This window comes from Mus musculus, chromosome 3 (genome assembly GCF_000001635.26).
Source record: "Mus musculus strain C57BL/6J chromosome 3, GRCm38.p6 C57BL/6J".
Lineage (NCBI taxonomy): Eukaryota > Metazoa > Chordata > Mammalia > Rodentia > Muridae > Mus > Mus musculus.
In genome coordinates, this window is record NC_000069.6 from 52737616 (window position 1) to 52809704 (window position 72089).

The 72089-nt window shown below is 43.1% G+C and overlaps 2 long non-coding RNA genes across 2 annotated transcripts; one reads left to right on the forward strand and one right to left on the reverse strand.

Annotated features, from left to right (window-relative positions):
• Nucleotides 1-2108: 2108 nt before the first annotated feature.
• Nucleotides 2109-39039, forward strand: Gm2447 (predicted gene 2447). The gene is made up of 4 exons (NR_038079.1): nt 2109-2241; nt 33456-33588; nt 33836-33933; nt 37599-39039. It is a non-coding gene; the product is annotated as a predicted gene 2447 (long non-coding RNA).
• Nucleotides 39040-51385: 12346 nt separating this feature from the next.
• Nucleotides 51386-60169, reverse strand: Gm30292 (predicted gene, 30292). Its single transcript, NR_166453.1, has 5 exons — nt 60073-60169; nt 55716-56009; nt 54436-54528; nt 54161-54309; nt 51386-53754 (listed from the first exon to the last, which is right to left on the reverse strand). It is a non-coding gene; the product is annotated as a predicted gene, 30292 (long non-coding RNA).
• Between the last annotated feature and the right edge of the window lie 11920 nt (nt 60170-72089).

Consider the following 72089-nt stretch of genomic DNA (forward strand, 5'->3'; position numbering starts at 1 on the left):
AGACTTGGTTTAAAATATACGAATCTGTGACAAAGCCCATTGTAGTTCCTGGGCGACTTAGTCTCTCCACTAAGAGATTGAGTACAGAATGGGAAATAGTCTGGAACAATCCTTCAGGACTACATCTTGGCCTCACAGATGCATGGCAAGTCTGGGAATGTAAGACAATTAGTGATGCTAGGCAAACCCTACTTTCAAGGAACAACCAGGGACACAGGCTCCCAATGCTAACGGTGATCTTTCTGCCTTCTTGTTTATCCCTGAAAGGCTTATGGTGGGGCGGGGGTGGGATGGGGTGGGGATGACCACAGAAAAACATATGTGTCTTCTAATCACTATTGTTTAACTGGCTAAGACCCCATTTTCATTTTAGCTCCATATCACAATTATGAAAACTTTAATTTTCATTTATTTTTATTTTAATTTTCATAAATTTTTAATTTATGAAATCTTTAATTGTCTTCTCTTTGCCCCGGGGTTATGTGTCAGCTTAAAGTTTTGGAAACCCCCAAATCACTGGAGACCTCCCATAGCAATTGAACATTTCCCCAGGAACCAGGGAGGCAGCAAAGATATTATGTACTGTTATCAAAGGAGTAGACTTTTACCCAGGCCTGCAGAGGCAAGGCCTTCCAACTCAGTGGAAATGATCAGAAAGAACAGGGATATCATGAAACAAGCAAGTTTTGGAATATATGGTGGGATGTGAACCCAGTTAGCTGTCAAATGTGAGGTCAGAATATATGGGTTGTTTTCTAAAGAAGCAGAAAATGGTCTAAGAGAAGTTAGTGGGTTGTTGAGAAGTTTCAGAACACAGTGAACAAGGTGCTACCTGGCCATCTGTTTGAGTTGCTGGCAGCACAGAAGTGATAATTATTTCTTCTCCCTGGCTAGGGCTACTCCTCGGTGCAGTTGACAGAGGGGAGCCCCGTCACTCTAGATGCATGACTGACACATCATCAGGACGCCAAGGAAATCTGAGCATGCTCTCTGGGTTGCTCTGACAGATGTCTTAGGAAAGCTCCTCCTCTTTGTCAACTGCGAACTACAGAACTCTGTTGGTGGCCTGTCCCATCTGATGCCCACATAGGCCAGGGTGTCACCCCGATTTTGTACAAAAGATCACTCACAAGGGTATGTTGTTAAAGACAGCAATACCTCTATAGAACACAATACAGTTGACAAAGGAATTCTTCTCAGCGTATTTGATCTAGATAAAAACTACGCAGTAGGTTGTTATTCTTTTTAAAAAGAACAATCCCTACCTTTCATTGCACTGATTTGATTGCATTTCTCTGTTGCCTTCCATGTTTTTCATAAATCATGTTAATGTTAATCTTCCACTCTTAAACCTGCAGCAGTTTTGTAGAATTAACTATACTCTCTGGCTGAATGGTCTTCATGTTTAAGTTCACCTTGACCTTCTGACAGCATCTCACATTGGCCTCGCTGGAGTTCATTTGATCACGTTTGCTCTCTGCTCTTCCATGGCCTGCCCTTACCTTCCCCTTCCTTTGACTTCTCTTTTGCCCTCCATCTCTACCCAAAGCTTCAATCAGCACCTAAAATTCCCTTAGTTCCAATCTAACTAATAGAATCCTTCTTCAAAATTTTCCAAGGTTCTCATATAGTTGATGCCTTTGTTTGTTTGTTTGCTTTAAAAAAAAAAAAAAACTCTACCGTACAGTCTCCTTTTTTATTTATAAAGTTTTATTTTATGACAAATATTTAATGGGATAACTTTAAATACAAAGTTTTTTATTTCAATAATGTTTGAAGGACACTTGTTCAGAAGTTATCTAAACGTATAGGAAGTTAGTTTGGCAAATGTTTACAGGTTTATAGAAACTGACTGTCAAGTCTCTTGTTACATTGAAAGCCGTGGCTTCTTCATTTGTAATCCAAAACCTGGATCAAGCAACATTTCCAGTGTGAATTCATTTCCATAGGCAAATAATAATTCTCATAAATTTTTTTCTCCTTACCATGCGCATGTGTGAGTGAGAGAGAGAGAGAGTGTGTGTGTGTGTTATAAGACAGCTTTGTGAAGTACTTCCCTTTTCCACCCATGTGTAGAATCTAGAGGCCAAACGCAGGTGACCAGGTTTGAGCAGCAAGTCCCTTCCTCTGCTGAACCATCTTGCCAGCTCTGCCTTTAACTCGTGCTGTGCTGGAATGATAGGTGCTGGTGTTTGTGGCCAGCAGGCTGAATTTCAACTGTCGTCTACAGTGTGGCTGTAGGTAAGTTAAACTTGCTCTGTGCTTCTTCTCTCTTACAACTAAAGTGGAAATACTAAAGAGATCTGTCTTAAAGAGTCCCTGTGGGGTTGCGTGAGTTAAGACACATAAGATATTCATCAGATCATATGCTGGCATATTTTCTCCATCATTTCGTCCTTTTTATATTTATTGATAAAACGATACGCAAACAAAGCAGAACCAGGACAGCTGTTGGTCAAATAAACAAACCAGGAAAGGGATGCTTGACGCTTCCTTATGATAGAGTCTAAATGAAAAAAAATGGAGGGTATCCTTTACCATAGCTTTCCCATGCAAATTAACGTGAGGTTCATCATTGGCAGTAAACATTTTCCGAGCTTTGCAAGTATTAATCCAGGGACTGACAGACTGAGAGCAATATAAACAAATTTGGAATGAGTGATTTTCATATCAAATCAATAGCCACGCAGAATTGCACATGAGTTTGTGAGACACGGTCCCTTTTTTAATGCTGTCTGTCAGGGAGATAATTTGCACAGTTGTTTCTAGTCGTCTCTTATACTCCAGTACCACCCAGCAAACCTGCGATAACTCTGAGTGTGAATGGTGGAAAGAGCCGGGCTGTGCAGGATAATAAGGCAGATGTGGACTTTGAACCCCAAACCTAGTTGTCAACCAGAAAAACTGCAGAGAAGTGCACTAGCTTCTCTGTAGTCTGGGACTCTGAACCCCAGAGGAGTGCTCCCCCAAACAAAGACTTGACGGAGTCAACTGAGTCAGCCGTGGGCCTATTTCACAGTCCAGCAGATGTGCACTCTCAGGTCAGGGACCACACCGCAGAAACAGCAGTGACCTGTTTGTCACTCAACTTCCCTCATCTGTACCAGAGAGGTTTCTCCACCCCCACCCCAGTGCTTTTTAAAGTAACATCGGTGAAACAGCTAATGAGGCGGAGGAAAGCAAGCTGGTCCCTTCTGGGCCGCTAATGACTCCATGCCTGGGAGCCTAATCAAAGATTTGTACATTTAATTGCTGTCAAGTCAGCTCCAACCACCTGCCATTTCTGCAGCACCTGAGCTCCCAGTTCGGTCGCCCCTGATTTGAAATGAATCCATCACTGTTTCGAAAAGCTGGGACACCAGGCTGCTGGGCAACCTTGAACCAGGTTTATCCAGGAGGGCAGAGAGCAAGGGACCTGCCTGGGGCATGAAGGGTGGGTGGATCGGATGGGGGTGTCACTTACCTCATGGGGTTGGCCTTGGGGAAGACACCTGCTCTCTTCAGGATCCGATTCCTGCTTTTCTAGGGGAAAATGAAAAGTGTGTGAGGGTGACTGGGGCCAGGAGAAGCAGGGAGAGGTGGCACTGGATCGCATTCTTCAGAGGCTATGGATGCCTTTATTCTGCAGGATGAATTATCCCGATATGGGTCAGTGGGTGATGAGATAGATTCCTTCTGGAGAACATGGCATTTGCTTTATTGTCTTTCTCCAGTTCAGGCTGGAAAGACCTTCTAGGCTCTTTTGGAGGTTAGGGGGAATGACATGAACCAGGGCCTGGATTTAGCCTAATGGCCTGTAAACTAGCTGCCTTGCAGAGAGTGCACCAATGGGGTGAGAAAGTGGTGGTTATCTATTGTTTCAGTTGCTATACACTGAATTTAAACCTTGCCCTCTCATCAGTTATAGGTACACCAGGGGTGCCAGTTCAGTCTGGCTTTTCTGGCTTAGTTCTAGGATGGCTATTTTAAATATGAGCACACAGTCCAACTAAACACAGTCCTAGACTCCAACCCCAGGGGTCCTGGTGCAGTTGGCTTAAGATTTAGTCAGACGATATGCTGGTCAAACAAACTCTGCTGATCCCATCGTGAAGCAGGGTTGACTGATGACCTTAAAGCCTCTGCTTTGTGAGCCCAGCCTGTCCCTAGAGGGAGGACAAGGTAACATCTAGTGAGAACTTGACCAGCTGTGTCTGTTCTGAGTTGGCCAAGGAAGAGCCTCTGGCCTTGAGAACCGAAGCAGGAGAAAAGCTCTTTCCCTTCTCCCACTCCCTACATGGGCTAAAAATCATATGTAACTAAAGGAAGTGACTCCAATGGAGCCAATGGCTGGACGGGAAGAGTGCTCTGCCACAGAACCTCTTTGGGACTTGTTTGGGAATTTGTTCTTCTCCAGGGTGACCATGCAAGGGGTGTCCCAGGACCCTTAGTTCTACAAAACTAGTGGGCTCCTAGTCCAATAGGCTTGCTGCCCACTTGCGGTTCCTTCTGCATTGTAAGAAACGAACTGTTGGACTGTTAATTCAGATTTACAAAGGAAAATACAGGTGAATATTCTCATGTTTTCCATACCCTGGACAAAGAAAAGAAAAAAAGAAAATCAAAACCAAAACAAATTGACAGCAAAGCAGGAAGTGAAGCGGTGTAGACTGTCTGTATTCGCCCTCCCCAGGAGCCTCCCATGGTGAGTGTTTGGTTGAGACAGCTATAGAACAGGACCGCTTTTTCTTTGTCTTCCTCATCCTCGTCCATGAAGAGAGATTTCTTAAACTTAACCTGATTTGCAAAGTAGGTTAGAAGTGATTAAAAACAAACAAAAAAACAAAAACAACGAAACAAAACAAAACAAACTTCTACCCTTTTCCTGAACCCAGTGATGCTGGGAAGCCCTTGACCCCCTCTCCAGCAGCGTGATAGTTTAGGACCAAGTGTGACAGAGTTGCAGTGGCCGGCTATGTCCTAAGCCTTGCTGTTCCTTGTTTTCCTGTGTTTATTTGCCTTCCTCTACTCTACATAGCTGTCCCCCATGTCCCAGACAGATGCGCATTTGCTTTGGTTGCCCTGTTGCTGCCTGGGCTGTCTAATCAGAGGCCCTGGAACGTGTGTATGATAACCTTACTGGAAAGCTAAACTAATTTCTAAAAAGCAAACACCGTTTGATCTGCCAATGAGATGGAAAGATACTATTACTTGTTATTCACTTAGGCCTCTGAATCTCTCCCCAGAGGGCTTAAAATCACAGAACTAAGGGACATTCATTTGTTAATCACCTTTGGAACTTAGGTCTATATTTTTTTTCTCTGACCTGGGAAAACAGAACAAAAGAATAACTACTGTCAGTCTGATAAGCTCTAAAATAGCAAGCATGTATGGAGGTTTTATGCATTTTCATGGAAACAGTCACTGCAGCGTTCCAGTGGAAGAGCCACACTCTTCAATCCCCCGGGAGTCAAATGCCCTGAAGAGATTCTGGCCACAGATCCCATTATGACAGCTACCCTGAGAGCAGTTTTGGAGATTCCATGCACAGTCCTGGCCCTCCTTTTCTGCAGAATCGATTGTGCTTTTAATTCTGTCAATCAGATTTGGATCAAGTCAAGAAATTCTTACCGCTCTGCCCTTGCAACTGCAGTCAAGGCACAGGCATGCCCACAGGTTAACTTGCTAAATTGTTGCTTCTTGAGAACAGGATGAAAATCGGGTCATGAGGGCAATTGGACTGCTGTGTTTCTTACAGAGTTCATGTGCTTGCCTCCTGTTGCTCACATAGAACCCAGTGCTATGAAAGATTAAAACACCAGGAAGCACATCTCTTACCTGGTCTTACTTGCTTCTGTGTTCGGGTGAGCTGGACAATTGCCTCTTATGTAGAAGGAATTTTGTCCCAGAGAAGCCTTTGTTTTCACCCTGGGAGTCTTTCCAGGAGAGGTCACGATGGCAGTTTCCCCTGGGACTTAGGGAGAGGTCTCTGCTCAACGAGGCCTAGCCCAGGGACTCACCGTTTCTACACTCATCTCATGGAGATGCAAAAGACAATAATGGCATCGATGGAAAATGTCCTAAGAAAAGCTCAAGTTCCTCACAAGAGTAGCCTGAAGGAATGACAGAAAAGGTCATACTTTAAGTCACAGTCATTTGTGCTATATGACTGTAATCCCTGCAGCCAGGATGCTAAGGAAGGAGGAGGAGGAGGAGGAAGGAGGAAGGAGGAAGGAGGAAGGAGGAAGGAGGAAGGAGGAAGGAGGAAGGAGGAAGGAGGAAGGAGGAAGGAGGAAGGAGGAAGGAGGAAGGAGGATGAGGAGGAGGAGGAAGAAGGAGGAGGAGGAGGAGGAAGAAACACAATAAAACAAATAATTCAGCTCCCCCAAACCCAAGCCAACCAAACAGAAACAACAAAAGATTTTTTAAAAATGCAATCTAATTTAAAATGTACTTGAAAAAGCCAGCCACTTATTGGCTTTCAAAAACTGAGACACACAATTGAGAGTGTGGCTGGCATTCTCTAAGGCTCTTGGCATCCAGAAGTCCAATTGCCTCTCTCTCTTGCACTCACTATGTGGATGATAGGCAAAGTTGAGGTTTTTGGAGTAAGCAAGTGTGGGGGCTAGGAGAGGTGCAGGCATAGAATAATAAGGACAATATGGGCAGATGTAAGCCACATCTGTCCTTCATTCTGTCTCTCTGACACATAGTGGTATACCTAAGAAGAGGAACTGGGCATAGGCTGCGATGTGAATATACGCAGCACACAGCCATCCCCACTCCCATGTTCCCTCCACCTTCACTAGCCCCCTCCCCATGTTCCTGGGCCGCAGTTTTTCCTGTAGGCACTGCGGAACATTGGAAGGGGTTCAAACGGAAGTGTGTTGAGAAGGTGCCATATGTTTTGTGCAAGTATCCCAGAACCACACTAGACTCTTAGGCAGTGTGCCAGCGAGAGAGAGGAGAGATGGTCTGACAGACTTATCAGCAGTCACTGCAAGCATTTCCTCCACTGTAAATGTCCTGACATTCTGACCCTGCGGCTCTGAAAGTTTCCAAGACTGTTCCTATGCCAACCCAAAACATGACATGACCTGTACTTCGTGTGCAATACAGCAGTGGGTTCTGTTACACCAGGAGGATGCTTGTGGCGTTTGATTGATTGTTCATTCTTTCCTATGGGAAAAATCTAGAGGCTTTAATAGCCACCAACAGAACTCTGTGAGACCCTGAAGTGCTTGTGTGATGTCCAACTTCCTCACATCTTCACGGTCTTGCTCGTGTGTGTGTGTGTGTGTGTCTATGGTATTGGATAATAGGGACAATCTGGGCAAATGTAAGCCACATCTGTCTTTTATTCTGTCTCTCTGACACATAGTGGTGTACCTAAGAAGAGAAACTTGGCGTGGGCTACAACGTGAATATACATAGCACATGGCCATCCCCGTTCCCATGTTCAATCCACCTTCACTAACCCTGCATTCCATGCTTCAACACATTTGAGGAATATTGGGCAAGTCACCTAAAATTCCAAATATCTAGATAGTTTCACTGTTTGGGCCAAGTACCCCATTGCCTTCCAGAGCAATCCATTGTGAATCAGATGTTTGGTTTATGTCATCCAGCCTGATCATTCTAGTTTAATTAAAAAAAATAACCCAACAACTATATTTTCTCTGTTTCTTCTTTTTTTCAGAAATTTACCATTTATCCCAACGTTTGCCTTTATAGAAACTCTCTCCTTTCTCTCTCTTCTCTCTCTTTTCTCTCCTCTCTCTCTCTCTGAACTGGTTATTTTGTTCTAGTGACAAACTCAATGGAAGGGAGATGAGTTGCAGTGTCATCTAAATACCAGATGAACAAGGGCAACCTCAGAAGCCTTCCATCCAGTCCAGTCCAATGCTATCTGGTCAAGTCATATTCCTAACTACAGGGACGTAATCCTAATTAGAAAGTTCTTTAAAAGGCCAAGCACACGGAACACTGAGAAACTAGATGTTGCTGTGTCCTTTTACTCCCAGAACATTCAGATATCTGCCCTTTGCCCTAGAGGATATCCACCCATGGCACTGGTTAGTTTCCATCTTACCTATCTCTTTAACACTCCAATGTATACCATTCACAACTTCTAGAGATCCAGTTTAGAGTGCTGTCTGTATCCCTAGAACATCTATCAGCCTGCCTTGCTGGGTCACATGGCCAGGACTGACTTCCTATTCAGTTAACAATATAATCATTCCCACTTGAAAACAGCCACCTAAATGCTTATAGGGGTGTTTCAGTTAGGGTTTCCATTGTGAAGAGACACCATGATCATGGCAACTCTTATATTTTTTGGTTGTGAGCCTATTCTTTAAGAGCTGAGCCATCTCTCCAGTTCCAAGACAATTCCTATAAAGGACAACATTTAACTGGGGCTGACTTCCAGGTTCTGGGGTCCAGTCCATTATCATCATGGTGTACCCACCATGGTAGTGTCCAGGCAGGCATGGTACTGGAGGATCTGAGAGTTCTACATCTTCATCCAAAGGAAGCCAGAAGCAGACTGTTACCCAGGCAGCTAGGAGGAGGGTCTCAAAGCCCACTCACACACGATACACTTCCTCCAACAAGGCCACACTTCCTAACAATGCCACTCCCTCGGCCAAGCATACTCAAACCACCACAAGGGTTAAGAGTAACTATATAATCTCAGTCATTCAGACTTTTTCTTTCATTAAAAAAAAAAAAAAGACCATTTAAAAATTCATCAGTCATACTTACTAAGCAGTTTTATATATACTAAATGTATTCTTCTTGGTATCCAGATCTCTAAACTTTAGCAGATATATTATTGTGTCAGCATTTGCCATGGTCAAATAACAGAACAGTCCCTTTTCATTCCCCAACCCCCTTATGCCCTTTTAGGACAAGATTTGCGGCAACTTTCTTCTAACCACTGCTAACCCCTTGCTGGATTTCTGCCTTTTCTGTGTCCCCTTAATGTGTAGTCACACAGTGTGGAGGCTCTTGTGTCTGCCTCATTCCATTTAGCTTAGCACACATGAAGTAAATCTATGCACTGATCATCCGTTCCTCTTGTGTTGCTCATTATTTCTATTGCACGAGTGTGTAACAGTTTATCGGGTGTACATCCACCAATGGAAGGAGACAAACATCTTTCCCACTTAGGGTGAACATTAATTAACAAAGCTAGAAACGGTGATGTGAAGAATTTTGTGTGTGAATTCGTTTTTAAGGCATTTGGTCTAAGAAGTACGTGGAAGTTTAGCTCCTAGTGAGTGCCCGGAGCCTGAAACATTTAGGGGACCCCTGGGAAGAAGAGAGAACGTTTCCTCCATCAGCCACCACTCAGGCCCAGACCTGTCAGTTAAACACGGGCTAGTTGCAGCAAGAGGCTGTTATTCCCACTGAGGACAATCGAGGAGTAGAAATTAAAATTAGCTCTCTTTCTCTGAGGCCCTGGGGAAGAACATAAGTAGATGTTGGCAACCATCAATTTAGTGGGCCTAAGGTTATCCAGGTGGTGTAGTAATACTTTTATGGCCTGAGCCAACTCCCAGTGCAGGGCACTGCTCTGTGCTGGAAGAATTCCTCTTCAAGTCATGGACAAGTGTTCTCTGCTACTACTGTGATGTAACACCTTTTTTTTTTTTTTTGCTTAAACTTCTGCTTTGTAGTTTATCACCTAAGGAAGTCAGGACAGGAACTCAAGCAGGGCAGGAACCTGGAGGCAGGAGCTGATGCAGAGACCATGGAGGGGGGCTGCTTACTGGCTTGCTCCCCATGGCTTACTTAGCCTGGTTTCTTATAGAACCCAGGACCACCAGCCCAGGGGTGGCTCTACTCACAATGGGCTGGGACCTTCCCCACCGGTCATTAATTAAGAAAATGCCCTATAATAGACTGATCTTATGGAGGCATTTTCTCAAATGGGGTTCCCTCCTTTCAGATGACGTTAGCTTGTGTCAAGTTGACATAAAACTAGACAGCACATACACTTTAAAGCTAGGGATTAGTAGAGAGACTCTGGGTAATGTTTAATAACCTCTTCATCTCATTAAGTTCCCAAGTGCTTTTCTCACTAACTTTGGTGATAGGGAGGTATCCGTGTTTCTTGGTTAACATAGTTATATCATGATTTTCTCTCCTCCTCCTTTTCCTTCTTCCTTCCTCCTCTTCCTCCTTCTTTGAAATGCTGAGGCTGGAATTCAGGGTTTTATGTGGATCAGGCAAATGCTCTGTCACTAAGCTAGAGCCCCAGTCTTTTTTACTTTTTATTTTGAGACAGGTCCTTAATGAATGACACGGGATAGCCTTAAACTGTAGCCTAGGCTGGCCTTCACCTTTTCATCTCCTTGCTTCAGGCTGCTGTGTCACAGGTCTGTAATACCAGGCTAATTCTTCATCGGTATTACAAATTTCAGGATTACCACCAATTCAACCTGCTTTCTCTCTGTACTCATAAAAAAGGGGAGTTCTCTTACTGACGTTCAGCTTACCCCCATATTATTGTTAGACTATGAAGGATCCCTTCAGGGTTCATATATGCTGAAATCAGGTGGGACTGTGTGAGGTGACTGGATCAGGAGGCTGCTAACCACAATCCATCACATAGCTCTGATTGAAGAAAACAGATTACAGAATGGGGGGCCCTTTGAAGGGTTCATCTTATCTTTGTGCCCCCGTCTGTCTGTCTGTCTCTCTGTGTGTGTGTGTGTCTCTCTCTGTCTCTCTGTCTCTGTCTCTGTCTCTCTGTCTCTCTGTCTCTTTGTCTCTCTGTCTCTCTGTCTCTGTCTCTCTGTCTCTCTGTCTCTTTGTCTCTCTGTCTCCGTCTCTGTCTCTGTCTGTCTGTCTGTCTGTCTGTCTCTCTCTCTCTCTCTCTCATCTGAGGTGCAAGGCTCTGGTCTACTGCCTGCTCTCTTGCAGGGTGCTCTGCCTCACTCACAGTCATGGTGTCAAGTGACATCCGATGAGACTTCTGCAGCTGTAAGAACCCAACTGTCCTTTTCTCCTGACTGTCAGTTTTCTTAGGCATTTTGTCTTAGGAGTGGAAAATGAACAAACATGCCCTAGAGCCCTGGTTCTCAACCGGTGGGTCGTGACCCTCTTTCACAGGGGTCACTAGTCAGATATCCTGCACATCAGGCTGTTTACATTTTACAATTTCTAACAATAGCTAGCTTAGAGTTGCGAGGTAACAGTGAAATCATTGTATGGTTGGGGATGACCACAGTACAAGGGACTTTATTAAAAGGCCCCTGCATTAGGAAGGTTGAGAACCACTGGTCTGGAATCCTATTCAGCCTCTCTCCCAGCATTCCACCTTTTCCACCCCAGGATGTAGGCTTCCCTAACATCTCACCGCTAAGCATTTTCACTCATCCATGATGTATTTATTATGGGTGTGCTCAGGTTGAGCTGTAAACAAGAATCTATTAGCTCTATTTTAATAAAAAATGTATATAAAAATAATTATAGGACCTCAAGAACACATGCCTTCAGTACGGATGGGCTCCAGTGATGACATGGCTGTATTTAGTTCTGAACAGAGTTCAAGAGAGAAGAATGTGTAGGCAAAAGCTGTTGCTGTAAATTATAATGGGCTTAGAGTTTACGATTTCAACTGTATGTGAATTTTTTGTGATGTGCTCATTTTTAAAACATCATTTCAGTGTCAAAATGATTTTTCGCTGAACAAGTAACTTGTAAGAGTGGCACTGAACAAAGCCCATGAATAATTTGAGAACTTGTGTCTATCAATCACTAACTTAAATGGATGGCTTTGGGTTTATTGGTAGCCATGTGAAAAGATGCTAGATTATGAAATAATCAAGTTTCTCTGGAGCCACAGATGAATATTGTGATCTTAATGAGCTGAACACCACAACAATAATAACGGTAGTACCGAGAGCTAATGTTTCATGAACACAAGGGTTAAGACAGGCGATGTCGAAGTTGGTCTTATTTGTTTAGGAGGCAAACCATGACTGGATTTGTCTCTGCTCTAATGCCTCCTAACTAGGTACCATTTTTCAACCATAACATATAAGTAGATGGGTCTTTATCTAAAAATATAAATTTATAATAATTATAAATAAATAACAATCACAAACAAATTATTGATAATTTATATTGTTTGGTCTAAATTATAAATAAAACCACAGATTGATAACAACAATAAATGAATAATTATAATTAGTTATCAGAAATGTATAAGATAGTGAGGCTTACCTGAGAAGCTTCATGTATTTAACTTAGAGCCTAACATATAACAAAGACAAAATAACTATTTGCTGCAGTTATAGTTGTGTGCATGTGCATGTATTTGTGTGTAGTCAGATTTAAGAGACAGTTAAAAGTGAAGAATTCTTATCTATACCTGTATACTTGGGCTAAGAATTCTTATCTGCAATCACATGTTTGGGCTACGAATGAGGCACATAAGACAACAAGTAGCCTAATCCTTTGACTGTCATGTTCTTCACACAACACGGAACTGATTGAACCAGCAAGATAAAGAAAAGGCTCTGTTGAGAGAACAGGAACGCATCTAGAGAGCCACAGAACAACAACGGCAACAAAAAAAGATGCAGAAGACCAAAAGTAAAACATTCCTTACGTACTCCCTAAAATTTCAGTCTAGACAATTGGATAGGTAACCTGCAGGCATGAGTGTGGATAGAGCAAAAATAACAATTAAAATCAGCAGAAACAAAAATATTCTTGTTTTCTGAAAATACAAAATTCAGGAGGCAGGATGGAAAGATGGCCCAGTAGTAGTGCTTGCTGCATACACGTGAGGACCCGAGCTTGAACTCTTGGAACCTCCTTACAGTCTGGGCACAACAGAGACTGTCTGTGTTCCCACTGCTGTAGAGGTGGAGAAAAAACCATGTGTTACTGGGCAGCTGGCTTAGTTGAATCGGTGAGCTCCTGGTTCAGTGAGAGACATTGACTCAAAAGGCAAGGTGGAGACCTACTGAGGAAGACATATGATGCTGACTTCTGGCATCCACACGCGTGTTGATGTATGTTCAAGTATGTCACATGCAAAGAGGGAGGGTCTGTGGCTGGTGGTTGTCTAACTGTAACAAACCCCAAGCAGAAAAACCAGAGGGAGGCAGCCTCCCCTCTTCTCTCTCTTTCCCCACAGAGTCTCTGCCTTTCTTCTCTCTGGTTGTTCATCCACAATTCTCGAAACTGACTGTCTACTTGTTTCTCAGCATTAAAATTGATGAAATGTTTGCCCCAGCTTCAGTGTTGCATCATTTATCATCATTTATCACTTCACCACCATTGGCTCTACTCTCTGTGTATTATGGTTTGATGTCTAAAAGGAGATGCTCTGGTGACCTAGGCCAGAATTAGAGTTGAGACGACAACCAATCATCGAAATCACTTGAAGTTCCAAAGAAGGCCCATGTGAACATCAGGGAGAGACAGTGGAGTTCTAGAGGAGAAGATACATGTATAGAATGGGAAATCATGTCATCTAAACAACTCATGAAAACAAACAAAACAAGACACAAATCTGGGTGGGTACAGGTTTGGCAATATATACCTATGAAAACAAAGACGTAGCTTCAGGATCATTCTGACTGTGGCTACACACTCTTGTTGGACGTGTAGAGGATATTTCATCCAGGGAGGGTCGCCAGGAGATCACAATATTTACAGCAAATATCTCATGGTAACTGAAGAATGATTAGCTGGGAATAGCAGCTGCTTATGAATTGTAATGGCGACCTGGTGGGAGAATGTTACTACTTCCTTCATTCTTTCCTCCCACCCCCTCCCCTTCTTTCATGATCTCCTCTCTGTACCACACCTCTCTGTCCTCCTTTCTTGCAACAAGCAGGCCAAGGCCAGCCCAGCAATACTGCAGCCACTGAGCTTGACACACTACTAAATGGAAAATAGAGAGGAGCTAGTTTGACAGGGAAGACAAGTTTCATTTCTATCAGATATGGAAATTACTGGGAACATATTCTGGCTTGATATAAGAAAGATTTAATCAACATTTAGCTGTGTGGAGAAGTGAGTTTGCCATCATACAGGGTATTCAAGCATACACACAACTATCTGTTACTTTGTAAAAGAGGGGCTCTTATATTTGCTTAGAAGTTAGAGTAGATACCTTTAGAATTTCATCCAACTCAAGGTTCTGTGGCACTATAATAGATAAAAGGGGGCTACTTATTTCAGTCATTGATGTCTCTTGGCAGATTTTAAATACCACTGTGACATATACCAAAGATAAAAACAAGCAGAAAAGGGGAGTATCTCACACATTTCTGTGTATATTGATAGCTGTATATTTACCTTATATACATTTCGATGCGAGGCTGTTTATACCTAGAACTCTAGTTGTTATTTCAGAAATCAACACATAGCCTTTGACGTAGTTGAAAATGTTGGGGACTCTGACACAGCCAGACCTTGTGCTTGTGTATAAATATGTGATGTTGTGTGTGTAAATATAAAGAAAGGGGCCCTGATTTGTAGTCAAACGATTACTAGTTTCCATTTAGTGCGACATCTATTCTATTGCTGTGAAGTAGCCATTTATACATCTTTTGCGAGGCACCGTCTCTGAAGGAAGTCAACTATCAGTCTAAGTGTATCATCAGTATGTAAACAGAGTGATGAATTGCTGGATTGCTAACACAAGAACCATATGGAACCGCGAATAATGCTCTGAGGAGCTGGGGATAATTTTAGCGTTTACGAAAGCTGAGGACTCGGAGAAACAGTCTTTTGATTAAACCTCCCAACACTTCTGATTTGGCTCTCAAGCCTTTATGGGGCAATTAGTATTCCGTACATTAAAAATAGGACTTGATGGATGGCTTCTCTCCTAATGCAGGATTAATGAACAATCTGGGAGTTCTTTTGGGGAAGGACGGAAGACATAGGAAAAGTTTGTTACTCGAGAGACTTCCTTAGCTTTTGTATAGATATGAGTAAGCTTATTAAAGCTGGGGGCGGGGCTGGGATTAGGTGGCTGGGCCCTGAGGACTATGACAAATGTCAGGACTTTTGGAGTAAATCTCTGCATCAGAGGAAAGGCAGATGAAGCACCATCTAGGTGACACTGGGCAGTCTAGGTACACTGTGGGAACCACTGAAGTCTCATTGAATTTGGGTCCTGCATGTCTGACCTGAATTTCCAAAGAAGAAATTAATATCCTGGAAGTTGTTAGAGGGTTCTCCCGGAAATATTCGGTACAGAATTCTTAGAAAACACTCTCAGGGTATCAGTCCTCCACCAAGTAGACTTGACTGTGGTCAAGTCCACATATCCTCATCACCTAGGGATGAAGTTCTTGGTGACTGAACTTGACCGCTAAAGGGGTAGAAAGCCACCACTCATGGCCATCTCTGCAATCAGCTTCTGGGGGATTTGATGATCATGTGGCTTTCACTGGGGTGAACAGGTGGCTAGCATTCCTCCAGAGACACTGGGAGCATCCCTTGAAGGAAGTCCAGGAAAAACAAGAGATATACACATACCCCACTGAGGGCAGAGGGCCCCTGAGGAGGCCGGGGCTCAGGCACACAAGGGCTGCCTGCCCACCTTTTTATCATCAGCACCCAAATGACTCCTCTTCTTCTTTAATGGTGAGAGCCTGCAACGTTGATATGTCCCACTTTATTATAGTCTGCTCACTGTGGAATCTTTTTTAAAAACATATTTTTAAAAATTAATTAATTAATTTTTAGTACTGTAGCTGTCTTCAGACACACCAGAACAGGTTACTGGATCCCATAACAAATGGTTGAGAGTCACCCTGTGGTTGCTGGGGATTGAACTCAGGACCTCTGGAAGAGCAGTCAGTACTCTTAACTGCTGAGCCAGCTCTTCAGCCCCAGTGGAATCTTTTTGTAGCATTAAAAATAAAAGTATTTGGGGCAGGCCAGATGGCTCAGCAGGGGAAGGAACTTGATACCAAGCCTGAGAACCTGAGTTCCATCCTCGAGACCCACATAGGAGAGAGAAATGACTGCTGAAAGTTTTCCTCTGATCTCCACACCTATACCTCAGAATGCACATGAGTGTGGGCACACAAACACACACACACACACACACACACACACACACACACACACACATACATAGAGTAATGATTTTAAAAAATTAAAGCATTTCGTTAATGTATACTCTGGGTTTTCCTTCTGAAAAAGACAAGATATAGCCTCAGCAGTCTAGAGCATGAGACCTGAAGGGCTGGTCCTAGAGAGGCTCCTTCAAGCTTTTTGAGCAAACTGCACTGTTAGCACTAAAGGTAGGTGTGAGTGTGCAAGCGTGTATGTGAGCGTGTGTGTGTGTGTGTGTGTGTGTGTGTGTGTGTGTGCTGCACCCTACCCCACAACATATTGCTCTGATTATAAAGAGCTACTGTATTTTTTGCTTTGGGAACCAAACTAACTACCTACTATCTTAGGATATGAACTTTTATTTCCATGGGATATTTACTCCAAATGATCATTTGTTTAACCCACTGAACTACACAGATCACAAGAAGGTAGTATTCATGGTTAACATCTTGCTGGGAACAATACTAAGAAAATATGTTTTCTAAGAGTGAGTGTATAAAACAGGTAGAAAAATAGAAGCAAATTACCTTAAGTAAAAATGGTGAGAGGGGGGTGGAGGCAGCATCTAGGTTTAGGTGAGAGACATAATTCTAACTGCACAAGGCAGACCAATGTTGAATTCCGTGATCACTATTTTATAAGCAAATGGCAATAAAAAGGAGAAAGGGAGGAGGAGGAAGGAGGAGCACGGTACAGTGGCATGAGGCACCATTCTGCATTGTTAAGGTTCTAAACCCCAAATTTCCAAAAGGAGGAATTTCAGTGTCACTTGCTCCCCAGCCCATGGCGATAAACCTCCAGAGTGCATGTCACAGCCCCAAGTGACCCTGGTTGTGTCAGCAGCTCCACTGGGTGTATGACCTTTGGCACAAATAAAATGTATTTACTCATGCCTGAATTCCAGTGACAAGTCCCCTTAGATAAAGCTCCACTAGGGGCCACCTGCCCTCAATGACCTGCAAGGCTTTCAGGACCAGCTTTCGTGCTCTGCGCACCTCCTACCGAGGGCTGCCTCACTGGAAAGACTTGACTTCCAGCACACAGGGAGGGAGGTGGGACTCTGACTTCTACAGTCCATTTGGCTTTGCTTCCCTTTGAAGCCATTATTGAGAAGCTTTCCGAGCACGGATCTGCAAACACAGACACCAAGGAATCCTGGGCCCAGAGTTCAAACAAAAGTGTAAGGACAAGTGAGGTGAACGGTATTGAGATCCCACGTAGACCTCTCCTATTCAAAGCAGTCCTTCCTTGTCCTCACCCTTTGGAGAACGTTTGAAATGATGGAAGTTGTATTTGAGCCTCCACTCTGAATGCTTCTGCAGGGTAGAGGTTCCTCCGCGGAGCTTGTGAGGGTTAACTGAAGCAACAACCTCTTTTATGTCTTTACAAGTAGTCTGTTCTCCATTTTACACATGAAGAAGCAGAACAACAAGAGTTTAAGTCACGTGGGAAGTAATACAGCTGTGAAGTGTCCATCCGAGACATCGGGTCAGAGCAGGTCAGGAAATACCCACTAAATCAGATTAGCTGCACACTGCTGTGGGCTTGTCTCTCTCAGAAATCTGTGAGGAAACAGTCCTGGTACTCCCTAGCATTATCATGTTCTCTGTCAGGTTCATGGGGTGTCTGTAGTTTGTTCCTGTAAAGCAGGGTAGGCCACTGTTTATCTGCCCCGGGATCTTTACAATCCAAAACTGATAGCACAGTTTATACCAGGGTGATGGAGAATACGTCCAGGAGAACAGGCTTTATAAACACCCAGTCAATACCGAGCAAAGGACAGGTGCTGTTTGCAAGACCCTGAAGACTGCACTCTTTAGGCAGAGGGTCAGAACACTAGGCATGCCATGTTCCAGTGAGGGTCCAGTGTCCTGACGGCAGGGCTGGAGCTAAGTCACCAAGCCAAGGATTACACCCAAATTGGTTATTTTGGGGCAAATGGGGCAGATTCTAGACACTCGCTACATACAGTATCAGCTGATGTTGCTTTGTACAAAAATGTAGTTAGATGTATCCTTTGGATTGCATTTTTCCTTTACAAGGAAATGATGTCAGATTCTGCTAAAATAAAGCAATGGCTGCTCTGCCTTTATTGTGCACATTCCAACGCAGACCTATTTATCCATCTTTACACTCTTTAGCCTTTGTGCTTGATCCCTGGAACCACGAGGAACAGGAGGCTGAGAGTATTGGTAGTAGTATTGTTGTATCTAACAAGACAACAGGCATAATAAGTCTGTAGTGAACAATGAACTACGGTTAACAGAGATTTGAGCGTTCACCATGGGACAGTCAGTGAGCTGTGTGTACTTCTTCAGTAGACTCCAACATGCCTGTGATGTATGTGTGAGTATCACCCACAAGCCAAGTGAACTCTGCCAGGCTACTGAAGCACTTTAGGTCCAGCTTCGTCCTCTGTTTTAGGAGCTGGGAGGTAGCTGTAATAACTGGGTTAAGGCATACAGTAATTGCAAAGACTGCCTGGGTTAATACCTGGGTGGCATTTGGAACAGTGCCGGCATTCATAAATGCCCAATAAACACTGGCTAGTTTGTGTATTTATCTTAAGATAACCTCTCAAGTCATTTGAGGGATCAAGATTGGAACTCAAACTGCCTGACTTCAGATCCTGTGTCTCTGTGCACAATTTGAAAGCGTAATCAAATAAGTGAGGAAATAGCCGGGAGTCACGTGGCTATATAGTGGCAGGTTTCAGGTCCCTGTCACTCAAGCCTACAATTTCACTGTCCAGTCTGAACTTCCTGTGTGCATTAGCTGTCCAGTACTCCGACAAAATCCCCTGATTAATGAACTCAGAGTGAAGGAGGGTTTGTTTTCATTTTGTCTCACAGTTATGGAGATTTCAGACTGTGACCAATTGGCTCCGATGGTTTGGAGCTGTGGTAAGGAGGGTGTGGTAGAATAAACTATTTACCCCATGGCTGGACTGAAAAAGCACAAGAAGGGCAATCGCGAGTGGTCAGAAGTGGTTCCCACCTTTTAAAGATTCCACTACCTCCCAAGAGCACCATGGGTCACTTTGCTAAGCCGTAGACATCCTCCGTGCCCAGGTCTGCACCTCTATAGGAAGAGGCGGAAATGTACCCTGCACGTGGTTCCCACCTCTTCCCTCCTCTTCAGACCACACCTTCTTCCCTGCTGGGAAGCTTCTGATGATGCCCTTTTACAGTTTGGTCAGAGCCAGTTATGATGGGCACTCAGTCCCAGCACTCAGGAGACAGGGGCAAGCCGAGGGTCTCTGACTCTGAGGCCAGCCAACCTGGTTTAAGTTCCAGGACAGGCAAAGGAGTCTACTCAGAGAAACCCTGCCTCAAAAAACCTAAACCCAATGCAACCGAAACAAAAACCAACAACAACAAAACCAGATTGCTGGCAAAGGTTACATTCTGTAGCGCATGCCGGGGTGGGGATGGCGGTGGGCAACAAACAGCAGAAACAATACTAAGTAGTACTTGGAAGGTAGTGTTGGTTTATAAAGTGTGGCATCATCCTTCTCTTTTGGTCATTGGAATAGCCCTGTTTTGGGGTTACTTGTGTTCTTGGGGTTCAGAGGAACAGAGCTCCAGTTTGTATCGGGGTCTCCTGAGTATGGGTTCTGTGTACTTTGTATGACAAAATCTTTGACGCTGTAGTCAGAGACCACTTGATCCTTGACCTCAGGACTATTTCATGACATTTCTAGTGTAGATTTTGTTATGCTTGGGGAAGTTTTAGTTTAAGCCTTCCCCCAAATAGAGAGACAGGACTGTTTGTTTTTGGACCCTGGATCCCGGGACAAGGGACTGAGGTGCATATATTACATATCAAAGCAGACCTGGCCTCTAGGTCCTCCAAGAATCTCTCAGTCCATACCTGGCATACCCTGCTCCCAACTTGAACTTTGCAGCCCACAGGTTGGGCTACCATTCTCCTAGAGGCTCCTCCCTATATTATCCAGACAGTTTGGCCTCCCTCCTCCTCTTCCACCTCCTCCTCCTCCTCCTCCCCCTCTTCCTCCTCCTCCCACTCCTTCTCCTCATTGTAGTCCTCCTCCTTCTCTCTCTGCCTCAGCCCTTTCTCTCTTTTTCTTCCCCTTCTCCATGGCGACTCCCCTGGCCTGTGAACTCTCAAGAGAGCAGCTTCTGTTTAATATATCTAATCTGGCTTGGATTGGCTCATTTTACCAGCAGAGAAATAACCCATCAAGGACATGCTGACTTAAATTATGTCCAAAGCATGGATCTTGTGATTCCTTTCCCAGATTTTATAAAAGAGGATTCACTCAGAATATTACTGAATGAAGTATGAGTTCTGTAGAGAGCTATTCATTCAGGATCTTCTAATCATGGATTCTAACAGTCATTTTATTCACTTCAATGTCATTGTCTTTTTCAGATGATATTTCATTTCAAAACCTGGGCTCACAGCCCCCTTCCACAGAACTCTGTGGTCTCTCTATCCTCCTCATTTTGTCTTGCTCCATGGAGGGAGGTTTGTTTTGTTTTGTTTTGTTTTGAACCCAACTACTTCCTCTTTGATTTGGTGGCAAATTGACTGTCTGAGTGAGTAGAATAATTACTTCCATGGCAATGGGTGAAGTTAGAGACAGGCCATTATGTGAGCATTACAGAGAGACAGGGGCTGAATTAAAAAAAAAAAAACAAATAAATAAATAAACCCCAAACCAGTAGCCTTAATAATGGCAGGATAGAGAGAGAAAATTACTGGCATTATAAATTGCTTTTTTTTTTTGGAAAAAAAACTTTATCTTCTAAAAGGCTGTGACAGTTGAAAAAAAAAATCTCTCTCCAGTTTTAATTGTGGATAATTTTGTGAAAGGAAAAACCTCTCTATGAAAAATGGTGTGATGAAATGTGTTTAGTTTGACTTTGGCAAAGCTCTATGTCACTCTGAATGACTGCTTCAAAACAGACACAAATAATATTTGCTATTACTTAAAAGTTTGTGATAATTTGCCTCCGAAGAAAAGGAAGAGATTGAGAATCAAAGGTTGGGCCCTGAGTCTAGCTCCTCCCTAAGGAAGTGTTGTGTACTGCCACCACGTGGAGAGCCAGATAAAGAGTCTAGCATGGCCTTGCCTATCTGGGACTGAGCTTCACCTCTTTGGAAGATGGACACACACCAGGAAGAGAGGCAAGAAGACTTCAGTGTTGCCAGAGCAACTGCTAGGAGACACCTTGGAGTTCAGATGTCACATCTCAACAGGGATGCAGGTCAGTGGTAGAACATGTGCCTAGCATGCACATGACTGTGTTCCCACCTCAGCACCAGCAAGAAAAATCACACGAGAACGCCACAGCTGAATCTCATTTACACCAACCTTTAGTATAATTTGAGCAAGCATTGCTTTCAAGTTCCACAACACGTTATAATTAAGCAATTAGAATGTAAGAAAGAAAGAAAGGAAATTTAATAGAACAGGCATTTCATGTGTATTTTAGCCCAACAGCAGGCAGTGGTATACTGGGGTGATTGATACACTTTAAATATTATTAAGCAGCTTCACGGGGGGCCTCAGCCAGCCAGTAGATAGCAGCTTCTGCACTGGTGTTTAAGACACATGGGCCCTCAACTTCTTTTTCTGGCTTTTCCAATGGCCAATGGAGAAACAAGACACACTGGCTCGGCAAGAACAAGAGACAGCACTGAAATCAGCATCTAAGAGTTCAGTATACTCTGGGACCATCAAATGTAGATGACTAACATATCTCTTCTGCCAGAAAGTTCTCAAGCCTTTGGGAAACCAAGGAAACCTGCAGCTTCCCTGTATGTAGGCTTCACTGTGCAGGAGGCAGCAGCACACACTCGGGGAAGGGCCCAGACCATAAAGGAGCTTGGGTTCCAAGGTCACTTTGCCTTCTACTAGCCATGACAGTTTGATCATTCACTGTGTTCCATTTTTCTCGTTTGAAATAAATTCTCATGGCAATCATATTACCTCCTTCAGGGAGCTTGTTTGAGGCTAAATGAGGCAGCTCCTAGGAGCAGAGCGGCATAGGAGGCAGTAAGTACCAGGCACAAATGTTTTGAAAGCTTAATGCTTAAGTTCACCAAGGGCTGAATCGCGATTGTTATTGATACCACTCATTTGCTCATTCTTTCATCGGACACACATTTGTTTAGCAGATAGTATGAGCCTAGCCGTGAGCAGCCAGCACGTACCTAAACCTGTCCAGCACAGCCCTTCCCATGCAGGAATGTAGACGTGCCGACAAAAAAGTTACAGCAACACGGGAAGCGCATAGGTGAACATTTCCATGATTATACATGTTTCATGCCTGGAGACGCTGGCATGTGATGGACAGCAGACATGGAAGGCGAAGAGGGTCCTCATGAGCCGCACTCAGGAGAGGAAGGAAGGCGTGTAAGTTAGGGGGAGGGGCTATGGAGGCCAAGGAGTCACGGAGGGCACTGGAGGGGCCACTGAACTGTTCAGTGTGTTCTATGGTCTTAATTTTCTTTAGCATGAAATATCCCCCCACCCCAAACAAAATATGATGGATAATCTCAGCATATGAAACAGATAAAAATATAATTTTATCCGGGGACATTTACTTTATAATTTCACGTTGGTGGCAGTTACAAAGTCAATCAGTGAGAACAATAAGCAGATATTAATTAATACACAATTAGTAGTTGTATATGATAAACTCAGCCTCATATATATACATATTTACATATATATATATACATATTCTAATTGGATGATATTGAAAATTCTCTGATTCATTCTGCATTGAAAAATGTACCTTTTTAAAGGAATTCAGTTTGTAATCTCTAAATATGCTTAATTGATATGGAAGTATAAATAGTAGTGAGCTTGTTTTATTTCCATTTTAAATCGTTATCCATCAGCACCATATTTTCTTTTTTTTTAATTAGGTATTTTCTTTATATACATTTCAAATGCTATCCTGAAAGTTCCCTATACCCTCCCCCCTTCCCTGCTCCCCTACCCACCCACTCCCACTTCTTGGCCCTGGCATTCCCCTGTACTGGGGCATATAGAGTTTGCAAGACCAAGGGGCCTCTCTTCCCAGTGATGGCCGACTAGGCCATCTTCTGCTACATATGCAGCTAGACATCAAGCTCTGGGGGTACTGGTTAGTTCATATTGTTGTTCCACCTATAGGGTTGCAGACCCCTTCAACTCCTTGGGTGCTTTCTCTAGCTTCTACATTGGGGGCCCTGTGTTCCATCTTATAAATAACTGTGAGCATCCATTTCTGTATTTGCCAGGCACTGGCATAGCCTCATACGAGACAGCTATAACAGGCTCCCTTCAGCAAAATCTTTCTGGCATATGCAATAGTGTCTGGGTTTGGTGCCTGATTATGGGATGGATCCCTGGGTGGGTTAGTCTCTGGATAGTCCATCCTTTCGTCTTAGCTCCAAACTTTGTCTCTGTAACTCCTTTCATGGGTATTTTGTTCCCTATTCTAAGGAGGAATGAAGTATCCACCCATTGGTCTTCCTTCTCCTTGATTTTCTTGTGTTTTGCAAACTATCTTCGGTGTTCTATGTTTCTGGGCTAATATCCACTTATCAGTGAGTGCATATCTAATGACTAAAGCTCAAATCTAAGTGGATCAAAGACCTCTGTATTTTTCTTATCATGTATATGAAAATTGAATGACAAAGCACTACGATCTTAGTCTCATTGCTAAAATGATCCATAACACAATATTCCTGAGGTGTGAGTTGCTCTGTCCCTCTCTGTAGATTAAGCTGTGGTAGGGCTGTGTTCTGAGGAGGTATGCCTGAGCTGGGCTTGGTCCACATGAAGAAGATGTCATAACCAGTCGGAACTGGTAGATTTACAAACAGCAATTTGCTTCTCACGATTCTATAGGCTGAGAAGTTTGTGATCAAGGAGTTTGCAGGTGTGTCTGGTGAGGGTTCAGTCTCTGCTTCCAGGATGGAACCTTTCTTCCTGTGCCCACCAGATGGGAAAAACGTCATGTCCTCACTTGATAAAAGAAGGGAACGACAAGCCAAGGAGACACTGGTCCTCCCAAACTCTTTCAAAAGGTTCCTGACCCCAGTTGTGTGTATGGGTCCCTTAATCATCTTTTAAATACCACCCCACCCTTAATAACATCACGATGGAGATGAAGAGCTAAAATAATTCACTCAGTCTGAAGTAGATTGTGATGCATGTTCTGAGGCCCAAAAAGTATTTTATACTGAGCAGATGGAATGAAGTAATTTGCTAAATTCTCAACAAATAGCAGATTTTTAAAAAGCCATTATTACTGTTTTTATTTACTACAAGTTTGTGTGAAAAAAAAAAAGCAGTAGCCCTAGACCCCCAAGCCATCCCTGAGTGTTGCCAGCCAACACCGTATTTTACTGACCTTCCTGTGTCTACTTTTCAGTTGGCTTGGTTGGGGCCTGTCACATAGCAGGCTTAGGAGACACTGTTGACTCAAGGACCTGGAATTGGGCATTTGTCGTGTGTGTGTGTGTGTGGGGGGGTAACTGAGGCTTCCACAGCTGTGAATACACCTCTGTGGGGAGTGTGTACAGAATGAGAGGGTCTGAGGAGCACACAGCTCCTCTCCTCAGCTCAAGTCTTCGGCCAGCTCTAGAGGCATCATAATGCGGTATGAACTTGTTTGGGAGGATTCCTGCCCGGGTCACTGACCCTCAGAGCTACTTGAGGTGGCACTGGATCCTGCTTCCCTTCATTTAGTGTGACAGCACACACAAGGTGGAGAGTGAGCAGGGTCACATGAAGGAACGCCTCTTGGAAGGGTATGACTGGGTGCACCCAGAGGCTCCGTGGTGATGTGCAACCACAGGTAGACACTTAGATGAGGGCACCTTTGGTCTGCTTCTCTGTTCCTTCCTCATCCTCATTTAGGTTCGAATCAGACCTTGGCTGGTTCCTCATGGTTCAGCCAAGACTTGGTCTCTCCTGTGTCAATCCGACTCATGATTCATGCCACCTCCTGGGACGGCCTCTCCCTGCAAGAGACAGTTGACTCTAAAGGATTATTGAGCTGGGAACCAGTTTGGCATGCGCTGAGGGCACTGGGACCTCTTCCTAGGTTGATGACTCGTATGTCTCAATGGAAACTTTCCTCATCTGGGAGTCATTAATTTGTTTTAACTCATAATTTAGAAGCTATTGGGTGTTGAAGACTTCCTCTCTCTCTCACACACAACCCTGAGATGCACTTGCTCATTTGCAAGCTGAAGCTCCTGAAGAGAATGCGAGGGGTGTCCACCCACGACCCTCTCCTGCTCTGTTACCACGTGGACAGACACACCTAATCCAAGCTTGTTGACAGGACAATCACTTTACCCTACCAACCTCTGGTGCCTGACTGTCGAGTATGATCTTAAAAATGTCAAGATAGTTTTTTACGTCTGGCAGACTGTGGGTGACTAGTTAAAGCGTTCCTCACAATTGGACATCTCACTGGCTCTCCAGCCAGCAACTCACAAGGAGTCCTCCAGAGTGGAGGCACATAGGTCTTGCTGGTCAGAGGAGGAAGCAATCTTCAGCAGGGTTGAATTTCCAGATGCTCTTAGCACTGGAACATCTTTCTGTTTCCGTGCTGACCTTGTGGGATTATAAAACAGAGGTACTAGCCGGGCGGCGGTGGCACACCAGAGCAAACCTCTTTTTTTCTGCTCGCCGATATTACCTGACATGCCCTCCCACACAGTACCTCCTAAGTCTGCATTTGCAGGTGTCACTGAATGTCTGTGTTTCCATCTATTCCTATGAAAACGTTTGCACGGCCATAAGTTCGAACTGTGATATGATCAAGCATTGCTTCCTCCTCTTTTGAGCCTCCCAGACGCTCGCCTTACATCCTAAGCCCACAAACCCTGCCTCCCTCCAGAAATTTCCATGTGATGTCTCCTGAGTGTGCACTGAAATTGCCACAGGACAGCCAGAGGACATCTGTCTAACTGTCTGCTCATTCCCGCCTGGAGTTCACAGAGGCCCAAACTAGATCAGGCCATTTGTAAGTCAGAATCAAATGTTGCTGAGTTTAACCCAATTACTCTCCACCACAAGAGAAAAATCCAGTTATTGCAGGCACTGGACCTCTATGAGGAAAGCAGGCTCACAGCCAGAGCCTTGTCGACACATGTCCAAGCTGTGAGGAGGGGTGTCAGTGCAGATGACAATGATTGGGACAGGCAAGCCAAGGCTCAGCTACTCAGTGTGCAGTGCTAGAAGCTCTGGCCACAACTGCACGCTGGCACCTCCCCTACAGAAGCTTGAAGAGAAGGTAGGGATAGCAGCTGGAAGGTTCAGAGCTGAAGTATGTATGACACAGCGAGGTGCCACAGCGACTTGATAAAAAAAAATATGAATTATTTACCAAATACTGGGGAGACGAAGACTAAGCAGAGACGACAGCCACTGCCAAGTGAGGAAAAGCAACCGTTTTCAAGAAAACCTTAAGAGGGATTTCTTCCCGTGGTTATCAAGTCTCCGTGACAAATGGGCTAACGGTAAATCTTCTGTTTACGTTTATGTCCTTTAACTGTGAGGGACCTCCGTTCAGGGATGTTCAATGATTCTGTTAGCCAGCCAGTGCTCAGCTCTGTTCTCAACCCCAGGAGACATGAACTCCAGTATGTCATGATAAAGTCAGTGACCATGAAGCTAGAGAGGCCCAGTGGCCTGCTGAGTCACTGTCTGTAGAAGTCAAGCCAAGCTGGCTGCTCACTAAGCCATGCCTCCCAAGGCCTTATTTTCTCAAATTATTTGTCCTGTTATAGGCAGGTCCTTATGTCACCAGAGAGTCATCCTCCCAAACTCTCAGAAGTCCATTGGGTGCACCAGAGCCTGTGTCCACAGGAAATCATGCCCTCCTGTCTTAAATAGCATAATAATTAAGCCGTAAGACGGTAGGCTCGTGTCCCAACTCTGGCATATCCTAATGGTGTGATGATGGTCAATCTCTGAGTCTCTGTGAAATGAGAAAACTATTTCCTCATAGGGGTGCGTTTCAGTGTTGTCAGTACACTTGTGGCACTTTAGATGGTATGTAAGAAAAGTATGAAAACAATATCATTTTGTTCTGAAAGCCAAGCTGTCCATTGGGTCCTGAGAGATGTGTTCCAGGATCCTGCTCCAACATCAAATTCTAAGGTGGGTCTTAAATTACTTATATAAAATGGCACAGTAGTTGCATATAACCTACACACACTCTCCCTAGACTTTAAATAATGTTTGTATTACTTAGAGTGCACAATCAAATGTAAATACTATGGGAATATTAGCTGTCATGTATGTGTATATTGTATGATGAAAAAAGGAAAGAAAAAAGTTCATATTTGTTCAATTACAGATGTGTTTTCCATAGATACTGTCAAAGCCCAGGTAAATCTGCACATGACAGCTACGGCTGACTGTAATGAAAGTATTGAAGCTGACGGACACTTTCTTGTTAAACCCATTTGTGTGCATCTGAGACACCTTTAGAAGCTGGTTGGTGTGTTTATGATACATATAATAGTCAGGCTGAAGATGAGCATCATGTCACAAAAAGCTGGCTAGCATCCTTGGAGAAGGAGACACTAGGGAACCATAGCAACTCATAAATTCCTCCAGGGGTCAAGTGAACTGTTACTTTAATTAATCTTTGCCTCTATACTCAGGAGCACAGACAATGGTGGGGGTGGGGGAGTTGGAGGACTCAGATGATGGGAGGGTGTCCAGGTTTGCTTTCTGTTGCAGTGATAAGCAACATGATCAAAAGCAAGTTGAGGAAGAAAGGGTTTATTTCATTTCATCTTGGACTTCCAGGATGCAATCCACTCTTGAAGAAAATCAGAGCAGGAGCTCAAGCAGGAAGGGGGGCAGAAACCATGAAGGAGCAGTGTGCACTAGCTTGCTCCAAGGCTCGCATTCAGCTACCTTTATTATACAGCGGAGCCTAATCTGCTTAGAGATGCTGCTGCCCACAATGGGGCAGGGTCTTCTTACATCAACTAGCAATCAAGAAGATATTGCATAGACATACTGACAGGAAAATCTGATCAAGGCAATTCCCCAGCTGAGACCCCCCTCAAAGAACTCTGGATTGTGCTGAGTTGACAGCTGAAGCTAACCAGGGGAGAGATGGTACCTCAAGCCACCTTGTATAACTAGCTCACATTCACTCAGGCCTGCCTCTCCTTCCCTGGGAGGCAGACTGGTGCTGGGACTTGTCTACGGGGCAACTGTTAGGCTTGGCATAAGTTGAATGTCCATTGACGTATGTCTTTCACATTTATATCAGGTTTTTAGTCGACATTTCCAAGGCCTTATCACATCTGCCCCCATCATCACGATGGATTTCTTTCAGGGCCAGAGTCATTGTTTTCAGGCACTATAATATAGTCAAAGTAAGCTTGCATATACTGTTTGCCATGTTACATGGATTTGACAACCACTGTTGCAATGACTTTTGACAGGAGAGACCACAGAACTAAGCATGCAATTGCCTATGCGTCTCTTTTCATCAAAACCATCATGGCTCACTGTTACCCATGACCCCCTGTGATTAACACCTCATTGCATTCATTTACAATATCCTGGCCTCGTGTACTTTGTTTGAGATTCAGCAATCTCTCTTCGGAGAGTACAGGCCATCCTAAAAGAAGCCAGATCTCTTTGCTTAGTCTTGTTCTAACTTTATAGAGTTATGACTCGAGAGCATTGTTTATTTTCAATAATATCAGGGATGGGTTGCTGTCCTAACTAGAAATGGGATCTTCATACGAGGCCATAGCTCCAACATCTGGAATGAAAGCCAAACAGAGAACAGGAGTTAGCGTCTTTGCTTTACACTCTGCAGTAAGTCCCTTGGCTTTCCCAGAGTTTGTCAGTCTCCTGGGTGTGTCCTTGATGCTTGGATTCTTCGGGGGCTATCCCTGTAGTTGAAGTTATGATTACTGGTGCTGGACAAGCAAGACAAATGCTTCCAGCACCAGGAAGAACGGCTTTGACTGGAGGAGGCAAGGCAGACAAGTTAGCCATTTCTTGGGTCCTCCGTGGGAAAGATGGGGAGAAAAATGGCCGTTCTAGGCAGGTAACTGTGTCATCCTAACACGGATATGACACCTTGATTCTCACCCCAGCTGAACACCTGAATAATTATATTTTAAGCAACACAGAACATAAAACAAATTCACCTAGCATCCAGGTACTCAATTGTACTCAGGCTTGCCCAAACTGGCCTTTCTCATTGCAGGGTGTAGGAGAAGACAGGGCTTCGTGGGTCCCCGGGGGGCCTGCCAGGTCCTGAGCTCAGCTGTGGGAGGCACGCCAGTTCTCAGGTCTGCTAATGAGTGGTGTGGGACTGTGAGAGAGTGTGACTAACCATGAGTCTTTTCAATAACGCTGACAATTCACTCTCCTTTCTGTCCTTCATCTGCTTTCTTGGCTGGAGCTGGCTGAAACAGGAGCAAATTAGCCTCGTTCTGGAAGAGGCAGGGCATGCACAAAGGACCCCCTGAAAGATTTCTGGTGCTCTGTGCCTGCATGGTTTGCAGTCAGTGTAATTACCTGACTTGGATGAGTGCAGGATGTAGTGTTTTGTTGTTGTTGTTGTTTCCTGTATTCCACAATGGGCATCTACAACCACCGGGCCGTGAACGCGTTTGACACCAGGAAAGGCAGTGGCATTATGATCCCGTGAGCCGCTCCAGCTCTGGAACTGAGGCCCTGCCCATTTCCTGTTCAAAGACTTTGCTTCATCAGATATTATTTTTGGCTTCTCAGAGAAATGTGGCCAACCTTAAATGCCCTGGGCTTCCTAGTTGGGGTGAAAGGCCACGAGGGAATTAAAGGTTTCTTCAGGTTAACTTCTTCTGCTTGTTACTCCCTATGTGGTCTGCTGGGCTCGCTCCAACACCACAACACGCTCTGTCCCAGGTGGAGCAATATGCTGCCTGTCTTAGGGAAGTTAGTGCTGCTGCCTTCTGCGTAGTGGGCTGTTCGGTAGTGGGTCCTTGGATAACAGGCTGTTGGGTAGTAGGTTGGGAAGTTGCCTGTCAGCTTTCCCTGCTCTTGGATCAGAACTTTTAGAAGGGAGTAGCAATTCCCTAAGGATGCGTGCCCTCATCATGAACCAGATCTCTGAGAATGACTCAAGTATATTTAATTTCCTAATAATCCAGCCAAACACTTACAGATTGAGAGACGTGAGCAAGCGAAAGCAAAGAAAAAATGCATTGAGATTTAGAAAATACCGAGGCAGTTTATAACATTCTTGGTTCTTTAAAATAAATACCATGAAGCTCAGCCCGCTTCTCTCCCTTTAATGTGAGAAAGCCTGTTTCTTCTTTGAGTCTAGGACTTTGGGGACTACTATTAATATCTAAGGCAGTCTAAAGTGGCAATTAAATTGGAAGTATCAAAGCTGTATTTTCTAAATTAAAAATTGGGACATGTGTTCCAACAGGCACCAGAATATTTTCAGGAATGATAAGTAAAAGTATTTAAAATTAGGTTTTTCTTTGAGTATTTTGACTATAGGACTCCCTCTCATTTTCTGAGTTCTTGTGTTGCCTGGTTGTCCAAGGTTAGATTGTGTGTTACACTAGACTCTGTTTCAAAAACTAGGAATTTTTTATATAAAGATCTACATTTATAGTTTCTCTTTGAAATTTGTGAGGTCTCTACCAGTCCAGCGGCCAGACTGGGTCCATGGGCCCCGGGCAGGAGTGAACATGAGATTAGTATCCTAGGACCTGGTCATGGATCTAGCTTGAGATGTCCACCAACCTGGCACAGCATGGTGGGAGGTGGAGGGTGGGGAGGGGGAGGATTACGTAGAACATGCCCAAGATCACCCCTGCCAAGCGCCATCATGCAGAGAGCCTGGGTGCCACTAAGAAGCATGTGAATGGCTGAGATATAGAAACAGAAGGAAGTGAGCACAATGAAGAAAGGAAGAAGTGGAAAGACACATGGGTAGTGAGCAACAGTCAGATATGAGGAGCTGGTAATGCCACCTGGGACCATGGTGAAGGCCTGGCCTTATTATGCTGCCATTAGGGACCATGTCTGGGTACATGGGCCTATAACGGTAGGGGTCTGCTACCACCAAAGCCAGGTGGATGTCCCTGGTCTGTGCTACCACCAGGGGACACGTTGATGTCTGAAGACTGTGCAGACCTGGCCTCACCCCTCACCTGGGCATCATAGGAGAGCTAGCCCTAGAGGCATGAGAGTAGAAGAACTGAACCTGCCTCTAGCCAGCTGCCGTACTCAGGAGAGCATGCCTGCACATTGTGGAAGTTGCAGGTGAGTGTGGGAGAGCTGGCATACCACACATCTCCTGAGCGGTAGTGTGGGGGAGGGAAAGCTACCCTTCTTCATCCTCCTCCTCACCACCTGTGGCAGGTGAGAGAGTATGCCAACACAATAGACCTAACCCTGGTAATGAGGGTGTAGGTGAGCCAGGCCCCTAGGGTAAGCCCTTGGGCTGATTAGCTTAGATACCTCTCAGGCCAGATGCAGGGCTTTGAATTTGTCCACCTCAACATCTACCCTATCAGTGAGCTATTGGAGTGAGTGAAGGTACTGGACCTACAGATACAGAGCACATCTCCAAAGATTTTCAAGACATGGGGCAACAACGGGATATCCTAGATGAGTCTCCGTGAAGTTCTAGAATAGAACTAGATAGAGTAGCAGAAGCCAGAGGCCTTGTAATAGACCAACAAGTCGTTGCAATGAGCATTTGCAAGCAAAGAAATGTGGACAAAAGGGTGTACTGTGGGGCACACTGTGACACACTACAGTTTCCACAATGAGATGATTTTTCTTTTTCCTGTTGAAGGGGAGCTTCCCAGGGTGGGGGGGGCAGGTCTGAGAGAAGACAGAGATGAGTGGGATTGGGGTACATGATATGAAATTTACAAAGAACCAAATAAAAAGCTAAAGAAAATCAAACCAAAGCAAACATTTCCAGGTCTGGAAACACAGAGTGGAGGAGCTGACACTCAGCTGGGGCTAGACAATGGAAGCTTTCTCACGAGCCTGTGCTGTGCCCCTCCATTATTTTCTGTCCTCCATGTCTTACCTCCATCATCTGTACGGGTATCTATCCAGCCTCTCTAGCCATCTGACTTTATTCTTGTCCCAGTCCCAGAATCCTCAAGGCCCCTTGGAGCTCATCATTAGAACAGGGGTAGACATTTGACTCTGGCCACATCAGGTCTCATCTCAGTGCAAAGCTGATTACAGGGTGGCAATCTATACTTGAGGTGTTGGAGCGTCAACGGCTTTGCTTCTTTGCCTACAGAAGATCAGAGGAGTAATCAAGAAAATGTGATTCGGGACAGTCTCTGCCAACTGAGACACAGCAGCCTGAGCCCTGGGGACCCACCATTGTTCTGTGCTTGTGTCTTGCAAAACTGATTCAGAACTTTTAGGACTGGGACTTGAATGCAGAAATGTATTTGGCTTTCAAGTAATGTTGTGGTTGACTATAACCTACTGGATAAGTTACTAAACCTTACAGTGTTTCCGAATGTTTAGCTGGAGGTCAGTAGGCTTTTGCCAAGTGCCTACTCTAGGTCAAACTGTACAAAGATCCATTTCTAGTAAAGTAGAGGACTTGTGTGTCTTAATCAGAAGCATTCCTGGTACCATGATAGGCACTGGAGAAACAAAGAGAAAACACAAAAACAGTTACGTAAATAAGCTGTCACGAAGGGTTATGGACACCATGGTAGGTATGGGGGAGGGGGGTCCTGAAGAATGGGGAACCAGTCCCTCTGTGAGGATAGGCTGGCGCAAGTCAATTCTTGAATGAATGAATTTGTGCAGCCTGGAGAGATGGTGCAGTCAGTGATGTGCTTGCTGCACAACATGAAGATCTGAATGTGAGTCCCAGCACCCACATAAAAAGCCAGACATGGTCATGCGTACTTGTAATCCCAACATTGGGGAGGCAAAGACAAGCAGGTTCCTGGGCTTCTTGGCCAGGTAGCCTAGCCTACCTAATGAGCTCCAGTGAGAGCACCTGTCTCACTAAGCAGTTGCATAGCTCCCAAGGAACAACACCCACACAAATTCTCCCCCATGCATAAGTGAACCCACACATGCACATAAGTCAACACGCATGTGTACATGCATCCGTGAATCCAGGAAAGGAATCTAATGATATTGAAGCATCCTTGAAGGTGGGGAAGGCATTGTAGGTATGGGTGAGCACTGGGGTCAGTATTCATCCCAAGGACAGAATGAACAGAAACCAGGCTGCAGTTCTCACAGCATCTTCAATAGTTTGAGCATGGGCCAAAATGGGTCCTTCAACATTGGAGGCTAGACTGGTTGACTGGTCCACCCAGACCATGTCAGTATCGTCTCCTTGTTCTATCAGAGAAAAAGAGACATCCACAGACGTGCCACGGTGAAAAGACCATCTCTTTTCAGCATGGGGCAGGAGAGCTGAGTTGCAGACTGGAACACCTGCAGATATTGTTGGTTTGACCTGGACAAGAACCCAGAGACAGGTAAGTAAATGCCACACATCTGTTATATCAGTTCACGTTCTGTCAGAGATCTCTGGACTATTCGGTTTCATTAGAGACCTTTTGCAAATAAATACAGATACCCGAGACTACTATAAAGCCACTAAATGCAGTAGACAATGCAATTGCATTTATCTTTTTATTAGTAGCATTAATCATTAGTAGTATTAATCAATATAAACCAGTTGCTCCTGTCAGGGAGTATATACTCACCTCATGTTGTCCACAGAAAACCTTATGGGGGAAGGTACCATTGCAGCCACCATGGGTCAGAGGAAGAAACTGAAGCATACAGAGGGAAGTTATCTTTCCAATGCTGTACCGCAGGTAAGAGTTGGAAGCAGGACCCACTGAGGGCAGTATAAGTGGAGTAACGCTATCATCCTAAAACAGCAGCCATAAGAGCAAGGATCCTTCATGCCTCATGCCAAATCCTTCACCAAACCTGCAACTGTAGGAGCTCATCTTGACATGACTGCAGTGATTGTGTATCAACCACGGTTGTCCAGAATAACACTTGCTAGTTTTCCCAATAGTTTCCCCACTAACTATAATAGACAAAGCCATTGGAGTGGTGTACGCACCTTTTTAACAGAGTGAAAGCTCCGGGGATATGACTAATGTGACTAATTCTGTTATCAGCTGAAGGCAGTTCACACCTCTTTCTCAGCCTTAGGGACTCTCCTGGCCTTGGTGTTGTCAAGAACCAAACCTCTACCAGGAAGAGCCTGGTACATTGCACTGTGTGTGATTCTAGATGTGTCTGCCTTTCTTTGATGTCATAGCATCTTAGGGCTGGTCTTCAACTGAGATGGATTAATAACCAACCTGGTTTTGGTCCCTCATATGCAGTTTTCAGGGGTTGATCTAGATGACTTGGCATGAATGTGACCAGAAACATAACAACATCTGGATCCACATTTATCTGAATTCTTTGGAATAGACTTCCTTCGTTCTGTATCTTGACCTCAAGGGTGTATGGAAAAGCACCAGTATAGATGGTATGATGGTTTGTATATGCTTGGCCTAGGGAGTGGCACAATTAGAAAGTATGGCCCTGTTGGAGTAGGTGTGTCACTGTGGGTGTGGGCTTTAATACCCTCATCCTAGCTGCTTGGAAGCCAGTATTCTGCTAGCAGCCTTCAGATGAAGATGTAGACCTCTCAGCTCTGCCTGTACTATGCCTGCCTGGATCCTGCCATACGCCTGCCTTGACGTTAATGGACTGAACCTCTGAACCTGTAAGACAGTCCCAATTAAATGTCCTTTATAAGACTTGCTTTGGGCATGGTGTCTGTTCACAACTGTAAAACCTTAACTAAGACAGACAGTTTCTGAAGCAAGTTTCCTATCAACAAAATGGAACTAGAGAGTTACAGTGACCTAGATTGCAGGGATGTCACATAAAGGACTTGCTGCCATTTGTACAATGTTTGACTTTCCTTGGAAGAATAGAAATGGTCATCATTGTGTGGCAGAAGCTCAGAAAGCATCAAGGTGGTTGGGGGGTGGGGCACATTTAAACCTCTTGAAACCCTTTGACATCGAACACAGTGGGGTTGGTTTTTCTACATGTTCTCAGGTCCCTTTATGCAGAAAGCCCCTGATGCTTTCTTGTCCCCAAAGATCCCAGAGCCATTTGTGCAAAGTCACCTCCCTGCCAAACTTGCAGAACACAGGCAAGCCAGTCTGGGAGTATGATCCTGGTAGCTCTGAGATGAAGAAAGCAAACTTCATAGGAGCAAGGACATTAAGGGCCTCTTGGGACTCAGCTCAACCCTCCACTCACCTCTGTAAGGACATCACTCTCCCTCCCTGCTGGATAAACAGATGATGCAAAGGAGACAGTATCAGGAAAACGTCAAAAAGAAAAGGCATAATGTGCAAAGAAGTGAAGACATTTTTTTTAAAAGAGCCTTCTTGTTAATCCTTGTATGTGAGAAGAGATTGGCCTTAGGAGAGGGAAAGGAAAGGCTGCATAGTGTCCACGGCCCGCCATGTTAGTTAGGTATAAGATAACTGCAGAGACAGTGGAAACCCCAACTTTTAGTGATGTAGCACAAAATTTGTTCCCCCCCCCACAACAATGAGCAATCAGTCTCAGACTTGTCCAGCATTTCACAGTACATCAAAGAACCACTCTCAGTCTCTGTTGTGCTTTCTCCACCTCCTGCCTTCTTTGTTCCTTCATTCCCGAGCTTGGAGGACCACAGCAATGTTCCCATATGGCCAGGCCTCCGTGGTACACATCATAGCTACCCACATCTCTCTACAAAGGAGTACTCAGAGTAGACCCACTGACAGAGTCCCAGTCATAACTCCCCAGCTCAGCAACCCTACGACTCTGTAGGCCGTTCCTATCTTGGATACATTTGTGCTGATTACAAAACGCTGAAAATCCTCTAGAAATGTTCTTTATCCAAATCACTCACTCTTTCTTAAACTACTGACATGCTGGGCAATTTATGGTGGGGTCCAGGTTTAGTTAGCTATCAGAGGATGGAGACACCAAGTTGTGATATTATCACTGGGAGATAAAGATACAAGGTACCAATGCCATTCTTTTTTTATCTGCCATAATTTTGAAACAGTTTTTTATTAAATCCCATGTCCCTGGGACTACTACTGTATTAGCTACTGTTGGAATTAGCATTATTATGGGTCACTGAATTTTGTCATAATCCTTTACACTGGGTGGGACGTTCTCTTCCATGTATGTATAGTATAGAAACATCACAAAGATAGTTTCACCCACACCTGTGTTTTAAAGAAGTTTGATGATTAGAAATAATTTGTTAGAAAATCTTTTAATGATTTCTTTTCTATCCTAAAGAGTCATCTCAGTAGCCTTCCAGTTGAGCTGGAGACGGTGGTGTCAGATGTTGGAGAGAGGGAACAACTGTGTCTGGCTTGGATTTTTGTCAGTTCCCAAGGGACTCTCTCTCAGAGACAGCTGGGAGCAGAGCATCCTTGGTTCTCTGTGTCTCTAGAGGGGGAAACCAACCTTGCCTTGTCTCATCCTCTCTGCACAGTGTCAAGGACGAATGTGCGTTAAGACTCCTGTGAGAGCCGGGCAATGGTGGCACATGCCTTTAATCCCAGCACTTGGGAGGCAGAGGCAGGGTTTGAGGCCAGCCTGGTCTACAGAGTGACTTCCAGAACAGCCAGGGCCACACAGAGAAACCCTGTCTCGAAAAAAACAAAAACCAAAAAACCGAAAAAAAAAAAATTCCTGTGAGGAGATTGGAAACCGGAGTCCAGTTACAAACACCTGTCTTGAAATTCAGTCAAGCCCTGTATTAACAGATATGAATTGTGTGTGTGTGCCTTGTGGCTATGTATTGCTGTGCATTTTATGTCTCATTCCTGCCAACTTTGTTTTATTCACACTCATTTCATGTTGAATATTGTTTCTTTCATTACTCCTATAACCTTACAGATGATGAGCCAGAAAGGTGTACATGTGTACCTATGTGAGTACTCACATATGCGCACGCGCAAACACACACGCGCGCGCGCACACACACATCATTGCTGCCTTAAAAAAATAGTCCTTCACTTTAAGTTGTTCTTGATATATTTCACTAAAGAATACAGAGTAGAGGTGCAAAAAAAGCTATAATTAGGTAAACAATGTGGATGGCAGTGTTTTAGGCAGTGAGCTGGGGTGAGGGACTATTCTGGAAGTTCCACAACCTATTTTAGCTTACATCATGCTTGCCAGAATCCATTCACATGTTCATAATCAGCTATGAGGGAGTCTGGGAAGCAAAAGATTCACCAGCTCTGTGCTCGGGGATCTTTTTGTAAAGAAAACGGGTCATGAGGACTTCAAACAGGCAACTCACAGCCATATGCAAAGCAAAGCAGTACGTCTGGGGCTGTTCTTGGGAATGGAGTTCTAAAGCAAAATAAAAATTATAAGATGGAAAAATAATGATAAATCCTGTCTCCCGCAATCTGAGCTGAATTATGGATGTTTTGACTCCTAGGCTGCCTGCTGTGTGCTTCATCAGCAAGCAGAACGCACCGCGAAGGCAGAGCCCAAGGTCAGTCCCTTGTTTACTGAATATAAGAGATTCCCTGTGGCATGTCACACAGATGGAAACAGGGCATCCGTGTCACACAGATGGAAACAGGGCATCTGGAGACACCCTACTCATAAGCAAGGACAGTCATCTCGGTTCTTGGAAGGGCACTGGGAACCCCACACCAAGGGCAGGCACCACCCACTCTGGTACTTCTGCCTTCTAATCTCACTCAAGAGATCCCTCTGTGTGTCGGGATGCTGAGGTGAATTGAACTTCCTAGGTCTGAGAACTAGGGCAACTGGGTGCTCACTGAACATGGAAAAATTGTAAAAACATAATCAGTTATTTGTTTCTGTGTGTTCTGTTTCTGTGTATCCCACTAACTCCAAGTGGGAAAGAGTCCTGGATATATTGCATTCGTATTGCATCTGTATAGGCTGTCCCCCATCCTTCAACCCTAAGCAATGTGATCTTTATAAAGCATTTATGTTATATAAGGTATGAGGATGTAACTAAGTATCCAGGAAGATATGCAGATGCACAGATTAAACACAAACCCGTTGCTACTTTCTATTAAAGGACCGTGTATATCTTCAGAGCTTGGTATTGGAGGGCTGCTGGCCCTCTCCTCCTGCAGATGCCAAAAGACACCTATGCCTTGTTTTATGCTGCAGATACCTTGACACACAAGCTAGTGCAAGAAAGGTGTGGCACTTTACCCACTCCTCCTCTTTTCTCCTTGCTCTTAACTATTTTTGACCAAAAAGTGTTCGTTGCCTGAGTAGAATTAGGTCAGACTGAAGCTGAATATCAAGCTGACAGAGGGGGAGCTAAGCTAGTGCCAGCATCGACTAAATGAGGAGTTAAAAAGAAAGTCTCACTCTGAATCCAAATATGGGAATTTAGAAGGGAAAGGGCTAATATTAGACTGCACAAGAATTAGTACAAAAAGGTACGTTCATTGCCAGGAACTGGGAGTTTTGATCCATCTCCGTATTTTACTGTGCAAGAGCCATACTGTGTGGGTGTTTAGAGGGTCAAACATTAACTATTAAGATAAAAGGTATTATTATTTTAGTTTGGAAGGTCTTGAAAAGTGGCCCTCATCATTTCTCTTCAAAGACACAGCCTGACACACGTTACTATTGCAGGACCATTTCTTAAGAGTCTTTATAGAGTCCGCTGCTCTGCCATCAAGGGAACAGCTCCCAACAGCCTCGCTTTCGTATAGAAATAACAATCTCATTAATGATGCTAAGTTTATATTGTAAATACATTATCACCCCTCTCACACCAACTGCTATGTTAAAAAATAATTACTAATTGGTTTCAGCAAATGCATTATAAAAAGGTGGCTAATTTTAACTATTTTCCTCCTCTCCGTTTTAGAACAACAACAACGACAAAAAAAAAAAAAAAAAAATTGGAATGATTCAGAGAAAGCAATCTGTTACCTGGAAGAATTTAAGGGTTTTAAAAAAATGATCTTTGATCAAAGTTTTTTAGAGTCTTATGCAAATGATGTCTCAGGTAAGAATTGGACTGAGCTGAAGCCCACAGCCTGCATCTTCCTCCCCAGATGTAGTGATAAAAAATAAACATATTTTACTTTCCTAAGTTCCGTTCCTACAGTCCTTCTCAGAGACCTTCTAAAATGCTGCCTGACCCTCCATCACACTCTCAAGTATTCTTCTAGATTTTTCCCTCCTTTCCCCCTCAATACCTGTTCTCAGTGAAGTGCCTGGCCTCTTTCTGCCTGCCTGCCTGCCTGCCTGTTGCTGTGTTGATAATAGACTAAGTCTCTAAAAATGTAAGCCGGCCCCCAATATAACGCTTCCTTTCATAAGAGTTGCCTTGGTTATGGTGTGTCTTCACAGCAATAGAACTGTGACTGAAACACCTACTATCATTATTACTGTTTTTTGGTGTGGGTTAGGGTGCCATCATGAACTGTGGGTTTAAGGATTTGTTTGAGAGAGAAGGAAATGACAAGGACAAGATTCATCATCTAGGAAGTTCATTTCTTTACTGAGTTCAGATCAAGGCTCTGGAAATAGTGAGAGACTAAAATCACCGTCATCTACCTTACACAGTGTGAAGCCTAAATGAATTCACATTTAGGGGAAGAGCATGAGTTTCTTGGCGCCAGAGAGATTTGGATAATGGCGTGTGGTTGTTCAAACTGTATGGCCATAGGCAACCACTTATATGGTATCTTCAGCCAAAACATTAGACTGACGGTTTCTTTGGGGTTGATCTAAATGCCTAAGATAATATACAGATAGGCCCAGCACAATTAGCACACAGAGGAGGTGATAACTGGTGCTATAATTAATCACTACTGAATTCACCAAATTCTGTCTGAGCCCCTTGCCACCAGCCTGTATTACTCAATATGCCCGACAGAGACTGTTCTTTGACCGCTCAGATTTCCCTTCCTATAACATGAAACCGTTACGCATGTTTAGGTGTTTGCACTTTTCAACACTCTGATCATCAATGTTGAGAACATGACTCAATGCAGAGCCCACATGTTTGCACTAATTATAGGATTTGGAAAAATAATAACCATGTGTATCATATGGTGACATTTGCCATCTTCCTTGTAAGGCAGATGTTCAAAATTAGAGTTGTATTATTCCTGTGATTTCTACTAACAGCTCCAGCATCAAGCATGGTTATGAAATCAGGACTGTTACTTCAAAGGAGTACGTCTGCAAACATACCTGGAACAGCACAAATAACAAACATAAAAACACTTCCAAAGTCCTTGGGTTTGTGACTACAATTTTTCAAGAACTGCTACAAATTCAAAGTCTTTGAAATTCCTTTTTAAATCAGTCTTCCTTAGTTCTTCTGCTTGTGCATCACTGTGTCTGTGGCGTGCAAGGAACCACGTTTACAGCCAGGCTCTGCAACCCCACCCCAGGCACACGCACCCCCCCTCTCTCCATGACCCACACACACCATGGATGAAAGTGTTCCAGGTCCTTTGTATTACACAGCACCTGTCAACTTCTTTTAACTCTGCTATATGTTTGGAAATTTTTATAATAAAATATTGAAAACTAATAGCGGCACTCATAACTGAGGATTGTAGTCCTCGAGGTGTTCATTATTATACATATAGTCTTATTTCTATGTGTCTGATATCAAGAAATGGATCTTGAGATGATGGTGATAACGGTGGTGACAGCAATGACAATGGCATTTGGAGAACCTCTCAGGCTCTGGATACGGTTTCTCATATTATTAAGTTTTTATTCACCTGCAGACCACCTTCTCTCCCTCTCATTAGTTTTCTTCTCCCCACATGAGGGGGAGCTGTGCGGCAGTGGAGCCTGAAAAAGGAACTGCACCTGCTCAGTTCATTTTCTTGGCCCTGCTTTCAGCTTAAGCTTCCTGCAAGGCAGATGCTTGCTGCCTGTGATAAACAGCCTGCTTGCTCTCTGAGTAAACTGTGATGGGCTGGGGATGTCTGCAGAAGAACACATTGTGTCCTGGGATAAATATCAGCAAGGTTTTAATAAAGATGCAGAGCTGGGCACCTTTCTTTCTTATCTCCCTTACCAGTAGTAAAGATATTATTTCTAGTGTCTCTTGCCTTGCTTCTATGTCTAAAATTGGCTACCAATTTGAAATTAATTTGTCCTATGGAGTATTCTACTGACTTTCAATAAATGAGTAGCTTTACTTCTTCATCTGTAAGATTGGGGAAGTATAGTATTATCTGAGTTAAGATGTATAAAGTGTTTAGTATGAATTTTGCCTGGCAAATAACAAACTTAGTCAGCATCATAGTTTTCAGACTTAAGTCTTAGCTGCAATTTATAACTGGACTAAAAGCTTTGTATTGTATCGTGTGGTGTAATAGTTGGGAGACATCTGAAAGAGACACCATGATTTGATGTCACCTGCCCCAACTGAAATTTGGGAAAGTTCCACACTTTATAAGGATAGCTTCATGCTATAATGAGTAGCTCTCTGTTGTACATATTAATTATTGGCAATACACAAGGAAATGAGAGGGAGTTAGATTTCATGCTCAATTTGTCACTTTTACTAGAGAAGCAATTGAGAGTGCAAGTCTTCCTATCACCTACTGAGAGCAAAGCCTGAGAAAAATAACAAATTTGTTTTGATGTGTAAAAAGGCCCCACTTAACAAACATCAAAGTCAAAGTTATGTATATGCTATCAATTGGGTCTTGAATATTCTTCAAAGCATGGTGTACTAAAGGGTTGAGTTTCTAAGAGATGCTATTAAGAGGTAGTAGATCCATGAAGAGGTGAGGCCATGATGTACTGTCCAAACTAGCAGGCTAATTGATCATAGAGTGGAACTTATGAAACTAAGTCACTGGGACTGGAGACATGGATCAGTGGCGAAGAGCCACTCATTGATTTTGCAGAGGACCTGGGATCAGGTTCCACACCCACATGGAAGCTCACTACCATCGATAACTCCAGTCCTAGTAGATCCCGTGCTTTCTTCTGGACTCCTCAGGCACTGCATTCAACTGGTACGCATACATACACTCAGGCACACATAAAATAAAAGTAAATAAATCGGGGTGTGTGTGGAAATCTCTGCAAGTCACAATGAACCTTTTCTCTTTATAAACTGGTTATTTAGATATTGTATTACAGTCATGAAAAGCTGAGCATACAGTATTCATGAAGCTCCAAGTAGGTCTTGGAGTATTCACCAAAATCTGTGTCCAATACAGGTCTCTTGGTGTTTTACCTTCCCTATGGGAGAGTATCCCTGGTCATTGGTACCCAGATAAGCTAGAGGACTTCATGACTATCTGTGGCACCCAGTTACCTGCCTTTCCCTTCTCCTCTCAGTGGTCCCCTGTAGGCAGCATGTAAACAAGAAATAACATCAGGACCCAGTAGGATGCTACAGCAATGAACCATCTCTGGTAATAGGTAAGAGCCAGATGTTACAGGGATGAGCGTGGTATCTGGATTCCGTCTCCTTTCTTGCCTTAAGCAGGACGTGACTCAAGACGTCCCCACGAATCAATCCCATCTTTCTTTTAAGCATCAACAGCCTAGCAATTGGGTTTTACCATGCAACGATTCCAGAAAAGGACGCGGAGAGATCACTTTCAGAAAGAACGCCACGTGAAGCAAACCCTGGACCAGTGCTTCGTGGAGAAAACTTGATGCTTCAGACAGAAGCGTAGAACTCTTAAAGCAGATCTGGATCTTGCTGACATCCACAGATGTTTGGAAAGCCTTGGGTTTTTACATCCTGAATCTGGGCCAGGCACTAGAGAGATGGATATGCTTAGTGAGAAAATAAACGTGATGATAGGTCCCCAAGGCTGCACGCCTTTAGAGGCTGGTGATGAGCTAAACTTCAAAAACACTCTACAAATCAAGGCAAGCTGTCCAAATATCTGGGGCTAGTAAGTTAGCCAGTATTCAGAACACGTGAATGAAATTGAAAACGCTTTTTAACTTTTTTTTTTTTTAGGAACATACAACATTTATGTGAAATGTAGTTTTTTTTGTGTGTGCTGGATTTGATTGGTTTTAATGATGGGTGTACAAGTCTATTCTCAAGGACCTCAGTTTCCCAACCCACTATTAGGACTAAATAAAGTGCTTTGGCAAGATTCTTTTTATAAGGCTTAGCTTCGCTTAGACTCTCCCAGGTTTGGCAGCGGTAAACCCACAAGTATCTGAGCTGGAATTTCCTTATGCCTTCCCCACCTCCCCCAGGAATAAATAAAGCACTTTGCAAAAGGACCATTAGCTCTTTTGAATCGAGCTCCCCTGTATCACAGGGTACCCAGGTGGCTTTTAAGTGTTGATGCAACATCCTTAAAACAGTTTCCCATTTCCAAGGATTAACTAAGGCACTTGGAAGGTAGGTCCTGCTCATCACTTTAATGTTTGATTTATCTTTTTCATAAGGCATATTCAGTCGGACCACCCATGATTCCCATCTTATAAGACTGCCCCTCCCAACAAAAAAAGGAAACTTATTCTAACGTCTTTGAAATGAATATAATAAAGTAGTTTAAATGGCTGATTTAAAGTTATCCTTAAGCAATGAAAAAATGCATATTGATTGTATGAGAGGTAGTTCTACTTCCTGTGTCCTTGGGTTCTTATACCTATAAAGGCCAAGAGTTTGGTTGGGTATGGTGGCACATGTCCTTAATGTTGGCACTTGAACAACTGAGGCTGGAATAACTTGAGTTTGAGGTCATCCCGGGATACATAGCTAGACCCTGACCAAAGGAAGGGGGGAAAAAAAGAAAAGAGAAAAAAGAAATAACCCAACAGTTCCACAGCAGAATCACTTCCAAGCCTAAACAAAAGCAGAAGTGAATGAGTTCTGTCCCTGGTTCCTGGTGTCACTCATGCTTGCTTGGAGGGTATATGTAATCACATGACTGAAGCTGAGGGAAGACACCTGACCAGCTCACCCTTTCTCCCCATGCCTCACCCAGCTTCTGCCGTAAGCATCTCAATGCCATCTAATCCCTGGGGACCTGCTCCTACTGTATAAAGAAGAGGCCCATCTTCTCTTGCTTTTAAGCTTCATCTATAGTAGACATAGCCTTTAGATTCATCCTTTGTGGCCCACGAATTTTATTCTTTAATGTATGAGACATGAACCTGAAAACCAGCGGCTCAGGTGGCTTTGGCAGCTATCAGGTTTTTCAAGACGCTCAGCCCTCAAGCTGAACTCACCAAGAGCTGAGAAAGGCTTCATCAAACTCAAAGGCACCTCCCATGTTCCAAGACTAAAGCCTTCTTTTAATTAGTTCTTTTTTAATGTGAGTCTATAGAGTGGCAGACTTTTCAATGGCATTACTGTGCACACTTTGACCGCACATTGGTCCTCCTTCCCTACCACCTTGGCCCTTCCCACTCTCCTCCTTACCCTCCTTGAATCCCTCTGCTGATCCCTCTCTCTTTTCTGATAGTCCCCTCCCCATTTTTCTTTCTTGTCCCTTGTTTTCTAGCAGCTTCCTGATTTAAATCCCCACCTAAAGACTTCCTTCCCTCTCCCATGGCATTCGAGACCTAACCCCCACCACACACATATGATCACTTATGAGAGCTGAAACTTTGAAACTGCCCAGAAGGCAGTTGGCAGTGGTGGCACATGCCTACAATCCCAGCACTCTGGAGGCAGGGGCAGGCAGATCACTGTGAGTTGAAGGCTAGCCTGGTCTACAAAATGAGTTGACAGCCAGAGACACTCGATGACACTCTGTCTCAAACAAAAGGCCCACTCAAAAACAAACAGACAAATACAACAGAAAAGAAAACAATCTACTTCTAGGAATGCACTTCAAGGCATTGACCTGGGCAAAACATTTCTGAAGAACATTCCAATGTCATAGGAAATAATCCCAAGAATGAAAAAATTGAGTTGCATGAAAGTAAAAAGTTGCTACGTAGCAAAGAAAACCATTAGCAGACTGAAGGGAAGCCTTGGCAAACGATTTGAATGGCTCACAGAGCATCTTACATTTTATTCCTGGATCGTGCACAGCTAAAATCACAGCTTTGAAGTGCTCAGCAATGCACACCAGTCCTTCGGCAGAGGACTCATGAATATGTGCTTAAGGCTTTCTCTAAATTTATATTTGCTTTAAGTGGTCCTGAATCCAAGAATGTTTGTGCCTTCAAGTAGGGGAACAAAAATGAAGATTTTAAAACATAGCACTCCTTTTGTATGTAAACACGTCCGTATGTTATAGGAAACATAGGGGATTTATATACAAAAAAAAAAAAAAAAATGGACTAGCATTTAGAAAGAAAGATGGCCACTCCATTTTATCCCATCTTCTTTGTCTTATCATTTCCGATGGCTGCATGGTATACAAATTGAGTTATTACTGTCTTGTAGTGAGTTTTTCAAATTCTTACATACCATTTGGATATTAGTTCCTGATAAGGTTTTCAAGTACTTGATCTTATTTTGTAGGCTTTCTCTTCACTCTGTAAAGAGTTTTGCTTGGATGCCACCTTAGAGGGTGATGTCAGTTTAGCACTACTGTACTTTGTAAGGAGAACTGTCCTGGAATGAATTCACACAACAGCATAGAATCAAAGCACTGGGCTACAGGGCATCCAAAGACCAAGGAGAGCTTTCCCTGCTTACTGGGGACTAGACCTATGTGATCTGTGAGCAGGACGTCCATGCAAAGTGCAAAAATGCAGTGAGTTTCGTGGAAGGGGAAGTGGAGGGGACTCATGTCTCAAAGGGTTCCCGGGGGAAAGTCATTGCTGAGCCAAACATAAGGTATTTGTAAAGGTGGAGCCTGCAGTTGGCTCACAGTGTTTCTATGCTTGTGTTCAGGATGACTACATACGGATGCTGTTGGTGATGTGGAATTCTCTTCCACCTGAAAATCATGTAGACTGGAACTCAGCTAAACGTAACCCCTTGGAAGCACAGTTGAGAAGCACCAAGACATGTTGCTTCTGAGGAGGATCCTAGAAAATTGTAGGACAGTATTTATACCTTAAAAAAAATCACCCTTCTTAAAATGTCTAGAGGCATCTTATACAAAATATAGGAGTACCACAAAAGGAACTGGATTTGGACGTGTTCATACTTTGTAAGTGACGGATGCAGAGGGAGACAAATTTTTACTTTATTTTCTGCATATTTTTAAATTACTATTATTTGTAGAATATGCTTTAAATAATGAAAAAGGTATAAGTATAATGATATAACCTTTAAAGCTAAATACTACAAGCTGCCCTCGTAGTCTGTATAGCTCTGAGTTATTAATGTAGCTATTTAGCATCTCCTAACAGGAAGACAGTCATGTATACAATAGAAACCAGGCACCACATAGCAATTTCTTTAAAGATTTAAATAGGAATGGAAGGAAAGGAAGAAATGTGGCCTTAAAACAGTCTTCTACATTTTTTTTTCACAAATCACTTTCTTTAAAAAATTGCTTTCATATGAAACCATCTAATTTTCTGCATCTAAATATTTTGAAGTATTGTATAGAATAATAATACCAACTAGCAATTTACTAGAGGAGCAGCCTGCGGGAAGCGTCACAGTTTGACTTTTATTGCATTAAAACCTCACTTTCCCGTTGTCTGGCTCAGGTGACTTTCCACAAAGCGCTCGGTTTATTGTTCCTTGTCTCCTTGTTATGAAGCTGTTTATTAATGTGAGACCAATAAGACCCTTTAAACGGAATATAATTCGATAGAATTAGTTAAAGACAAATTGAGCACGTGTGGTTAGCTGTGCTTTCGAAATTAGCCTATCAGGTGCTGATCTCTGTAATTAAAGAATCCTAATTCATAACGCTCTGAATCACTGAATTTGGCAGGCAAATGCCAGTAATCTTCATTTCACAACACAGTGCCTCAGACAGTAATAAGCCAGAACGAAACACGTGCAGGTTTAATCAGGAAACAAAGCATGTCGAGTACTTAGCTCTGAGCTATTGGAGTCTGGCGCCTCAGGTGTGAACCTTGGGAAACTCCCTCAGGGGATGTTATAGTCTCTGATGTGAACCTTTTTGCAGCTGCTGCTGACACCTTTAAGAGAGAGAGAGAGAGAAAAAAAAAGTATCACCCAGATCAGATGTCAGTATTCAAAACAAAGCACCCTCAATATGACTTTGGGGAGCCAAGGACACAAACATACTTATGAGTGCACCAGAGCAGACCAACATATGAATGCATGCATGCATGTGTAAAAACACACACACACACACATACACACACACACACACACACACACACACACACATGGACACACATTTGTTATCATCAAATGTAGACATATAAACACTTAAAAACATGGCCCCTGAAAAGGAGTCCAAGTTTATTTTCAGGTTAGTTTGGTCCAATTACCAAACTGAGGGAGAAGAGGAGGGGAGAAAAGGACATTTTTCTTTTAAGGACTGTCTAAAATTTGCATTTTCATTTATATGGTTCCAGCTGCTGTTGTAGGCCAGATGTAAGCCATCCCGGAGCCATTAGACAGAGAGCAGAGGTACAGGCTAGATCTTCAGTATGCTTTCTTACGGTCGTTCCAGGATTTGGCACTTAAGTTCCAATACATTCAGACCATCCAGGGAGCTGGTAAGGCAAAAGCTGGGGAAAATACATCTTGCCTAAATCAGTTTTAAAGGTAAGTTGTATCTACTAGTGAACCCAGCCTGACCATATCAGTTACTCTCTATCACCGGATGACTGCTAAGCAATCTCTGGTAACAGGCTGTAGACACAGGCAAAAATGACTTTTCATATTCCTGCTCAACAAGATCTAGATAAGGTATTTCAAAGTTCCCCAGCCTGAACCTGTCTTTTCCTTGCTGTCTCTTCCTTGAGTCCATTTCCTGAGAATAGATATTGTTGCTGAGGTACACACCCTAGGTCTAAGAGGTGGCCAGGGGCTGCCTGTTGAGGTGAGTATAGGTGGAACCTATAGGCCAATGTCCCAGTAGGCCATAGTTATGTCCTCAGTGCTTTTGATTGGGCAGAAGAGGCCAAAACGGTGGCTTAGGGGATAAGCCCTGGGTGGATTCTCCAAGTTCCACATCTATCTGAGCAGGGACCAACCAGCTTTCTGCAGATAAGCTTAACTCAAACCTGAGGCCTTAGGGCCTCAATAGAGTGTCTTGCACTAATATTTTGTAAAAAAATTTTCCTTTTTGCAAATGAAACCATTCCAATGTGGTTTAGCATCCAGAGTCAAGTATGTACAATTATAATCATTAAATAAAATATAGTATTTTTAAATCTGCTGAAGAAATACAGGGAAGATTTTTCTCTTTTGGCGTGTGTGTGTGTGTGTGTGTGTGTGTGTGTGTGTGTGTGTGTTTCTTAGTTAGGGTTTTACTGTTGTGAACAGACACCATGACAAAGGCAACTCTTATAAGGACAATATTTAATTGGGGCTGGCTTACAGGTTCAGAGGTTCAGTCCATTATCATCAAGGCAGGAGCATGGCAGCATCTAGGCAGGCATGATGTAGGAGGAGCTGAGAGTTCTACATCTTCATCTGAAGGTCTCAGGAGATAAGTGGCTTCCAGGGAGCTAGGATGAGGGTCTTAAAGCCTATGCCCACAGTGACACACCTACTCCAACAAGGCCACACCTCCTAGTAGTGCCAATCCTGGGCCAAGAATATTCAATGCATCACAGTGTGTATGTATAAAATATGTAAAAATAACAACAACTCTGAGTAGCAATTCAGAGGGAAGACATGAACTTAAAAGAATCTCTCCAAAGACAATATTCTGCTTCAGGTGCAAACTAAAACTTCATTTCTCCAACAAAAAACCATGTTTTGCACTTTGTACTTTATTAGTCAGCTTTAAATGTTAAACAAAAATACAAGCACTGTAGAATCACAACAAATAACCTCACTGAGTTAGCTGAAATTTTGTTTCTTATTCATTACATTGGCAAGTTGTTATGGACATTCTCGTGTCCCCACGACCATGATGACTGGACCCTATGTGTTGTAGTTGGAGATGGGCCTTTGCAAGTGAGGTTGTAAAGGTTGAATAGATCATGAAGTAGGTTTGAGTCCTTGTAATAGGACCAGAGCTTGTGCCCCTGGTCTCCCTCCGTACACACCGAAAGAAAGATCCCATAGCTGTAGAGAGAAGGAAGCTAACGCCACGCTGAAGAGAGAGACCCTGTTAGAAACCAAACTGCTGATACCTTAATCTTGATCTTACCGAGCCTGGAGAACAGTGAGAGAACACACTTGAGCCGCTACTCACTGTGTGTTCTTCTGTTATGACAGGAAGCCCTCTCTCACTTTATCACTTATTTTGAAAGCATCATTTAAGCTCCAGAGGTGCACAGGACTGCAGGATCAGGAGACACACTGCTAAGGGGGTGGTGAGTTTGGCCATTCCAACCTGGCAGCGGTGAGCTCTGGAAGACCATGGCCAGCAAGTGGGCGTGGCTTGACTTGGCTGGGAATATGCTGATTTCTCCATGACTGCTACCTAAATTACCATGCTCATTAAATAATCTGTAATCAACGCATGCTAATTTGAAGCTTTGCTAGGTATTTTACATGAAAAATCAACTTGTATTTATAAATTCAGCAATTTCTTTACTAGAGCATAGACGGGGGAAAAAAATACTCGTTTCAGACAGGAGTGTTTTGCACTGCCAGCACACGGCTATGGGAAAGAGGAAACAGATTTCCAGGCCCTTTCTCTTTGCTTTCAAATTCTCTGCAAACCTTAATAGAGCATGCACCTGTGTTGAGAAGCAAGTACCCCACCCCATCCCCCAAGCCCTGTTCGTAATGTGTACCCGCCCTTTAGAAAAGATGCCAGCTTGTCTCATTAGAGAGTGACCACAGTCACGACATGATAATTCAGGCACTGAGCTACCCAAAGGAAGGGCACCTCCTAACTGTCACTGGGGCTTGACAGTTAAAGCAGAACAGCTTCTTAGAACTACGATTTAAGAAGCAGTCCTTCTGGAGAGATGGCTCAGTAGTCAGTAGCATTGGACACTTCCAAAGGTCCCGAGTTCAATTTTCAGCACCCACATGGTGGCTCACAACCATCTGTAATGGAATCTAAGTCCTTCTTCTGGTATGCATGGAAACAGAGCCCTCATATATATAATATAGATAAATAAAAAGAAAATAAGACTCATGGGCATAGTCCTGCTATAACTGGAAGTCCCAGGGCAGAGTGGTACTCAAATGGGCTTTTCCAAGGAAGGGCATGATGTGGGGGTGGTGGTGGTATTTGTAAGGGTGGGTCTGGGAGGAGAGGGGAGGCTGCAAATGGGACATAAAGTGAATAAATAAAGTAATGAAAAAGAAAAAAGGGTATCTGTCATACTGCTTCTTTGGGAGGGGATGAAAGTTTATAAAAAGCCCAAGCTTCTGCCAAGCTGTGAACCTTATCTCTCGATGCAATACTACAGCGTACGTGAGGGTGGTTCCTTTTCTGGGGGATCCCTGGACTCCAGTTATTATAACAGGAAGTACTGGTTTCTATAAGGCCAGGATTCTATTACGGGGTCTATGTGAATGTATTACCTTCCTGAATCCTGGCATCTCCAGTGCTAATTACAGCCCAAAAGGTAGATGTCTACCATGCTAGTCACAAGTGACGCTCAGAGAAGGAAAGGAAACAGCTTAAGTTAGTTCGGAAGCCTCTGGGAAAGTCTGGTTGCCAAAAAGGGAGGAAAATAGAATTTCCAGTTCTTATAGGAGTCCCAGGAAGAGCTCTGGTAGGCGCATCTTCTAAGAGCTGCCCTGGAACCACGCCGTGTATTGTGAATGAGCACCATGCTTGCCAGATGTCCCCTTGGTATGGACCAAAATAGCAACCCACTGGCCTTGAAATGAAAACTACATCCTTCAATTTCCTCTGGCCCCAACCTTGGCCAATCGACCCCATCCAAATGCAGGCAGCACAGGTTATGGAGATGTGTGGCACAGAGAGAAAAACCACAATAAGATAAGATGGAAAAAAAAATAGACAAGTTGTCTCATCCAGGGGAAAAGTGTGTGTTCTGTTTCCCTGGCTCTACTCCTTAGGGTTTTCAAAAATAGCATGGCAATATATTCTGAGACCCAGGAATTTTTCTCATAGGAATGGTCTCATTTGATCTTGGAAGTTTTTCCCCAAGAAGACCACCCGAGCTACTCTGGATACAAATTAAGTTCTCCCCATAAGATATCAAAGTGTGAAAACTTGAGAGAGTGTCAGGTAGCCAATAACATGCTCTCATAACTCCATGATGTATGGCTCCCCCATCTTTTTTATTGAAGATAGATTTTTTTTCTCATATAACATATCATGATTACAGTTTCTTTTCTCTCTACTCCTCCCAGTTCCTCCCCTCTTCCACTCCCATCTGGATCCATTCCTTTTCTGTATCTCATTAGAAGTTAGCAGGTTTCTAAGGGATTATAATATAATAATATAATATGATATGAGTAAACAAAAACTAGTACATGGGAATTGGACAAAACAAAACAACTGACAACAGAAGGAAATACTCCATGAGAAGACAGAAGAATGAGAGACCTACTTGTTTGCATACTCAAACATCCCATAAAAACACTAAGCTGGAAGCTATAATATATATGCAGAGAACTTGGTGCAGACCCAAGCAGGACCTGTGCATGGATAGTAGGCCTCTACTGAGTGTCGAGTTGGTCAAAATGTTTTCCCATTCTGCAGGCTGCAGCTTTGCCTGAGTGGTGCTGTCCTTTGCCATGCAGAAGTTTCTCAGTTTCTAGAGGTCCCACTTACTGTTGATCTTAGTGGCTAGGTTATTGATGTTCTGTTCAGAAAGTCTTTTTCTGTGTTCAAAGCTATTCCCCACTTCTTTTTCTACCAGGCTCAGTGTATCTGCTTTTATGTGGAAGTCTTTGATCCATTTGGAACTGAGTTTTGTTCAGGATGATAAGTGTGGGTTTATTTGTTCTACAGGCAGCCACCAATTTGACCAGCACCATTTGTTGAAGAAGCTGCCCTTTTCCCAGGGTGTATTTCTGGCTTCTTTAGAACAAACAAACAAGCAAACAAACACAGCAACAACAAAAACCAGATGTCAGTAGGTGTGGATTAATGTCTTAGTCTTCAACTCCCCTAATCAATGTCTGTTTTTTTGCCATTACTATGCTCGACTTATTACTTCAGATCTGTAGTACAACTTGAAATCGGAGATGATGATGCCTCCTACAGTTCTTTCATTATTCAGGATTCTTTGAGCTGTTGTATTTGTTTTGTTTTCAGATGAAGCTGAAAGTTGTTCTTTCATGATCCATGAAAAATTGTGTTGGAATTTTGATGGGGATTGAACTGAATCTGCTTTTGTCGGGATGGCCATTTTTACTATATTAAACCTACTGAGCCCCGAGCATGGGAGATTCTTCCATCTTCTTCAATGTCTTGAGGTTTTTATCGTACAGGTCCATCGCTTGCTTGGCTAGAGTCACCTCAAGATATTTTGTATTATTTGATGCTATTGTGAGAGGTGTTGTTTCCCTGAGGTTTTTTCTCAGTCCGTTTGTCATTTGTATTTAGGGGGGCCACTGATTTGGGGGACTCAATTCTGAATCCAGCTCCTTTGCTGTTTATCAGATGTGGGAGTTTCCAGGTGGAATTGTTAGGGACACTTATGTATATTAATGATTCATGGGCAAATAAAGATTCTTCGGATGTCTTCCTTTCCAACTTGTATCATCTTAATCTCCTTCAGTTGTCTTAGTGTCTAGCTGAGACTTAGAGCACTATATTGAATAGGTGTGGGGAGAATGGACAACCTTCTTTTGTTCCTGATGTTAATGGAATTGCTTTGAGTTCCTCTCCATTTAAGCAGATGTTGGCTGTGAGCTCACTGCCAACAGTTTATTTTGTTTTGGTGTCTCTTGCATTCCTGATCTCTCCAAGACTTTAATCATGAAGGGGTTTTGGATTTGGTTGAATGTCTGCTCTGCATCTAATGAGATGATCATGTGGTTTCTGTCTTTCAACTTGTGGGTCACTGTGATGGCTAATATCCATATTTCAAAGTCGGGGAAAGTGAAGATCGGAGACACTAATAATATGTACAAGGACATGTAGCTTGTACAAATGTGGCCACAAGGCCAATTCTTTTTGAAACTGTGTACTTGACTTGGCTTCATAGACAACACGCACTCGTGAGAACATGTGCACGCATGCGTGAGTGTGAGTGTGTGTGTGTGTATGTGTGTGTGTGTGTGTGTGTGTGTATGTGTGTGTGTGTGAGACAGAGAGAAGTAGGAGGCCTTTGATGAGGTGATGAGCCAGGTACCACCTACAGGTCTAGGACTACCTATGAGTAAAGTCTGTACTTGGTTTTCTACCATCAGCAGCCTCCAGTTGAGCAAACCTTGATGGCTGGATACGGTTTCACTTTCAACCTCAGGCTGACAGAAATAGTCATGATTCACTCAAATTTCCTGTGAACAGCAATAACCTGGCTTCTCACACTCCAGGGAAGGCTGGCCTGTGATGTTCAGGTCTCGGTTTCTGATTCTTCTGGCCTGTTTGACATCACAGTCTGGATGGGCCATTGGTAAGGCAAATGGCATGTCATACATGAGCATGGAGTCACCATGACCAAAGCCAGAGTCACACCTGTGTACACACAAATTTTGAGTCAAGGACTCAGTGCTCAGTTTAGCCTCTGAGTGATAAAAAATGGGTCATCATCCAGGGTTCTGGTAAAAAAAAAAAAAATCTGGTTTTTCGAGACAGGGTTTCTCTGTATAGCCCTGGCTGTCCTGGAACTCACTTTGTAGACCAGGCTGGCCTTGAACTCAGAAATCCACCTGCCTCTGCCTCCCGAGTGCTGGGATTAAAGGTGTGCACTACCACACCCGCCCCCCCCCCAAAAAAAATTTAAAGATGTAGTAAAAACTGAGTCTTAAATTCTTATTCAGAATTTCTGCTCAATTACACATTAGGGCAAATTTTCCAAATTGACTAAACCTTAATATATAAGAACTCTCAAGAGCAAAGGTGCTGACATGTTGATACGGACCTGCAAGCTTAAGAAGCTGAGTTCAAATCCCTGAATTTAAGTAGAAGACAGACTGGTCTGTAACCCCATCTCTGGGGAGATGGTGGATCCCTGGAGTTTGCTGTCCAGACACTCTAACCACATGGGAAGTTCCAGGGTCAGTGAGAGACCTGTCACAAAAATAAGATGGCAAGCAACTGAAGATGATGCCTAATCTCAACCTCTGGCCTTCACAGAAACACACTTATCCCACCCACACCCACTCACACACCCACACCTCCCCCTCCCCCACACACCTTTACAAATCCTTTCATATCTTCAGCAGTGATAGCTTTTCCCAAACAGGTGACTCCGAGGGTATAATTTCAAGCTTGGAGTTTCATTTGCTTCTAAAGAACAGAGACTCATTCCAACCAGCACACACTAAAAAATGGGATCTGTTGAAAGAATTTGAGATTTTTCTCTCGGAATTCGAGGGGGGGGGGATGTCAGGGTGTGGACAGGTCAGAATGAGAAATTAGCATATGGGCTGGCACCAGCAGAAACCCCCTGCAGTCTTTGATTTTGTCATCTTTGCAGGTTGTCCCTGATTCTCCAGGACACTGACAGGCCAGCTGCCTAGTCCCAAGCTCCCAAGAGGTTTCCTTTGGAAGAGAAAGTACTAATAAATTCAGCTCAGTTTGAGATCGGCTCCCCTTGTCTACCTCTGTAAAGCTAACTAACATCACGTGCAATGACCAGTTTGCTGGGGCGGGGGTGGGGGTGGGGGGCGTTGTGAGGGTTGAGAGCACTGTTGGCAGTTTCCTGCAAGGCATTTTATGCAAGATAGGCACATCTAAAGCAGCCTGCAAAACAACCGTCCAGATATGAAAGAGTTTACATCGTGCATAGGTATAGTAGATTTTTTTTTCCCCTCTCCACATTTTAAATTTAGCCAAAAGAGCAAACGTGTTTCACGGATGGGAAAATGAAGGCAAAGAGTTGTCAATAAGTTGACAAAGGCTACTTGAAACCAGAGTTGCTGGCTCCCAACTCAGGCTTTGAGACATCAAATATTCCTTGAGTTGCCTGGCTGAGGATGCTCTGAGAATGCTCTGTGGTCTTCAGAAAGGGGCAATGAAAAGTGCCAGATGATGTACGGTGAAACCAGGCAGAAAATCTAGTTGATTTGTGGCTCACTCCATACCATCTCACAAGACACCATGTCTCCTCCAAAGTGCAGACAGGTCTGCCAGGGAGGGGCCTGGTCCCTTGAGGACTTTTTTGGTCCAGATCAAATAGTGGTGGTCCAGCTCGGTCTGGGTGAGCCTGGTGCTTTTTCACCAATAAAAAGGACTTTTAAAAATTAATGTTGAAATATTCTTCCATCATCCCGAAAGTATGCACTTTGCTCATCTGAAAAACACAACCATCTTGCCAGTTTCTGGTTGAAATTTGTATGTGCTGCCTAGAATAACAGTGAATCAGTATTTCTTTCAACATGAAGCTTTGGTAATGCTGCCCAGATTAGTTTTGCTCTTCTGTGTTCCTCTTACGGTCTGCTACTCATAGGCACATGCACATACAGATTACATACCTATATCTCCCGCACACACAGACACAAGCACGCTTATGCACCACATGTCACAGAATATGAGGATTTTTCAAGGGAGGTGTTCTGTGCCGAGCAAAACACTGGAGCTTAACTTCTTTATGCCAAGGGCTAACAAATCGAGGATTCCTTTTGCAGGCCTCATTTCTCCTCTGCAGAGAGAGTCTCGGTGGTTGCGTGGCTGAAGGTCCCACTGGTGGGTTCCTGCATCATCACAATGATGTAGGTGATGCTGGGCAGCATGGTAGGTTGGATCCAGTCTGTGAGTTTGTAGTGCACCTTCCAGGGAAAGCAAAGTTAGTTATACAGGAGTTAGCACAATGGTCTGCTGAGGATAACCTGTGGATGGGCTGTTGAGAATTATGAGGCCAGAAGACAGGTTTTGTATCGTTTTCCAATTCAAGACACTTTGTGACATAGTTAATCTTTGTGAGCATCATTGTCCCCCAGACACACATAGGCATATAGCCAGACGCTGAGAGAAACAGTTACTGTCTTAATCTAAAGATTTCTCTAACCTCTACTTGTGACAGCTGGACTTTCTTCCTCTGCCCTGTTACTGCTAAGGCCCCCACAGCCAACAAAATTCCCTCACAACATATGCCATTTGAGAAGGCAAAGGTCTACCTGAGATGTAGATAATAACAAACCCAACAAAAGCCACAGTTAGGATTTCGGAACGTTTTCCTAGGACTGGCGAGTACAAGGCAGATAGTACGGTATCCACCTTCACACACTTCTTGTAAATCATAAAGTTAGCTTTATACACATGAAAAGAAGATGTGAGGCCTCTGAATCAGAGCAAGGGGTTTTATTATTCTCATCAACAGAAGAAGTAATAATTTCAGTTTTTCTTGCTGTTTTCCAGACAAGATGTGTACTCTAATCCTCTATCTCATAGTCAATAAAATGAGTTTTGGACATCAGCAACAATTTTTTAGGTGTTCTGTTTCAAGGATATTAGAATGTGTGGCAAAGTAAGGACCCTCTGCAGGGGCTGGGCTGTATTCTCAGCTTCAGCTCTGATCTCCTTCCTGGCCTGAGACCACAGAGCAGCTGCCATAGCAGGGCTCAGTAAATCGCCTGGGAGGGACAGTGGGAGAGTGTGGCAGCCTTGGATTAGAGAGCAGCTGCTAGACCTAGGATTCACACAACTTTTCTCTCCTTGTGGAATCGTTATTTTTCCCCTTTTCCATCTCTAGCCAAACCAGGCGTGCCATCCCAAAAAGAGACAGTGGGTCACAGAAGGTATGGATGCAAGCAGGTATCATGGTTCTCAGATTCAGATGAGAAGAGCTGAAGGTCAGGTCCTGGAACCTTGCACTTTCAGGTTGAAAATGACTTTTAACTTCATTTTACCCAGTCACCTTATTTTCTAGAAACACTGGAAAATATAAGAGAAAAGAAAAATCTCTTGACTTGTCAGTCTGCTGTATTTCATGAGCCTGGACACAACCAAGACAAATTTAAAGACACAGCCCATCTTGGCAATCAGCTTTTAAAGAGTAATGGTTGAGGGACTGGAGAGATGGCTCAGCGGTTAAGAGCACTGACTGCTCTTCCAGAGGTACTGAGTTCAATTCCCAGCAACCACATGGTGGCTCACAACCATCTCTAATGGGATCAGATGCCCTCTTCTGGTGTGTCTGAAGACAGCAATAGTGTACTCATATGCATAAAATAAATAAACAAATAAAAAAAGGAGTGATGACTGATACTGATAAAATTACAGAATAAAAGTTTCATTTGATCTTAAAATAGCAATAATCCATCCTCTAGCTAGCTCTAAAGCCATCCTTTGGGTCATTTATTCCATTATGAATCTTACAGAATTTTCATTACCAAACGGTATATGAATTACTGGAAGGTGTGTGTAAAATAAAACTCACAGATATCTTCTCAATCATGAAGATGTTTGTCTAAACTTTTACCAAGTCAGTAGATTGCAGTCATGTTGATATTTTTCCTCTATTCTTTTCTCTTAAGATATGTTGAAAGAGTCCATAAACCACACGGATTCATTAATACCAGCCTTTATACGAGAAGATGCATATACAAAGATTCTGATTTTAAACAAATGTTTGCTAATGATGGTTTAAAATGAGAATTATGAATGAACATTAATTTCATCTGAGGCCTAATAGCCTTCCTGAGCTAACCTAACCTAAGAGATTAAAAAAACCCATCTTGCTAAGTTAGCCACAGAGGACACTTATCTCATTATGTGTAAGGTTGGGGGTGGAGAGTGCATGTGCACGTGTGTGCTAGACCAGTGTGTGCACATCCCCACTGTGCAGACCACTAATACTCTAGCCCAGTTTTCAAGCACATGATACTTTACACATCTGTAGTATGAAACTACTTCAAAGTAGGGATTTAGAAGAGTACCCTGGGTAAAAATATCGACTGCTATCTGGAAAGCTTTCAGATGAATAGATGAGTATGGAAAAGCTTGAAGCTTTGAGCAGCTTCAATCTAGGCATTCACTGAGGTAAACAGCAGGCTGCTGTGAGTTCCAAGACCCTGGGGCTAGCTGCTGGCATTCCCAAGCTGTTCTCTATGGCTTTTCCAGTACACGTTCTGCTCCAGCCCTCATGGCTACTCTTTTCTTCCTTGAAGACATATCTTAGGTAGGGTTTTACTGCTGTGAACAGACACCAGGACCAAGGCAACTCTTACAAGAACAAAGTCTAATTGGGGCTAGCTTACGGGTTCAGAGGTTCAATCCGTTATCATCAAGGTGGGAGCCTGGCAGCATCCAGGCAGGCATGGAACAAGAGGACGTGAGAGTTCTACATCTTGTTCTGAAGGCAAAGAAGAGAAGACTGGCTTCCAGTCAGCTAGGACAAAGGTATTAAAGCCCATGCCCACAGTGACACACCTCCTCCAACAAGGCCACACCTACTCCAACAAGGCCACACCCACTCCAACAAGGCCACACCTCCTAATGGTGCCACTTCCGGGGCCAAGCATATACAAACCAACACAAGACACTAGCTTCATTCCTTTTGCTCTGAGCTTTTGTGCTCACTCTTTCCTGTAAGGAATGTTTTCCTCCCAGACCTAGAGCCTATTCCATCACTTTTGTGGTCTTGATTCAGGTGTCACTACTTAGGTATTTTGTTCTCCGTGATACTTAAAAATTTGCTAACTTGTTTAATATTCTACTTATTTATTTTGCATATCATCTATTTTTTTTCTTACAAAAAGGCAAGCCACTTGAAGTCAGGAAGTTTTGGTTATGTCCTGCAAAGTTTAACGTGGCTTCAGACACATAAGAGGAGAGCAGATGTTTTAATTAAATATGAAAATGGAGCATGGGGATTAGCTTACAATGCCATCAGAATGCATGATGCTGTCTCTAGGGAGGGCACGCCTTCTGCAGGGTGTAAGGGTTCTTTCTAGCTGTATCGTCACGGCAAGGAAACACATGGAGAGACTCATGGCTCCAGATGTATATGTAGAGAGGATGACTTAGTTGGTCATCAATGGGAGGAGAGGCCCTTGGTCCTGTGAAGGCTCTATGCCCAGTGTAGGGGAATACCAGGGCCAGGAAGCAGGAATGGGTGGGTTGGTGAGCACAGGGAGGTGGGAGGGGATGGGGGTTTTAGGAGGGGAAACCAGGAAAGGGGATAACGTTTGAAATGTAAATAAAGAAAATATCTAAAAAATATATATGTATATGTGTATATATATTATATGATATATATTATATATAGTATGTCTAATACATAACATATGAAAAATATCATATGATATGTGATAAAGAATATATAATATATGACTCTAATATAACATGGTGTATAATAAATATACAGTATATAGCATATAACATGACATATTGTATATAGTATATGACATGTGATATATTTATATGTATAATAAATAACATAACATAGTATATAAAAGAAAAAGATGTACTTACTATGAGGAAACATCCCCAAAGAAGGCAAGCAAGTGGAGCTTCTGCCCTTGAGAGATAACAAGCCAACTGGAGAGACTAAACATACACTGTGTGGAAAACAACAGTCTAGATCCACAGAGCGTTATAGCAGAAGGAGTAAGAAGCTCACATGGCTACTTTTTAAAAGTCGTGAGTCAGCTGTAGCCCAAGAGAGACTGCCAAACAGAAGCAAATCCATACGAACCTGCACACTACCTGGCATTTACGGGGACTCTCATACATGTAATGGAAACTCTTCATCACATATATATGGAGAACGTATGGTCTGCAAGACCCACACATAAAATAAAGCTTCTGGGCAAATGCTCTGTTCCCTGAATAAACACAATTCCCCCGAGTAACAGCAACTCAAACCATGGAGAGAAAGTTGAAACATACCAAGAACATTCTGATCAAATCTATGAACTGGGGTCTGGTGCCATCTGATGAAAACCAACTACAATAATCTTGTAGAGGTGGTGAGTGTCAGGAGGAAGTAAAGTTAACTGGAAAGAAACCTGTAATGTGTTCTCTTGCCCCTTCTCCAGCACCAGCCCCTTTCTTTTCTTGTTATGCCCCACCCCCTTTACGTTTTAAAACTCTCCCTCTCATTTCTCAAATGGGCAAGTGATTCCTGCCCTCAGAGGAGTGCCAGCAAGGTGGTAATCAGTCAAAGAAACTGGAAAGGAACTAGCGTGTGTGTGTGTGTGTGTGTGTGTGTGTGTGTGTGTGTTTGTTCCTAGTCTGGTGCTGACTCATTGTGTGATCTCGTCCCCAAGAGCTTCAAGTTCTCTGGAAGAGAAGCAGCACACACAACAGAGGCTTATTATGGTAGCATCGGCGGCTGCTGTTTTATTTGTCTAAAAATAATCCCTACATTACTTCTGTTGTCGAAGCTGCTGCCTCCCCCTTTCCCTCTCTCCTCCCTCCTCCTTCTCTGTTTCTATTTTTTTCTTCCTCCCACTCATTAAACCTTCCAATAAAACAATAAAGTAGCTCATGGAGGTGGGATAAATTTAAGTTCCAAAATAGAAAAACATGCCTACATAAACCTACCTCTGATTAAGAGTCCAGCAGGTTTAGATAGTAAAGTAACATGCAAATATCAGAAGGATGTTCCAGTATGTTTTTCATTGCCCAAGAAGGCGTTATATGCGTTCAAATGTCTATTTTACGAGACTATTCCTGAGTTCAAACCGAATCAAACCTGGCACACAGTAAACCTGAGCCCACAATGAAACTGTTTCATAGTGCTCTTTTTTTTTTTTTTTTCGTTTTGCAGTTCAAGGGTGAAAATAGATCCACAGGAGAAAGAAAACCCAGAATGAACTCACCGTTATGAATATGTTACAGCAGACATTATAGTGTATAAATACATAAATATATCCATGAGTATATATGCATGAGTACGTATACATTCTTATTCATAAATTACATATTGTTTGAAACAATGTATACATTGAACACAGTTCAATGTAGTATTTAAAGGATGAATTAGGGTTAAAATAAATACCCCTTTAAATATGTCACCAGGGCTCAAGTCTCACAGTGCAGCAGCATATGCATCGGTTGAGGGTCACCTTTGATGGCAATGAACCCCTGTATCAAAGATGTTTCTTTATAATGTCAAAGTTTCCTGTCAAATTCTTCTCGGGTGAGATTAGACTTCTTCTGAGCTCTTAGGTTCCAGTAGCATGCTGTCAAAGAGTTCCCACTGGAAGGTGCACTTGGCGCCACCTCTTCCTGTGCGCCCTCGCTTTCTGCAATGCATTGTGGGTATCATTGTGGCTTACTGCATATACTTTGCAGAATTAGCCCTAAGTGTTTTGTGATGGTTGGTTAATTAAAACTGTATCATCTAATCCTCGTGTCCTTTCACAAAGCCACTTGTAAATGTTGCAGATTGTCCATGCTGAAAACCACCGAGTCAAGAGGATCCTTGACTCTGGGCGGAAGTGATCCTCTCCTTTTATGTAACTTCTGACACGCAGACTCTTCGGAGATAATACGGTGCAAGTCTGTTACAGGAGACCTGTACTTACCACCAGGAAGACTTTCAAATGTAACATGCTCTCATTTTGAAAACATTTATTGCTGATTGCTATCAGTGTTCATTTTCAGATGCCTGCCTTCAGGGAGTAGACCTGTCCAAATAAGACCGGCCCATCTTGCCCACTGAGGCGATAGTAGTCAAAGGTCAGATTTTACTTTCATCGAGTTTTGTTCTTGTTTCTGCCACCTGTCGACATCTATCTTTCGCTAGTGGCTTATCATCTTTTTAAAGAGATGAAATAAGATACTTCTTTAGTGCATTGTGTATGAAGTGAAATAATGATGTGACGTCAGAGAAACAACGAACAAACTGCATGTATGAGGATGAGATTAAAGTGCGTTGTTATTCTGGCTGAAAGAACTCTCCCGTGAAAGAGCGCACACTCTAAGATCCTAACTCTAAAAAGCCCTGGGAAAGGCAAACTAATCCCTGGTGGCAGAACCAGGGTAGAGGCTGCTCTTCCAGGTGTGAGGAGATAGGACTGACTGGGAGGGACTCCATGGGAATTTCTTAAGCAGAAGAAGAACGTTCTATTTCTTGACAAGGATGCGGATTATGTGGGAGGTAAGCATTGCCAGAACTTATTGATAGTATGGAGTTAAGATCTACAGATTTTTATTGTATAGAATATAAGTTATGTATACTACATTGAGGTATCCATTATACCACAATAAAATTTTAGAAGTTTCATAAATCGTTTGTAATGACGGATTTGTATTGGTCTCATAACACCCTATAAAGTCATTTAGTTGCAATAAAGTTAGGACGTGGATGGTAGAATGTAAATATTAACACAGTAGAGCATTTATAGTAATAGGTGTTAGTCCGTTATATACTGACTACGTGCTATGTGACTGCACTATTACTAACCCATAAGGAAAAAACACTTAGACAGACAAAAATCTGAGTAATTTCTCCAGATACAAGTATGCAACAGATGAAAGAGCTGAATTTGAAATTTGGATCTCTCTGACCATGGAGCCCAGCCTTCAATCACTAGGGCAAATTTCTTCTTAAAGAACAATGTGAGTATTTCCATCTTTCCAAGGCTATGTGATGTCTTGACAATGTTTATCCCACATGCACTCTATCCTAGGAAGCACACTGTGACCTGTCATTAGCTGTATAGGATTATTACTCCTGTCTCCCTTACATATGAGGACTTTGAGGCTCAGAGAGGATGAGCATCTATCTGTAGGTCACACAGTAAGTGTAAATATAAAGTTTCAATCAAGAGCAGGGAAATCCAAGGTTTGTTATTTCTACAGCTGGTGATTTATCAGACTCCATGGTAGAGAGGATTTTAAAATCACACATTCCTAGACTCTGTATTTAGTTCTTTTTTTAAAAAAATCATATCCCAGAGTAATTTGTACAAATAAGACCACTGGTAATGCTAAAAACGAAATTACTATCTTTCCGACCCCTCTTAGCTTCACCACCCACACTTCAAGTTCCATGTTCTTGTCTTCTTTTTAAAAACTGAACTGAGAGGAGACCTCTTGTGGTGATCAGCAGACAGACAGGAAGTCACCACCTGTAGATCTTGGTTTCCTTCTTGCATCTGCTGCTGTTGGGCTGCAAAGTTGGATACAAAGTAAAGGACACCTGGGGCTCTTTAACATTTGTAACTTTAGAGCTGACCTACTTTTCTTGCCACTCTGTAAACTGAGATCAGTTCCACAGTGTTCAATTCTGTGATTCTCTTAAGCACCTGGGAAGATCCGGCACTGTCACGTGATTAATAGCACATCATTGGAAAGCTGAAGGTAACTTTATAAAATAGCTTATTATACAGTGATATTTTCCAGGGAACCAAGAGATTTTACTCAATTATATGCAAAGTGATTTGCCAAGGAAATTCCGGTCTTTGTTTTGTCAAGAAAAATGAATTGAAAGCAACTTTGTACCCAGCTATGCAAAATCTACAGCACCGCCTATATACAGATGTGTTCAAAGAATGCCCTGTGCCTTCCAGGAGATGCCACAAGACTGACTATATACATGGCTGGCAGTGTTCATACTTAACACCCATTATGTCCTGAGGGAGCCGTGAGGTTGGAAGCCACTGCTCATGGTACAGCGTCATCTCACTTCGCAGAGTGAGCATTGTGCCATTACAAAGGTCATTCTTTGAAAATGCCTTAGAAACAAAGATGAGGTCTTTAAACATGGCTGTCTTCAGCATGGAGGACCAAAGGTGGTCTGTGAGGGTGACATTAAGAGGAAACAAGAAAAATCACTCGATTTGTCAAACCGGGCGAACAAACACAGATGTGGTGGTGTACAGACTGGAGAGTTCAGGTAGTGGTGGAGAGATGGAGGAGTGGGGAGTTCCAGAAATGAGCTCAGCAGCTGCTGCTACCTACTACCCTCTACAGGATGAGTTGTTCTCTTCTCTGAAATTTTATATAAACAGAGCATGTAGCATGCAGTGTCTACATAAGCTCGTATGATTCTTTTGAGGCTCATGTTCATTGTTTGCAATATTTTCGGGTTTTAAAATAGCATTGGCTCTGGTATCCAATTGTACAACTTCTTTCCTACCAAGTGTTTGAAGTGTCTCCAGATCACCAGGAAACAGATTCCATTTGTCCCCTGATGTGTAACGGTTTCTTCTGAGACTGAAACATACTTTCTGCAGGAAGCTCCTTAAGCAGGAAGGTAAACAACCCAAAATAGCTTCAGGAAGTCCCTGAAACTGACAAGGCTCACTATTGCCCCTTCCTTCAAGAAGAAGCAATAAAAGCTGAGACGCACCCTCAGACAAGAATAGCTGCAAAGAAGACTCTACCAAGCTATTTGGAAGAAGCAGAAATCAGCAAAGTCGCCTAGAAGAGGGTTATATCCATCGAGGCACCAGGAACCTACATGTGAGTGTGTCCCACTTAAGTAGCTTTTATTGATCACTTCCTGTTAGGAGGAGATGCAAAAGGATCAGCACAGGGCAATGAGGGATGTGTGAGAAAACTTCCTTCTTGAATACTACATGCATGCCTACTCACCCCAGATAGGAAATCCATGACAAATCAAACGATGGATACCACCAACTTCTAGTCTGGTGAACCATGAGTTTTATTTGGTTTATTTATAGGAATATAGGTGAGGGGTTCCTTACAGGGGAAGTGACTCAAAGACAGCTGCATCACCACAGCCCACTCCAGCCTGTGTGACAGCTCACAAGCTGGGAACCCAGAGCACACGGCACAGCCTGCAGGCAGCTCACACCACATTGTCCCAGCTTCCTGACAAGCCGAGTCGAAGGTCTCACAATCCTGGCCCCTCATCTTCTTCCTGGAGGCCCTCATGGAGCCATGTGCTTTGATTTGTACTTAAACGGAGGGTAGCCCAGACACCAGCTCAGGGACAGCCATTCACTGGAACACACAGATATTTCAGAGGCCTGGAAGCAGTGAGTGAGTCGTGTCTGCTCCCCCTCCCAAAAAAAACCCAGGGAGTAAAAGCAGGATGTTCCCCACATACCTGACCCTTCTCTCAGCCCCTGTCATGTGCAAAACTCACGGTAAAGTCTTTGGATTTTTTAGCCAGCTTCTGAAAATTGAAATGTCTTTGTTCTAGATCTGTGTGGGTGCCAGACTTTAAAAAGCCCGAAAGGAAATGTGCCCAAAAGGATGTGTGGTTGAGATTGGCTCTGTTACTGAAGAACAATCTTAGCTGGTTGGTTTCAGGTAAGATGGAAAACAGTATCCCTCACTCCCGATTGGCTGTTGCACAACAGTGGTCTCAGAATGAGGAGAAGCTGGGGAGCAGGGTCTCTGATGGCAGTGAGTATGGAGGGTATGAAAATGACTGTTGGGAGACTGTGTCCGAGGACAGCTTCTGTATTGAAATAGGGGGCTAGATTACATAGCGTGAGTTGAGGAGGAGGAAAAAGGACAAGGGAGGAGGTGGTGTTCAGACAGGGGCCTTCCCAGCTTATCAGCTACTTTAGCAGACTCTCAGTCGCATGGCTTATGAGAAGCCAGTTCTCTGGTGGGGAAACAGACGCCAACTGGCTTTACACGGCCTTTGTTTCTATGGAGTTGAGTAGGTCCAAGCCTGATTTGGGTGGGGAGTGGCCCCACTCCCTCTGTGCTCATTGAGAGCTGTCCAGGGTATGGGCATCTATGTATCTAAATCTTGTGATTTTTTTTGGACCTCAGAAGGTATCTATAAGATCCAGTACCAAACTGGGTGTCATTCAGATCACAAAATCGTCTTCAGCAAAGTTATTAAATGAGTTCTAAGAGTCATTAGCACCCCACATCTGCTGGTGTAAGGGTGCAGCTTGCTCTGATCCAGTTCCAGGTTTCCTCCAGCTCAGTCTCATCGATGTCACTGCTGGCAAAGTGACTGGGTCCTTACCAGAGTCTACCTGGTCCCACAAACAAAAGAAGGGGCATGACTGCCAGCAGTGCCTATAAACACCTTACCGGCTTCACCCACCCCCAGGTTGCACGTTTTCCTTGCCAATGAGCATGTCAGAAGCCACACAGACTATAGAGAACTACATCGAGAGCCATTCGGTGCTAGATTTCTCTACTTTAGCTTTCAATCTTTAAAGACGAAGCACTGTTGAGTTCAAACCTGGCTGCAATGATTGTACAGAGAGAAACAGTGTCTCTATCATGTGAAATTTAAAAGAGGCTTAGATATAGATTCCAGGGCATTATACATGTCAACACATCCCTAAATCCATATTCAGAGCCTTTAAAATAATGTCTACACAGCCAGCATGTTTAAGATGGAGCGTTTATCTGACATAGACCCCTGACAAGTCCCTCCCACACTTGGTAAAAGCAGCAGGATAGAACCGATTCTAGGAAAAGGTCTACAAGATCTCGTACCAAGGAAGCATCTTTCTCTTCAAGATTTCTCCGCAGCAAAGTTATTCTACAAAGCTATGACCTGGACTAAGTAATGCAGTGGACGGCCTGCTTTATTTCAAGCTAGGACCGAGTGTCTGCGCCAGTTTCCTCATTGGAAATGTATAGGCTTTACATGACTAAGGTAATTAACACATTTAATTCTCACGCACCATGTTTAAAGAAACCCATAAAGTCGCCCGTGATTCTTAGCTGTAAAGGATTTCATAAACAATGCTACGAATGTGTTGTCTGAGGTAAACGATCAGCCTGGCATCACAAACCTAGAGCACTTCAAAAGTGACTCACTGTAAGGCTTGGGGTGATTGCTCTGTGGACAAAACCCTTCCTGGGTAACCACAGGGGACTGAGTTCAAATCCCCAGACCCATGCATATAAAGCTGAGCATGGTGGTATGTCTCTGTAATCCCAGTGGGACTTGGGGATAGGGAAGCTAGAAACTTTACAGACCACCCAGCCTGGAGTACTAGAGTACCGAGTACCGCTGGCGAGGTGAATGCCGGGGAATAAAAGAGAGTCCCTGGTTGAAGGTAAGGACTGATGCCTCAAACAAGGTAAAAACAGATCATTGACACTCTAGGTTGTCAGCTGACCCCCATGCTTGTGCCACTCCCACCCCACCCCTTGATGCTCACATATGTACCACACCCTCAAAGTTTTTAATATTCATTCATTTGGAGAAGAACATGTACATAATTTGTGTGAAATTCTGGTTTAGAAGATAGTTATCAAGTATCTATTAGGTTCCACTTGGATTTAAAATATTATCATTATTATAGTCACCCAATGATAAAAGTTATATAAGAAATTTAATTAGATCGTTCCCTCCTTAAGATAAAGAAGCCCAATGTACAATGTGTTTTCCCATCAAAAGTTTGGTGTTTTTGTTTTTTGTCTTATTTTGTTTTTGTTTTGTTTTTTTGTTTGTTTGGTTTTTTTTTTTACCAACCTCCAAATACACTTTTATTACAAAATCTATTAAATCTGTAGATGCTGTTCACGTAGAAGGTGCTGATTTTGGTTCATGTGTATACATTTCTCAAAGAGTTACATGGTAGCAGATTTTCAGTATCTTTTAAAAATTGTCTTCTTAGGAGAAGATGCCCATCTCTTGCCCCCTCTCACTGCTTCTCCCATATCACGAGCCTTTCCCTGTGATTTTTCTCAATGTGTTACCTGTCGGTCATAGTCTGACTCCACTTGCCCTCCTAGCCACCAATGTCTTAGCTTTGGATTTTCCTATCTCCTAGCCCTTGCTTTCTACAGTAAAATCAAAATACAGCAACAGAAGGGGGTTGGACTGTTGCGATCTATTTCTGATTTAGAAGTTTTGAACCATACCTGCCTAGTTATATACTCTGAAAGCTGTGTTCATATCCGATCTATCTTCCCATTCTTGTATAAAAGTAAAGCCTGGCTTAGTTCATGGCTCAAGGTACTGGAGTATTTTCTTGAAAAAACAATTTTCCTTTTGCAATTTCAGGATTTTTTTTCTTTCAGCTGAACCCAAAATACCACTTCAGCCCTATTGAGATGGGAATTAAAAGAGAGAAAAAGTCAACATTAATAAGTTTTTTTAAATTTTTAATATTTTTTATTATATATTTTCCTCAATTACATTTCCAATGCTATCCCAAAAGTCCCCCATACACCCCCCACTTCCCTACCCACTCATTCCCAGTTTTTTGGCCTTGGCATTCCCCTGTACTGGGGCATATAAAGTTTGTGTGTCCAATGGGCCTCTCTTTTCAGTGATGGCCGACTAGGCCATCTTTTGATACATATGCAGCTAGAGTCAAGAGCTCCAGGGTACTGGTTAGTTCATAATGTTGTTCCACCTATAGGGTTGCAGATCCCTTTAGCTCCTTGGGTACTTTCTCTAGCTCCTCCATTGGGAGCCCTGTGATCCATCCAATAGCTGACTGTGAGCATCCACTTCTGTGTTTGCTAGGCTCCAACATAGTCTCACAAGAGATAGCTATATCTGGGTCCTTTCAGCAAAATCTTGCTAGTGTATGCAATGGTGTCAGCGTTTGGAAGCTGATTATGGGGTGGATCCCTGGATATGGCAGTCTCTAGATGGTCCATCCTTTCGAATCAGCTCCAAACTTTGTCTCTGTAACTCCTTCTATGGGTGTTTTGTTCCCAATTCTAAGAAGGGGCACAGTGTCCACACTTTGGTCTTCATTTTTCTTGAGTTTCATGCATTTAGCAAATTGTATCTTATATCTTGGGTATCCAAAGTTTTGGGCTAATATCCACTTATCAGTGAGTACATATTGTGTAAGTTCCTTTGTGATTGTGTTACCTCACTCAGGATGATGCCCTCCAGGTCCATCAATTTGGCTAGGAATTTCATAAATTCATTCGTTTTAATAGCTGAGTAGTACTCCATTGTGTAAATGTACCACATTTTCTGTATCCATTCCTCTGTTGAGGGGTGTCTGGGTTCTTTCCAGCTTCTGGCTATTATAAATAAGGCTGCTATGAACATAGTGGAGCATGTGTCCTTCTTACCGGTTGGAACATATTCTGGATATATGCCCAGGAGAGGTATTGCTGGATCCTCCGGTAGTACTATGTCCAATTTTCTGAGGAACCGCCAGACTGATTTCCAGAGTGGTTGTACCAGCTTTCATTCCCACCAGCAATGGAGGAGTGTTCCTCTTTCTCCACATCCTCGCCAGCATCTGCTGTCACCTGAATTTTTGATCTTAGCCATTCTGACTGGTGTGAGGTGGAATCTCAGGGTTGTTTTGATTTGCATTTCCCTGATGATTAAGGATGTTGAACATTTTTTCAGGTGCTTCTCTGCCATTCCGTATTCCTCAGGTGAGAATTATTTGTTTAGTTCTGAGCCCCATTTTTTAATGTGGTTATTTGATTTTCTGGAGCCCACCTTCTTGAGTTCTTTATATATATTGGATATTAGTCCCCTATCTGATTTAGGATATGTAAAGATCCTTTCCCAATCTGTTGGTGGTCTTTTTGTCTTATTGACGGTGTCTTTTGCCTTGCAGAGAAGCTTTGCAGTTTCATGAGGTCCCATTTGTCAATTCTCGATCTTACAGCACAAACCATGCTGTTCTATTCAGGAATTTTTCCCCTGTGCCCATATCTTCAAGGCTTTTCCCCACTTTCTCCTCTATAAGTTTCAGTGTCTCTGGTTTTATGTGAAGTTCCTTGATCCACTTAGATTTGACCTTAGTACAAGGAGATAGGAATGGATCGATTCGCATTCTTCTACATGATAGCAACCAGTTGTGCCAGCACCATTTGTTGAAAATGCTGTCTTTCTTCCACTGGATGGTTTTAGCTCCCTTGTCGAAGATCAAGTGACCATAGGTGTGTAGGTTCATTTCTGGGTCTTCAATTCTATTCCATTGGTCTACTTGTCTGTCACTATACCAGTACCGTGCAGTTTTTATCACAATTGCTCTGTAGTAAAGCTTTAGGTCAGGCATGGTGATTCCACCAGAGGTTCTTTTATCCTTGAGAAGAGTTTTTGCTATCCTAGGTTTTTTGTTATTCCAGATGAATTTGCAGATTGCTCTTTCTAATTCATTGAAGAATTGAGTTGGAATTTTGATGGGGATTGCATTGAATCTGTAGATTGCTTTTGGCAAGATAGCCATTTTTACAATGTTGATCCTGCCAATCCATGAGCATGGGAGATCTTTCCATCTTCTGAGATCTTCTTTAATTTCTTTCTTCAGAGACTTGAAGTTTTTATCATATAGATCTTTCACTTCCTTAGTTAGAGTCACGCCAAGATATTTTATATTATTTGTGACTATTGAGAAGGGTGTTGTTTCCCTAATTTCTTTCTCAGCCTGTTTATTCTGTGTAGAGAAAGGCCATTGACTTGTTTGAGTTAATTTTATATCCAGCTACTTCACCGAAGCTGTTTATCAGGTTTAGGAGTTCTCTGGTGGAATTTTTAGGGTCACTTATATATACTATCATATCATCTGCAAAAAGTGATATTTTGACTTCCTCTTTTCCAATTTGTATCCCCTTGATCTCCTTTTGTTGTCGAATTGCTCTGGCTAGGACTTCAAGTACAATGTTGAATAGGTAGGGAGAAAGTGGGCAGCCTTGTCTAGTCCCTGATTTCAGTGGGATTGCTTCAAGCTTCTCACCATTTACTTTGATGTTGGCTACTGGTTTGCTGTAGATTGCTTTTATCATATTTAGGTATGGGCCTTGAATTCCTGATCTTTCCAAGACTTTAATCATGAATGGGTGTTGGATCTTGTCGAATGCTTTTTCCGCATCTAACGAGATGATCATGTGGTTTTTGTCTTTGAGTTTGTTTATATAATGGATTACGTTGATGGATTTCCGTATATTAAACCATCCCTGCATCCCTGGAATAAAACCTACTTGGTCAGGATGGATGACTGCTTTAATGTGTTCTTGGATTCGGTTAGCAAGAATTTTATTGAGGATTTTTGCATCTATATTCATAAGGGAAATTGGTCTGAAGTTCTCTATCTTTGTTGGATCTTTCTGTGGTTTAGGTATTAGTGTAATTGTGGCTTCATAGAATGAGTTGGGTAGAGTTCCTTCTACTTCTATTTTGTAGACTAGTTTGTGCAGAACTGGAATCAGATCTTCTTTGAAGGTCTGGTAGAACTCTGCGCTAAACCCATCTGGTCCTGGGCTTTTTTTGGCTGGGAGACTATTAATGACTGCTTCTATTTCTTTAGGGGATATGGGACTGTTTAGATCGTTAACTTGATCCTGATTTAACTTTGGTACTTGGTATCTGTCTAGAAATTTGTCCATTTCATCCAGGTTTTCCAGTTTTGTTGAGTATAGCCTTTGTAGAAGGATCTGATGGTGTTTTGGATTTCTTCAGGATCTGTTGTTATGTCTCCCTTTTCATTTCTGATTTTGTTAATTAGGATGTTGTCCCTGTGCCCTCTAGTGAGTCTAGCTAAGAGTTTATCTATCTTGTTGATTTTCTCAAAGAACCAACTTTGTGTTTGGTTAATTCTTTGAATAGTTCTTCTTGTTTCCACTTGGTTGATTTCACTCCTGAGTTTGATTATTTCCTGCTGTCTACTCCTCTTGGGTGAATTTTCTTCCTTTTTTTTCTAGAGCTTTTAGATGTGTTGTCAAGCTGCTAGTGTGTGCTCTCTTCAGTTTCTTTTTGGAGGCATTCAGAACTATGAGTTTCTCTCTTAGAAATGCTTTCATTGTGTCCCATATATTTGGGTATGTTGTGGCTTCATTTTCATTAAACTCTAAAAAGTCTTTAATTTCTTTCTTTATTCCTTCCTTGACCAAGGTATCATTGAGAAGAGTGTTGTTCAGTTTCCATGTGAATGTTGGCTTTCCATTATTTATGTTGTTATTGAAGATCAGCCTTAGTCCATGGTGGTCTGATAGGATGCATGGGACAATTTCAATATTTTTGTATCTGTTGAGGCCTGTTTTGTGACCAAGTATATGGTCAATTTTGGAGAAGG